The sequence below is a fragment of the Pleurodeles waltl genome, chromosome 4_1, assembly GCF_031143425.1.
Source record: "Pleurodeles waltl isolate 20211129_DDA chromosome 4_1, aPleWal1.hap1.20221129, whole genome shotgun sequence".
Lineage (NCBI taxonomy): Eukaryota > Metazoa > Chordata > Amphibia > Caudata > Salamandridae > Pleurodeles > Pleurodeles waltl.
In genome coordinates, this window is record NC_090442.1 from 94,160,692 (window position 1) to 94,232,780 (window position 72,089).

A 72,089-nucleotide genomic window follows, 5' to 3' on the forward strand; every position below is an offset into this window, starting at 1 on the left:
GGACAGCTTCAGCAGTGGCGGGATATCACAGTAAAAGTGGGGGATCCTATGATGTCCACAGAAGCTTAACTAGAGGAAGCAGCATGTGTTTACCAGGGAGTTCCAAAGGCCGATTGCATATGTCCCACGAACAAGAGAGTTTCTCAGTCATTATAGTTTGGACTGCAAATTGTATTATATCGATCACAGGCTAGCAGTAGACCTTCCACACTTTCAAATATGAGAAAAAAAATCTGTGATACACATCTGGCATATAAAATTGTGTTCCCTTCCAACAAAATGTTGCCCAACATTCTGGGGGTAATGACAGTAGAATAACAAAGGTCTGCAAAAGACAGGTTACTGAGTAGAAAGTACATGGGAGTTTGGAGACGAGGAGAGATCCTGGCAAGGGCCATGATGCCAATGTTGCCCAGCACAGTGGTGGTGTAGACCGTCAGAAACACTACAAAGAGGAACCCTGGACATTTTCATTCTCAGCGAGTCCTAAAAGTAAAAAATCAATCCACACAGTAGTGTTTTCTACTCTTTCCATGTTTCATATGCTGGAATAATAAAAGAGATATAAACTGAGTTATTACTGAAGGTTGTTAGTAGCAGGCAATCCCCTCCTTCTACACAACACCCTAACCTCAGCTGCAATGAGTGTGGGTAGGCTAGCCATATCAAGCTCCATGATATCCTTTCAGTTTTGTGTCACCAATTAATCAGAAAAATTTAGAAAAATCAAAAATGAAATAATTTAGAAAAAATAGTCCAAATGTGAAAAATCTAAATAATTTTGCTCTAGGTCAATTTAGAGCATTTTTAACTTATTTCACTTAGAATATGTTATTAAACACAGGTACTGGATTCCACCACTGCACACCAAACATTTTGGAAAGTGAATTATTTGTAAGGGCAGTGCGACTTAATTTAGGAGACAGGTACATAAAGCATTTAAAAATAAAGTGCAGTAAATAAATAAATAAGTAAAACACAAAACAAAATAAAAATCCAACACCAATTTATAAAAATAGAGTATATTTCTATCTCTAAAATGACACTAAACAACAAAAATCTAATAAAGGGGACCAGAGATATGAAGTGTTAAAGATTAGATCTTTTCTAGTTATTAGAAAACAAAAGCGCCAATCGGGACATCTCGTCTTGCTCAGCTACAGTGAGCAGGAGGCCTCGGTCAAAGTTTTACCTTTGTACGTAGTCTTTTTCTTGCAGATTTTCTTCACCGGCACATAGTCACAATTTGGATCCGACCTCAATTTTAGCAATTTGTTCCTCACCAGGGCATATAAAACATCTTTTATAAAGTCCCTGCTTATAGTTATACTGCACCCAACCTTTGGGGGTACCTAGGACACACCTTAGGGGTACCGTGTATGTATAAATAAGGTAAATTAAGACTTTGGAAGTACTTTAAATTCCAAAGTTGAATGTGGGGTTAATTTGAACTTAAAAGCAGCCAGCAAGGGGGGGCCTGCTTTTAAAATGACCCTGGGCATCTCATCAGCGCACCTATGAGTGTACTACCTAGGCTGGGGTCCCTAAACCTACATGCCCTACCACATACTAGGGACTTTTAGGTAGGTTGTCACAGCCAATTATAATATAGTTAATTTGCATGTCATTTTCTATCAGAGCAAAGGCCCTGTGACTGGTTAGCAATGCCCGCACCACCAGTGCTGGAGGTGGTCCAGGCATTTCTTTCTTACTAAAAAGACCGGCATGGCTTCAGCTTGTCTAATTACAGGCACCTGATTAGTCTCTTTAAATACTAGTCCGCCCCAGTGGGCCTCTAAAGTGAGCATAATTAACCGGCCTGTCCAGCCGGGAAGGCAGCACCACTGCACATCGAAGCAGGTCTGTGTGACTAAAAATGGATTGTCACATAAGAGCAATCAGGTTGGGTTATTCACAGCAAATCTGACAATTTTACTTTGGATTCGCCTACAAAGGTTTTGCACTTTGGGTCATTATTTTGTTTGGCTCCAGCAACCCAAAATAACAAAATTGCAGGACCACCACAACCAGCATGCACTGCTCACTTGAGAGGCCCACTGGGGCGGACTAGTATTTAAAGATGGATAGGCCAGATGTGCAGGCTTGCTGGACACTTCTGCCCCCACTTAAAAGGTCCTGCACAGGGGAGCGCTCTCTCTTTAGGCTGTGCTTCACAGCAGGACATTGGGACTGAAGACAGGCGTAATGGACAGCCGGAAAGAAGAACCCCTTAACTGCCCCTTGGGGCAGGGAATCTGGCCCTGAGGGACTTCAGGCCCAGCGAGGCGCATTCCAGGGACAGGCAAGCCGGACCCCTTACCCCCCTGAGGACTACGTGGGGGAAAGACTGGGCTGCCGCAAGGAGAGTGCGCTGCCAGAAGGAAAAGAAGGCACCCAGAAGAAAGTCTGGCTCAGGGAGTTAGTGAGCCAAGATCTACTGTATTTTAAATATGGCACACACATGGTGGCGACAGGGGGGCACTAAGGGGCACAAGATAAGTGTCCCTGCACTGTATGCAGTGCCATTTTTCTTAAATATGTCCCAAAGTATCCCATTGCGGTATGCATTTATGGTACCTGATAACTCAAGTTTTGCCACATATTACCTATGCAGTAATGAGCAAATATGAGAGCGCGACGCTCTCAGAAGGGTTCAAAAGTTTGGTCACATGAATTCAAAGTATTAGAAAGTGAGAAAGGAAAGTCCCCATCCACACATATGTGTCAAGTGAGGAAATGAAGAGTCAATGTTTTAACTGTGTTGTTATGACTTGTTTGCCTGTACAAGGGACAGCATGCCGGAGGGGTACTTTCCAAGAAATGTTCATGATGTGTTTTAGGCCATAGTGTAACCTTTTGAACTCTACCACTATGCACACACTAGGCCTGCATGAGGAGGGGTTCTTCTCTAAAGGTTTAGGGACAGCAACTGATACCCACACCACAGACTCCTCCAGTAGGGGCAGACCTGACTTCGTGGGTTAGGAGGTGGTTACGGGGTCCCAGGAAATTCTTACGCTTGTTAAGGCTAGGACTGGTCTCCAAAGGGAGGGGGCCCCAACTAGTCGTTCTCCCAGCAGAGATTCCCCCCCCCATTTGTGCAGGCCAAATCCGCTGGAAGGGTGGGGGCGGGAGATTTCATACTCACAGGTAGTGACACCCCTGAGGAGTTCCCACAGTGGGGAACCCCGAAAAATGTTCCCATGGTGGTAGGAGGGTGCGAGGAAGTTGAGATTCCATTGATCCCCCTAGGTTACTTGGCGGGGACGGTGAGTGATCCAGAGGTGGCCCATGGTGGTGGGTGGCCCCAAAGTAAGTGTAGTGTTAGTCACTAGGTTCCCTAGGGGGCTAAGTAGCTAAACCTGAGGAGTTCTTAGGGAGTTAGTAGTGGACCCTGAGGTGTCTGAGTAGGTAGAAGGCTACCCAAAGGAAACAAAAGAATGTCATCCTTGAGCACAGTCAGTTGGTGGTGGTTGGGGCGTGCCCAACAGACTGACCAGTCAGATAGGTCCTGTGGGGTCAGACTGCAAGACAGAGGAAGGGGGCCACATCTGGCAGAGGGCGATGAGTGACGGGCTGCAGAGGCATTGATTTACCTGACCCCTGCGTGGAGCACCATTGGTGTCTCAGCTCAAGAGTGAGCCCTGGGGCCCCATAAGGTGGCAATGGCTGGGGAGGTGTCCCCTCAGCAAGGTGCCAAAGGCCTGTCCACCCGCAGGAGCACGGTTTGCAGTCACCTGGAGCCAGTTGGGGCCTAACTCAGTTAAGGAACCATGTGCTCCCGTGTGGAGGTGGCACCAGCCTACCAGGGTTCTGTGGGGACCTTGGACAGTAACCTGGAGACAGGTGGGGCCTATCTTATGTAACAGGACCCTGTGATCCCATCAGGGATCTGGAGGGTTCCTGGAAGGTCTCCTCATGTGATGCTGGGAGACCAAGGAGGGCTCAAGGAAGTGTCCCAGGGTGAAGCTGACCCAGCGCTCATGGGTCCTCCAATGGTGCTCTGTTGGTAGAGCTCAGTCCCTGGAGAAGGTGGGGGCAGAGGCCCTGTTCTTGCAGTGCAGAACAAAGATATCTAGGTTCCTGGAGTGGGTTCCTTGTGGAGATACCAAAGATGGTGGGAGGGAGATGTGGGCTGCCTGGTGAGGCTGGTAGTGGCATCCTTTCTGGGAGCAAGGCAGGGCCTGGTAAGCTGGCCCCCTTAACCCCACTAAGGACTAGTTGGAGGAAAGACTTGGCTGCTGCAAGAAGAGCTTGCTGCCCAGACAAAAGAAGGCAACCAGAGGAAAGGATGGCTCAGGGAGTCAGTGAGACTAGCTCCCTCCCATTTGGGAATCTTCTAGGCCAGGCAGCCTAAAGAAAGTGCTTCTGGTGGCAAGGGCTCGCCACTAGAACTGAAGTGACACCAAGTTCATCAAAATCGGAACTTGGGGCCCAAGATATCCAAAGGAAAAGTACTGTGACCTTTGACTTAATTCAGGGCGAGCAGTGAACAGCGTGGGGCTCTGCTGCTGCTCTGGTTGATGCCCCCGGGGTGGGCCAGGGCCTGGGGGCTGCCCCCAAAAAGAAGTGAAGACATGGGCCACCATTGCGACTCCCGTGAAAATGGGCTGAGGGGCCCTGGATCCCATCAGGGCCCCCAAGGAGAGGCAAACCCGGGGAGCACTGTATAAGCTGGTCCACGGCCCGCTGTGAAGCCGAGGGGCACCATTGTGCCCCCCAGAAAGGTGCTGGCAGGGGCCCCAGTCTGCATCCCGGGACCCCACAGAGAAGGATAAGTTGGGGAGGTCGTTGCGCTCCCAGCAAAAATACTGGAAAGGAGCCCGCCAAGAAGAAAAGTCAGAGGATGCCGTTGTGTCCCCCATGAAGATGGCTGCCGGCTGAGGGCAAGCCTGCGGCCACAAACCAAGCCAGGGAGCGCCGTCACAGTCCCCATGAAGATCGTTCCTGTTTTTGTGCAGGAAGGGACAGCTGTGAAATATAGAATATATTCCATAATGCCATCATAATAAGCTCACCCAAGCTTTTCTACAGAGCCTTTGCTTTGTCAGAACGACTATAACCTGCAAACCATAATGGAGAACCTTGTCAAGGCTACTAGGGTCATGTGTAAAGGATGACCAACGAATGCAGCAAGAACATTTACATTAAGTGGCAAAAGAGCAAAATATCTGGCGCATTCTGTGGCAGTATTCATTTCATCCATTTGAGCTATAAACAATATTTTTTAGTAAATTGTTCACATTTTGCAATCTATGTGACAGACTATATAGCAAATCTAGTAAATCCCAAGTATATTGGTAAGTGCCATGGAGTCCTTAAAGCCACTGATTCAGAGAAATGCCCATTGTTACCTGCACTTTGAAGAAAATAACGTTTTCAAGTTAGGTAACCCAACATAAAGGGGGACACAGGGAACCTGATTCTGCTATTAATCCCATGAGGTTAATGAGATATAAATTATTGGATTATACCATAATAACACAGAACCTCAGAAAGTGTCTAGTCAATGTAAAATTGCACAGAATGTTTTTCTTTTGCACATTACATTGTAGATAATAGGTTTAGAATTCTTGATGTTCCTATTTTAAGTGCTTCTTTGACTTCTTTATTCCTTAGGCTATAAATCAGAGGATTTAACATAGGGATCACCACTGTGTAGAAGACCGAGGCCACGCGATCCAGAGACAAGGAGTAACTGGAGTTAGGTCTCAGGTACATAAAAAGACCTGTCACATAGAACAAATTAACACAGAGAAAGTGAGATGCGCAGGTAGAAAATGTTCTACGTTTTCCCTGTGAGGAGTGGATTTTGAGGATGTTGGAGATGATGTAAAGATAAGAAACAACAATTATAGAGAGCGAGCCCACTCCTATGACAGTAGAGAAAGACATCAGCAAAGCTTCATTGAGGGAGGTGTCAGAGCAGGACACCTTCAGCAGTGGGGGGATATCACAGTAGAAATGGGAGATCCTATGATGTCCACAGAACCTTAACTTGAGGAAGCAGCATGTGTTTAGCAGGGAGTTGCAAAGGCCGATTGTATATGTCCCAAGAACAAGAGAGTTGCAGAGTCTCTTAGTCATTATAACTTGGTAGAGCAGTGGACTGCAAATTGCATTATATCGATCATAGGCCATTACGGCTAAAAGTAGACCTTCCACACTTGCAAATATGAGAAAGAAAAAAATCTGTGATACACATCCAGCATACGAAATTACCTTCCATTCCACCAAGAAGTTGCCCAACATTCTGGGGGTAATGACAGTAGAATAACAAAGATCTGCAAAAGACAGGTTACTGAGTAGAAAGTACATGGGAGTTTGTAGACGGGGGGAGATCCTGGCAAGGGCCATGATGCCAATGTTGCCCAGCACGGTGGTGGTGTAGACCATCAGAAACACTGCAAAGAGGTACACCTGGAGATTTTCATTCTCAGTGAGTCCTAAAAGTATAAAATTTATCCACACAGTAGCGTTTTCTTGTCTTTCCATATTTGATATGCTGGAATAATTAAAGACATAAACTGAGTTATTACTGAAGTTTAGGAACTGCAGTGCAAATTAAATACGGTTTCAAAACCGCAGATATTGCAATGAAATATGCGTGAAATGAATGTGCTCCCTTCACAAAAACTGAGATGATTTTCGTAAAGTATTTCTTGTCAATTATAAGAGGAAAACTGATCTTGTATTGAAATTGACATTCAAACTAAGGATGTATGTGAAGAGGGTGGTAGATCAGCATTTTTTTAAATCTAATTTTCCTTTCTTTAGTGACAGGTCCTTAATAATTACCCCAAATCAATGAAAAAATATGAAAGAAAGGAAATCAGCATCTAAGAAATAGCTGAAAATGTGAAATATTCAAAATCGAGGTTTTAAAATTGAGAAGCGGCTAATCACACAATATATACATCCGGTGCAATTTCCTTGAAGAGAAGCAAAGTCAATGATGGTCTTATTTAAATAGACAAACTGATCCCGCTCTTGTCTTTGAGTGGCTTTATCAGTCTATTTATGAGCAATAAACCATCTTGGATGTCTAGGGATAGGTTATTGTATTTCCAGGATAATCTGCAGCGCAGAGGAGATGCATAGGGCAGCTTTCTATTGCTCAAAGCTGACTGCAGGAAGGCTGCACCATGTGCTTCATGGTTTTCATCCTGGGTTCCTTTCATTTAAACACAAGCCACAAGACATAAAGAAATGTGGCCACTTGCTATTGTATACGAAGAACGGTATCCATGAGCTCTAATACGACTGAACAATACTTCATGGATCGGCCCAGATTTCCTATCATTTTGCGTCGTGGTTGTGCCACTTTTTTGACGAGGCCACTAGGCAAAATGCTCATCCAGATTTACAAAGCCACAAAAATGTCGATTTGGAAGTGGCTTGTGCTGAATGGCATTACATTTCCTTGTTGGTGTTGTATGGGCGTTCCTGTGAATTCACCCATGGAATTTAATGCAATCCCAGATGAACCAAAGGTAGTAAATGTGGGACTGCACCAAAATCCTACATCTACCAAAGAGCTGTGTAACAAGGAGAAATAAGAGCTATCTTTCTCTCTCTTTCTTGCTTATTCTTTTTTTGCGTGTTTCATTCTGCAGCGTACACAAAAACAGGAAGAAGCCTCTAAGAATTGTTTTTGTGCAGTAATATATCCTTTCCTGCACAGGTAAGGTATCCTTTCCTGCACAAAACAATCCTGCCCATAATACAAGCACATTTGAAGCATTCTGCAAAGGTGCCTTCGTTGGTGCTAGGTAGCACACAGGTTGTGCCAGCAGTATAAGGGAGCAGAAATGTGCCATATCTTAGTACATATGTATAGTTCTGCTCTCTGTATCACGTAGTGCGGCATATTTGCTTGCTGCCCTGTGTTGCATGAAAGGTAAGTAAATCAGGTGTTTCTATCAAACATCAGACATAAAATTAAAGTTCAGGGGCCAGATTAACTAAGCTCTACAGTACATGTATTAGCTTCACCCAGCACACTAGGCTCCAGAGAACCTTTTTTTAATGTGGGCTGCATTTAAAAATGCAATTGTGCACATGCATTCCAATCTGCATACATGCAATTTCCCTTTTGAGAGCATACAGGTTTACACAATGCACGTTTTTCTAATTTGCACAAGCAAATCCAGAAAAAGGTTTTGTTAGTATGTCCCCTAATTGTTTACCAAGGAAACAATTCAGATCAATAAGATGACTACTAAAGCACTGCCTCTTAAAACCCCACTCCTGTAACATATTTGTTATCAACATGTGAATATTAGGATAAGCATCAATAGAACGCGTATTTTCCTGTTTTTCACGTCTTTCAGGTCCCAATTATGATCTTAATGGTATCTGGGTGCATTGGTTCCCATTCTCAGAAATATTTGGGCATATTTATGACAAAGTGGCAAGATGCTGTGCAGCAAGTCTGCATCACTTGGGGAGGGCAACAATGCACTGTATTTAAAGCGATACGGAGTACTCCTGTCCTTTCCCCTGTGCTGGTGCACAACGGGCACCCTCCTGCACAGGCTTTTCCTCCGTATATGTGTGCTACAGAAAAAAACGGGGAGAAAGAATGATATTTTTCCTTGTTACCCACCTCCTGGAGAGGTGTGTCTTTTTGGCACATTTCCATGCTTACCTGTTCTCGTAAATCTGGGAATGCTTCAGAAACCATGGATGTTGCCTGGAAACACCCATGGAAACCCCTCCCTTGTGCAGAGTTATGCAACACAGCGATTTGCGCTGCATTACTTTACTCGAGATTTATGAAGCCACGCAGGACCACTTAAGGTGGCTTTGCATTGTTTTATTAGTCTCTCTCTGCATTTTGTTTGCTCTTGCACCACATTGTGTGGTGCAAAAGTGCAGAAAAAGGGCTTATAAATATGTCCCATTTTTTACAAATGTTATATCCTGCTGCAGAACCTGTGATTACTAGCTTTTTCTAAGTCCTAAGCAAATACATCTGTTATGTGGGACACTGTCCCCAGGGGTTCAGAGCTTGGAATTACCAGTTAGTATTACTTAATGTGGAACTACCAGCTGATAACTACAGAAAAGAGCGAAACGGTTCAGAAGCAGGAAGTGATGTATTACAACAGGCAGTGATTCATATCCTTCTACCACAGCACTTGCAGTTATATGAAAATGTGTTTGTCTACCTGATTAGTAGATTTCTATATGCTCAAACTGCAGGGCTAAAAGAACATTTGATGACAATCCACCTCTTTTAAGAGTGCCAGAATAACAGCAGTCATTACGAATTGCACAATCCACTACAATCCATTACCCTGCAATGCTACTAGTGTTCCAGTCATCAAAAACCTTCATTATGGCTTCCGACTGTTGAAGATGGGGAAATTTAGGCCCATATTTATAATTTTTGACGCTAAACTGCGCTAACGCAGTTTAGCGTCAAAAAATTTAGCGCCGTCTAACGCCATTCTGAAGCGCCATGCGGGCGCCGTATTTATGGAATGGCGTTAGCCGGCGCAAGCAGACCGGCGCTGCCTGGTGTGCGTGGAAAAAAACCACGTAGACCAGGCAGCGCCGGCGTAGGGGGAAAATGGCGTTAGGGCGTCTTAAAATGGGGCAAGTCAGGTTGAGGCAAAAAAATCGCCTCAACCCGATTTGCGCCATTATTTTCGACACCCAGACGCCATTGAAATGACTCCTGTCTTAGTAAAGACAGGAGTCATGCCCCCTTGCCCAATGGCCATGCCCAGGGGACTTATGTCCCCTGGGCATGGTCATTGGGCATAGTGGCATGTAGGGGGGCACAAATAAGGCCCCCCTATGCCACACAAAAAAAATTAAAAAATATAAAAAATTATACTTACCTGAACTTACCTGAATGTCCCTGGGGTGGGTCCCTCCATCCTTGGGTGTCCTCCTGGGGTGGGCAGGGGTGGCAGGGGGGGTCCCTGGGGGCAGGGGAGGGCACCTGTGGGCTCATTTTGAGCCCACAGGCCCCTTAACGCCTACCCTGACCCAGGCGTTAAATAGTGGCGCAAATGCGGGGTTTTTTGACCCGCCACCTCCCGGGCGTGATTTTTGCCCGGGAGTATAAATACGACGCATTTGCGTCGCCGTCATTTTTTTAGACGGGAACACCTTCCTTGCATCTCATTAACGCAAGGAAGGCGTTCACGCAAAAAAATGACGCTCTTTACTCATACTTTGGCGCTAGACGCGTCTAACGCCAAAGTATAAATATGGCGTTAGTTTTGCGCCGAATTTGCGTCGAAAAAAACGACGCTAATTCGGCGCAAACGGAGTATAAATATGCCCCTTAATGTGTGAACAGTCATAATTCTTGTGGAGGTGGCATATGAGAAACCTAGGCTCATAGGTCACTCCTCCAAAAAAGTGCTAAAGTAAGATGCAAGCTCTGGCAAGAAATTATGTGACTGTCGTTTCTTTGCATTCTTGATCAGTCAATTCATGTAATAATAATTTGCAAGGCATGAAGCGTCATGTTCATGCACCTATCTAGACACTCCTGATTCCATGGAAATTGGGGATGGGTCAGACCTGTGATAGATATCTAACCCAGGCAAAACGTTATACACTCAAATAGTGCCCTATAAGCCTTGAAGGTATTGAAGATGGAGTTAATAGAAGCAAAAAAAAAGCCAAGCCAAGAACCAACTATTATACCTGATGATTTACCAATTAAGTGAGGACAGTGATAGCTTGGGGATAATAACATTTGTTAATACCATATGCACAACTTGACTACAGAGTTGGTCATCATAAGTCCCAGTGTTTTTGCAGATGTGCCCCATCAGTGTTAGGCAACATATATATCTTTACAAAGTACAATACACATCTCTCATGAAGAGTGTTAGACCAGCAGCCTTATGGTGGTCTCCCCCCAAACATTTTGTCTTACTCTTCCATTTTTGCTGATCTCATTTATGTTGGCCTTAGGAATCTGATATGTGCACTTTACCATTTCCGACAAGTGCTAAAGAGTGTGTGCTCTCTCCTCTAATCATGGAGAAATTGGCACATTTAAGTTACTTGTTGAGTCCCTGTGTACCCAGGGAAGGCAAATTAATTAAATGGTGTAGTAAGCTTGCAGCACTCAGTTTGCCACCCATTTAAGTAGCCCTTTAAATATGTCTCCGGCCTGCTATTGCAGCAAGGGGTACCTAAATGGTTTTAATATTTATATGACAGAAATAGAATCAAAAAGAAAAGTGCTATCACATGGCCTCAATGTACCAAGATAGCCTTAATATGCTTTATTTAGGGTTGACATGTTTCACACCTGTTGGTCAAGCCTGATCCATGGTGTTTCTCATGGACCAGGAAGATCCCTACCCTTCATCCAAATAGGGTGTGTGATAATTGGAGTTTCCCTAACAAATAAAATACCTCTAGAAGTATTGTCCAACCTAGAAGAGATAAATAGAACAAATGAAAAATATAATTTTAAGTGTCACCTCAGATAACATATTGGTTGACACTTCTTTGTATTTCAGGTGATTTTCAAGTGTCCCCTCACTGCATGCTGAAGGTGCAAAAATTCACTTTCAAGTGATTAGTGGTTGCACACACAGCAGGCCAGGCAGGTGACCACACATGCATAAACTGTTAAAAACACCATGGTATAGTACAGACATACAACATAAAACATAAATGACCAAAGGGTAATAATTTTCCATTAGTTGAGGGTGAGGGTCTTACCCTATTGGATCAATCTGTCAGGCACCTTAGGTCAAAAGCAGAGTAACGCGCACTGCTGCAGTAAAATTGGAAAATAATTAAGGTACTCACGTGGCCCTGTGTGGAGTGTGTCAGAGACCTACCCCACTTTGTTTGTCTGGAATCAAGATCAGGTGCAGGCTCACACATCAGAATGACGTGAGCCGTCATGTTGGAGGGACCGGTCATACCAGAGGCGGTCAATCTGATGTGAGGAGGATTTCTGATTAGTGTGGAGACCTGCTTGTCACATGCGCAAATACACATTCGGCAACCGGGAAAATAGAAGGTCAAAGAAATTAGAGGCTCAAGCTGCTATATTAGTTGTATCTCAATTGGGATCAAGTGCATATGCCCTCGCAAAAGTGAAACTTGATAGGACATGTCAGCCTTAAATATTATATACCCAAGTATGTGTGACCTTACTACCATAAGGGGCGAGTGGGTGTGATATAACCAGACCTGCAAGGAGTGGTGGCATGGATCGTCAAGTTAAACAACCAATACTCCCTCACTGGTGTATGACTCTGGAGGATGTTATTTACCCAAAGATTGATGACCTTACAGACATAAAGTACAAGCATGTATGTATAACAAAACCAGATAGGGGCGGTGGCATAGATCACCATATTAGATGTATCTTGTATATGCACCCGCATTTGTGTATGGCCCTGGAGGAAGTATTTATGCCCAAGTATGCAAAACCTTATTAATGTAAAGTGCAAGTGGGTGTCTTAGTATGGATAGCCATATAAGGTGTTACTTAGGCAACACAAACTACATACACCCTCACTAATATTGAATAAAGCAGAGGGTGTGTCTCACGAGTCCAATTATTGTATACAGCTTTTCTACTGCAAAACTCAAAAAGAATATTTAAGCCTCATTGATCTAACAAACATAAGTCAATGTTGATACATAGTATGAGAGTCATACCTGTAGATGGCACATCGTCTCATACAGGAGACAATTAACAAATGTAGCTTCACATCTAAAAATAGTTACAGCACTGTTGCAAAGTCATAAGTGGCTCAGATGAAGTGTTGTTGTGAAGTCCCCTAAGCAAATGGCTCAGTGTAGAAAAGGACCGGAGTAGAGGGAAACTTCAGCTGACAGAAATACATTCACATGTATGTCATCGTTGAGCCCCTGAGTGTGAGTATAGAGACAGAAGACCAATTGTTGCTTTCTTCTAAATAGTAATGATCGGCGTTACAGGTCATTTTCCTCTCACATGGTCCATTTCAGGTCATCAAGAGTATGATTGGAGTTTAAAAAGTGAGTAGGCCGTTTTGGGGTGTTACATTTGCAGCGTAACTGCGGCCCTCATTTTCCTGGACCTCTCCGCCACGTTCAACACTGTGTGCTACCACACACTATGTACATGCCTCAACGACGCAGGGATACGCGACAGAGCCCTGGACTGGATCACCTCCTTCCTCACCAGCAGAACCCAGAGAGTCCGCCTCCCTCCATTATGCTCTGAAGCCACCAAAATCATCTGCGGCATACCCCAGGGATCGTCCCTCAGCCCGACCCTCTTTAACATCTACATGGCTCCGCTCGCAAACATCATCGGATCTCACAACCTCAACATTGTCTCATACGCCCATGACACCCAGCTGATCCTCTCCCTCACCAAGGACACCACCATCGCCAAAACCAACCTCCACGAAGGAATAAAGGCCATCGCCGAATAGATGAAGAACAGCTGCCTGAAAGTGAATTCTGACAAAACTGATGTCCTCATCCTCAGCTCCACCCCCTCCGCCTGTGACAACTCCTGGTGGCCTGCCACACTGGGAACCACACTGACACCCACCGACCACACACACAACCTGGGATTCATCCTGGACTCATCGTTATCAATGACCCAGCAAGTCAACTCTGACTCTTCCTCCGGTTTCAACACCCTCTGCATGCTTTACAAGATCTACAAATGGATCCCCACCGGAACCAGAAGGACTTTCACTCAACCCCTCATAAGCAGCAGACTGGACTACGACAACTCCCTTTACGCAGGAACCACAGCCAAGCTCCATAAAAGACTGCAATGCATACAGAACGCCTCTGCACGCATCATCCTGGACATCCCCCACCACAGCCACATCACAACCCACCTGAGAGACCTGCACTGGCTCACCGTCAACAAGAGAATCACATTCAAACTCCTCACCCACACCCACAAGGCACTGCAGAACACTAGACCAGAATACCTCAACAGACGGCTCTCCTTCTACACCCTGACCCGACAGCTTCACTCCGCTGACCTTGCCATTGCCACCGTTCCATGCATCCACATAATGACTGCCGGTGGCAGATTGTTCTCCCACCTTGCCGCCAAGACGTGGAAAACTCTTTCCACCCACCTGCGACAGATAAAGGGCCTACTAACCTTCAGGAGACACCTCAAGACTTGGCTGTTCGAGCAGTAGCAGCTCCCCCCCCCCCCAGTGCCTTGAGACCCTCACGGGTGAGTAGTGCACTTTACAAATTCCTTGATTGATTGAGATATTGCTCTATTTTTCTTGTCTTAATAGACCTTATGGTCATGCCCACATATTTTTGATCACATGGTCAAGTGATGAGGCATACACAATTCTTCATGTTGCAATTGGTGTGCTCTTCTGGTTTAGATGGATCTCTTTTGTGACCTTAGTCAAATTACATACCCCACAGGATGCACAGGGAAAATGACCGGTAACTGGTGGGAGGTTCCAGAGGGTGTGTTGTTTCTGCTTAGGTCTCATCCTTTGTCTGGCGTGTATTGGAAGGTCCTTCAGTTTTGGGGTATTTTTATGTAAAAAGGGGACGAGGAATGTCCTGGCATCCTGAGTAGAGGATAGCTCAATCTTTTACAAAAGTACACTCTATGAAATTGGAACTGGGAGTAAAGGTGATCAAACATGTCAAAGTATCCTCAGTAGATCTTGTTTTAGGTTCCAACTTCGCTTCTCAATGGTTATTCCATGCTCTATTGTGGGCCTGATTTATGATCTTAGAAGAGTAGTTACATGAAGAGATACTGGTACCAAGGCCATTGGCATGTTGTAGTCCTTCAGTGTGCTGCAGTTTCATGCACTTGGCATTGGCAGTGCAGGGGCCCCCTGGCCAGCCCGTCACAATTTTCACTGTCTGCTTTGCAGACAGTGAAAATCGTGACAGGTGCTGGTGCACCCTACGCACAACAGCATTCCCGCCAACTCTATTATGAGCTAGAGACAATGCTCTTGTGTGTTTCCTGTTAAGTCAGCGGGTAGAAACATTGTATCCGCCCGTTGACCCAGCAGGAAACTCTTAATGGGGCCAGTGGGAAGGCGACCCCAGTGGTGGCAAACTGTCTGCGGGAGTTTGGCAGACGGCCTTTTCTGTCTGCAAAACTCATAATGACCCTCTTACTAAGTGAAAACTTTCAATTGGGAGCAGGTAAGAATCTCAAGTTTAGTGTCTAAACAATTGCACTTCAAAACCTTCTTTAATGGCAAAGTCGGATTTCAAGTTACAGTCCTGAAAATGCCACTTTTAGAATGTTTGCATTTTCTTGACTCAATCATTTGGTGCCTGCAGCCTGTATCCTGGTTGACTTGACTTAGTGTTGTAGTTAGTCTTTGAGTGTTGCTCCTAGACAGTGAGACAAAGGGGAACTAGCTGTTGGATGGGCCACCTCTGACTTGGTGAAGGGGAGGAGCGCTCACTTACCACACTTGCACATCAACGGCTCTGTCCAGTATACTCACAAGTGGTTTTGACATCAGTCTTTTGTGACCCCAGACAAGCTGAAAGCAGGGCAGCGGAGGCTAGGAATTCCAAATACCTAGGGTTGGAAACCTCCAGAAACTTTTTCTAATTCATTATGGGCACCAGGTATAAATAGTAGGACCTCAGATCTAACCCTTTAGTATACCTCTGAACCTGTGGGAGATTTAAAAGGACTGCTGTACTGCTTTGCAAGAAGGGCTGCTACTCTTTTGCCCTGCTTCCCTACTGCCCTGCTGTTTTTGTAAAAGGACTGGAACTATATTTTTTCCCAGAACCACCAGAGTGACTTCAAGGGTTAAATGGCTGGCTTTCGGATCAGAGTCTCAGGATCAGAGCCTCAAGAAAAGAAAAGGCTTCAACTATCTGGAACCCAGCACTTTATTAATGTATTTACTTATTATTTATGGTTTTGTAAAGCACTACAGCTACCCGCAGATGGTTTCCTAGTGCTCAGCAGAGATTAAGATGAACTTTGGCCGTTGTTTAAAATAACCAGGTCATCAGGCCTTTACAAAATGTAAGGAGTGAAGATCAGTTTCTCAGAGACTCTGGAAGAGTGTTCCACATTCTAGGACCGACCTTGACTCAGTCTGCTGTAAGTCCTGTCCCTAAAATGGTGCCACCCCTTTCCTGGACCTTTGGAAGAGGGCCTGAAGGTGCTCTGCTGGCCTAGCTGTGGTTCTGTGGACAGAATTGATGCATTACCGCACATCTCATTGCAGCTCCACCTTGCAACCACCAGAGATAAATGCATCCCTGATGCAGGACTTCACATCGCAGCCCACAGTCTCTTTGGAAAAATGACTGCGTGAAGCATCCTTGATGTAGGCCTTTGCATCACAAGACCCTTGTCAACAGCATCCTCAACAATGACACAGGGCATTGCATTGCAACGCAGCAGCTTCCTCAGAACCGCTTGTATCTTGCAATGCTCCACAAACCAGGATTTAGAGACTTTGTTCAGCAGCCCTATTTTGTTTCCTGAGCCTAGCTTGCAGTCCATGGCAGTCAACCTGCACTTGTGACTTTGTCCTGGTCCGGTGCAACCAGATAACCACAGTTGCTGCTTTGTGTTTCTAAGCACTGTTTTCACTTAAATATTTAAAACTGCATATGTCTGGTTCTAGTGATTGTTGTGGGTGTTTTGATCTCAAATAATTTATTACACCATACTCCATTTCTTGAATTGGTGTGGGATTTTTCTCATGGTGTATTTTCACTTCATTATTGTTTGAAGTGCTGCATAAATACTTCCCACATTTCTTAAGTTAAGCCTGACTGTTTTAGCCAATATGGTAGTTCCCCTCTTCTATGTAAACTATGAACAAAAAGCACACACCCATTGGATGGTGTCATCAGTGATGTAATTTGCAGTGATGTTATAAAATATGTCATACATGTTATGAGTGATGTAATATGTGAGGTCATAAGCAGTGCAAGGCAGGGGCCCAAGTTCTAGTCAGCTCTGCTAGCTAAAATTGGTGAATTTCTATTTTCTTTTTTATTTTGTAATGTGATGTTGCCAATGATATATTGACCTAACTATAAAATCTCTTTAAACTTTATTTTTCAGTGAATTTTTAGGGTTTCTTTAATGCAAATTAATATTTCATTATTGTACGTAAAGCCGAACCCCCTCTATGCCTGCCCTTTGATCGTACACAGTGGGAGAGGGTAGTTTTGGTTGTAAGGCTTGCAGTTGCCCACTCTCAGAGGCAGTTAACCCCACGAAGCGCATAGGCTTATTGTTGCTTGCATGCAGCCAGGCCCTCCATTCAAACCCCTCCCTGCAGGTAGCCACCCCCTCGCTGCACCTGGTCTTTGGCCGCGCACAGTGGGGGGTTGGCCACAGGACATGGCCCATGGCCAGGCTCAGTGCCAAACACACCTGCAGTCAACCAACCCCATACATCCTGCCAACCCCATGCCACATATGTCCTTTGAAATGTGTGACACAGGGTTGCAAAGACCCTATTGCCGGGGCATTATATTTTTTTTAAAGGGGAGGAGGGCCACCCATCTTGATTCTCATTAGGCCTAGACTAGAGACCCCAGTCTCCAGGGTCAAATTCAAATGGAAGGGGGGATGTAGGAATCCCTCCCAACCCGGGGGTGTGTCATTTTAAGAGAGAGGGGGTATACAGTCCCCTCCCAGAGCATAATTAAAGCCCACGGGTACACCTTGTCTCCTGCATGTGACAGGTTTAAGTTCTACTATCTCCTCGCCAGCTTTTGAACAATTTATTGAGTATTCCGATCTCTGCCTTTTCCAGGAAACATGAGCATTGGACCCGTTCTTTTGGTCTTTCCATGGGTTAGAACAACATTAAACTGTGATATATTACAGTTACCCATTGTCTCTATTGATATATTAGGCAATCAGATATCATTTGGACCGAAGCCCGGAGTAATTATTATTATTAATATCTATACAAGAGGGGCCACGGGGGCGTATCCTCCAGCACGCTCCACGTGCTGGAAGCTTTTCTTAGGCAGTGCCCCCGATCTTCTAAAATTATTGTAGCAGGTGACTTCAATGTCACTTTCGAGTCTTTAGACTGGAATGATCTCGGCTCCACGTATGAGAAAGATCGGATGTAGGGTGTTCCATCCCTAGATATCCCTCCCATAAATAGGTGGTCCCAAACAGCTGTGCAGCTAAAATCCCTGACTGTGGAATTTGGGCTTAGAGCACTTAATGGCAGAACTAAATCAGATGATAAGGACTCTCATACTTACAATAAAACTAATCATACAAGCAGAATCGTTTATTGCTTAGTAGATTTGAGATTGTGGCCTTTGGTCATTGACATGGCAGTTGTTGAGAGAATAGAGAGTGGCCATAATCCACTCACTGTCCAAATGCTTGCTGAAAGTGACCAAATGACTGTGCCCAGCACTCCTATTATACCACTAACGGATATTAGTAAGACCAATGACAAAAGACATTTGAAGTGGCATCAATTAGTAGCCCTGCCTGATATTCTACATTGTGTCAATGCTGTTTTGAAGTCTTGGCTGGCACAACTTAAGGTGGGCTCTACAACTAATGCACAACTAGTCCCATGTCATGGTCTTTGCTTTGAAAGTATTGCAGTCCATTTCATGGTAGGTGGTAACCTTGGTGGCAAAAGTCTCAAAGGGAAACATTCTTGGTATAATAGGGACTGCCGGGCCTTAAACAAACAACTGGTCAAAGCTATCAAAATGAAGGATATAGCCTTGATCCCCAAAGCCAGAAAATCGTACAAGGCTGCCATCTGTAAAGTCAAGCGTATGCAGAATGAGAAATGGTTGGCTGCATTGAATGAAGCTGCATCTGATAAGTATTGTGTGAGATTTTGGTCCTTGGCTGTGCGAGGCCCTGATAATGGTGTGTTGCGCATAGAGACTAATATTGCTCCATCAGAGTGGGTTAATCATTTCAGTCAACTATACACTAAGGATTGTTCTAGTGCAAAGTATGAGCAGAACTGGGCTGTTCCCATCACCACTGTTCAACCACTTGATTTTTCAACTCCTCATTGCTCACCCTTTCTGATGTTGGGCTTCCATTAGGTGCCCTTAAGCGCAGTAGGGCAGCTGGCCCAGATGGTGTCCCGGCAGACTTGTTTTTGACTGATGTAGGTGCCTGGTCTAGATTTATTCTATCTAATGCAATGTAGCGGGCTCCAATCCCTGACTCGTGAAAGGGTGGCTTTGTTTTACCCATCCATAAAAGGGTGATAGATCTTTGCCCTGTAATTATAGACCTTTCAGCTTATTAGACTGTCTGCAAAAAATCTTCTGCCACTGCCTTCTGGGGAAGATACAGGATTGGATATCTCAGCATGACATTCTCAGCCCTCTGGAAGCTGGGTTTCGTACAAAAATTTCCACTATTGACCAGGTCTTTAGATTCCTGCTCTTATACTGGAAAACTGTCTTAATTGGCAAAGGAAATCTTTATGTTGCTTTCGTGGATCTAAAATCTGCGTTTTATTTAGCACCTTGCAACAAGTTGTGGGAAGTCCTTTTCGACTTGCCAATTCCACCCCACCTCCTTTCCTTACTAATACGTTTCCATGAGAATATGCACGCCTCAGGTGGGGGGACCAGGGGCAGCTTACTGACAAAATCCCAGTACGAAGGGGAGTATGATGGGGTGCATCCTTCCTCCAACTCTATTTTCATTGTATATCAATGCCATTGTCCCCTTTTTAGCTATGGTGGAGGCAGATGCACCATGTATAGGTGCACATAAAGTTCCCGTATTTTTGTTTGCAGGCGACACTCTCTTAATCTCCAAGACCCCCAGTGGTCTACAGAAACTCTTAAATCAATTTGACGCGTTCTGTCTCTCTCGCGGACTGGAGATCAATACCTCCAAAACTAAACTGATGACGTTCAACCCCCACAAATCATACAAAGGAATGGTCATTCTTGGAGGCACACTGCTTGAAAAGGTTAAATCTTTTGGTTACCTTGGCCGAACAATATCTGAAACTTTGGCTTGGAAATCACACATCACCAAGGCCACATTGAAGCAAAAACAATACACTGGGATTTTAGTCAGAGACTTTAGCACCTCATATATCAAACCGATCCACCTGGCACTTCAGATCTACAAGCCTAAGGCTGTTAGTTCTACTTTGTGTGGTGCCGAGCTATGGGGCTATGTCAAAGTTCAAGAAATATCTGCAGTTTAAAATACCTTTTTAAGGAAACTTGGTTCTCTACAATCAAGTACCCCCCTGTTTCCTCTTTTCAATGATCTGGGCATCAAAGGAATAGGCCCTAAAGCTCGTTTACGTCCTCTCCTGTTTTGGAGGCTGCTCTGGACTACTCCGGAGCTTGCCTCATATACCAAAGACCTCCAAGCTGTACTAGAAGCTGATTGCTCCATCAGTGTCCCCTGGCTTGGATATGTTAAGACTTCACTGTATATGCTTGGATGGTGCGAGTTCTGGGACAGCCCAACTACTGCCGCCTTTCCCTTGAAACTTGATTTTAAAAACAAGTATTGGAAGATGGTAGATTCTGAAGAATTGCATGTAGCCATTCATTCCATGCTGTCTGACATTTTTATTGATCTAAACGATGCACATAACTATGAGGCATTTTGGGATATAATCACTACCCTCAAGGACAGGAAGCTGTACTTCCAGTTCCGTGTAGGAACCCTACCGTTAAAATAATTTTATTAGAAGTAAGGTCTGCCCGGCTTGTAATGCCCCTATCGAAAATTTGCCCCACATATTTTTTGTCTGCCCCGCCTATGTAATCCCTCGCAGGAAGTGGCTTACACCTGCCTGCAGGCTGCTAGGTGTCCGTAGGTCTGCCACAGCTCTAAGCATTCTGAAATCAAATACTGACCATGTTTTAGTTATTGCTGTTACTAAATTTCTTGGAGCTATGTGGACCAATAGAGCAAAGATTTTATCTTCCTTATGTTGAGTTGCCCTGTATGTATAGTTTTGCATAATTGCAGTCTGCCTTCCCAATGACGGGCTTGTTTCAGCACATTACATGGATGAATTCTTAATTAGTGTGTGTATCTTTAATACCACTGTGCTGTTGGGCCAAAGAAGCTGTGCAGTGACTGTGTTGGATTTGTGGTCCAAATTGCAAATTTCCGCTATTGACTCTGTAGATCATCTAGGGAAATGCTTTTTCTCTCAGTATTGTATTTGGTGTTGATCGCTGAACAAACTATTGCTTTTTGCACAGATTTATAACGTTTAAAATCTCTTATGTAATTTTTTTTATGTATATGGTGCCAGAGTATTCAGCGCACAGTTTTATGTTTAAGTTCTGGGCCCAATAGTATATATTATTGTATGTATTGGTTTTATCTTTGTTTTAACTTATTTTTAATGTATATGAAATGTGATGGTCCTCTTTGTGTATGTTTTGTGCTTTTATGGTACTAGTTACTGAAATAAAGCTTACTTGAATTGAATTGTATAAGTGGGTGCCCCAGTGCCCACTCAGGTCTCTCACTAATCAACACGTTGATGGCTACGGGGGGAGGCGAAGGCCTTCCGCAGCCCGACCAGCTCCCTGCATAGTGCAGGAGCTGGCATTTCTCCCACCTGGAGAGATTAGCTTTCTATGCTTGTTTCCTCCGTGCGGGAGCAATATGTGTTCTGCTTCACCTGCCATAAGAGGACAGGCATAGAGGTAGAACAGAAGCATGTTTAAGTCTCCCGCTGGGTGGGAGTAAACTTGCATGCTTGCTTTCATTTGGTGGAAGACTTAAAATACTCCCACCAAGGCAGAGCAAACACACATTTCCTAGTCTGCTGTAGTGCTGGCAGGGTAACTACTGTGTCCTATGGGTGGGCTCCACAGGACACAATAACTGAAGTGGTACTGGGGGTTGGAGTCCCCAGGGCCTTTGAAGGAGCGCCATGGACCCGGAACTCCAAATTCTCCCTGCAAAGTTCTTCCTGCTCCTCTACCAGGAGCACGAACGTTGGCGGCGAAGACCACGGTGAGTACTGCACCTAAAACACATGGGAGGGGGAGGGAAAAAACAGGGACACACACATGCAACACCCCCACCCTCACCCACTACAACACACACACTAATACATATCTATACATTATAGTTACACCCCCCCCAGCCCCCCCGGAAGAATGCAAAGACAATAGAAAATTAGTTTAACCATTGTAATATATTAAAAGCAAGTAGGCAGAAATATATATATACACCATGTACATAATATATACCAAGCATAGTAGTCCAGGTAGTGTTCTAAGAAAGTCAGTGGAACACTGGGACAACACAGTATGGGCGAAGCCCACACAAGATCCCTGACCATGATGGAGAGAACACTGCATGGCCATCAGACAGCAACTAAACAGGCACCTCAGGGGGAGGGAAAGGGGGGGCACCTCAGCCGCTTGAGTGCACAACGCCAAATCCACGAGGGGCCACATGCCCACTGTTCCATCCTGTGGAGTGCAAAGCCACAGTCTCACAAGTCTCTACAGTGGGTGGGTTGCCCACTGTTCAATCCTGGGGAGTGCAAAGCCACAGTCTCACAAGTCTCTACAGTGGGTGGGTTGCCCACTGTACAATCCTGGGGAGTGCAAAGCCACAATCTCTCAAGACTCTACAGTGGGTGGCTTGCCCACTGTACAATCCTGGGGAGTGCAAAGCCACAGTCTCTCAAGTCTCTACAGTGGGTGGCTTGCCCACTGTTCAATCCTGGGGATTGCAAAGCCACAGTCTCACAAGTGGATGCCTTTCTCCACTGGTTCTGGAGGGGGCTTTGTGCCCGGAGTGCTTCATCCTGCTAAGGACAGAGGTAGTGGATGGATCTCTCCACTTGTTCTGGAGGGGGCTTTGTTCCCAGAGTGCTTCATCCTGCCAAGGACAGAGGGAGTGGATGCCTTTCTCCACTGGTTCTGGAGGGGGCTTTGTGCCCAGAGTGCTTCATCCTGCTAAGGACTGAGGTAGTGGATTGATCTCCCCACTGGTTCTGGAGGGGGCTTTGTGCCCAGAGTGCTTCATCCTGCCAAGGACAGAGGGAGTGGATGCCTTACTCCAATGGTTCTGGAGGGGGCTTTGTGCCCAGAATGCTTCATCCTGCTAAGGACTGAGGTAGTGGATGTATCTCTCCACTGGTTCTGGAGGGGGCTTTGTGCCCAGAGTGCTTCATCCTGCTAAGGACTGAGGTAGTGGATGGATCTCTCCACTGGTTCTGGAGGGGGCTTTGTGCCCAGAGTGCTTCATCCTGCCAAGGACAGAGGGAGTGGATGCCTTACTCCACTGGTTCTGGAGCGGTCTGTGTGTCCAGAGTGCTTCATCCTGCTAAGGACTGAGGTAGTGGATGTATCTCTCCACTGGTTCTGGAGGGGGCATGGTGCCCAGAGTGCATCATTCACCCCGTGACGGACTCAGTTGCGTCAGTGCCCTTGCCGCTCATGGGCCAGCGGTGCTTGAGATGGCGGTGCCCTGTTCAGCGGTGCTTGAGATGGCGGTGCCCTGTGCAGCGGTGCTTGAGATGGCGGTGCCCTGTTCAGCGGTGCTTGAGATGGCGGTGCCCTGTTCAGCGGTACTTGAGATGGCGGTGCCCTGTGCAGCGGTGCTTGAGATGGCGGTCTCCATTGCAGGGTGTCAGCTGCTGGCGGTCCTTCATGGCCCAGCGGGGCTTTTGCTGGTGGTCCTTCATGGCCCAATGGGGCTTTTGCTGGCGGTCCTTCATGGCCCAACGGGGATTTTGCTGGCTGTCCTTCATGGCCCAACGGGGCTTTTGCTGGCGGTCCTTCATGGCCCAGCGGGGCTTGTGCTGGTGGTCCTTTATGGCCCAGCGGGGCTGGTGCTGGCGGTCCTTCATGGCCCAGCGGGGCTGGTGCTGGCGGTCCTTCATGGCCCAGCTGGGCTGGTGCTGTCGGTGGCCTCCTGGGCAGCTGGGCTGGGGCTGGCGGTGGCCTCCTGGGCAGCTGGGCTGGGGCTGGCGGTGGCCTCCTGGGCAGCTGGGCTGGAGCTGGCTGTGGCCTCCTGGGCAGCTGGGCTGGGGCTGGCGGTGGCCTCCTGGGCAGCTGGGCTGGTGCTGGCGGTGGCCTCCTGGGCAGCCGGGCTGGTGCTGGCGGTGGCCTCCTGGGCAGCTGGGCTGGGGCTGGCGGTGGCCTCCTTGGCAGCTGGGCTGGGGCTGGCAGTGGCCTCCTGGGCAGCTGGGCTTGGGCTAGCGGTGGCCTCCTGGGTAGCTGGGCTGGGGCTGGCGGTGGCCTCCTGGGCAGCTGGGCTGGGGCTGGCGGTGGCCTCCTGGGCAGCGGGGATGATGGCGGTCTTCTCCGCCGTGCTGCTCTTCCCAGACTTGCCGGGTTTCTTGTGGCCCTTCCCCACCTTGGAAGGTGTCACAGCTGACTCCACACTCCCAACGGGACCCCTGGGAGCCGCTTTGGTGGCTGGAGTCTTCCCCCTCTCCCGCCGGGCACTGGCCAACTTCTGATGCTGCACAGGTGGGGGACTGTCTGTGCTGTGGCTCCGTGCCACACTGGCTGTCCTGGTGGCCGGTGCACTCCACATACCGGTGACTACAGGCACCACTGGTCCCGGAGATGTTGTGGCTGAGGTGCATCTTCGGGACCTATGAGATGGATGGGGTGGGGAAGGTGTGGGAAAAAGGTCAAGGGTGGACAGGAAAAGTTTTTGGGACACACTGGGACGGGTAGCTGGAGGGGGTTTGGGAGTGGAGGAAGAGGTGGTGGTAGTAGGAGGTGTACGTTTGGTGACTTTGGGTGAAGGTGCATGCGCTGGAGGCTGTTGTGATGTGGATGGCTGTTGGGTGGGTGTGTGCCTGCGTTTGTGTATCTTGGGAGGGGGCGTCACAGACACACTGGGAGAGGACACAGGGGACGTGTGAATGGTAGTGGGGGTGGTGACTGCACGTGAGCGGGGTGTGCTGGTGTGTGTGCTGGTGAGGGACGTAGTGGCTGTAGAGGTAGTGCATGCAGGTGTGAGTGTAGACGAGACTGGGAGGGAGGAGGGAGATGACGAGGAGGGGGACACAGTGGAGGCAGTGGATGTTGGTGTGTCTGCGTGTGTGTGTTGCTTGCGTGAGTGCCTGTGGGATGTGTGGTGCTAATGTTTGCCTGAGCTTCCTTTGTGTGTTGAGGTGTGTGCAGGCAGATCTAATGGTGTGCTTGGGATAGGCAGAGGTATAGGGGATTGGGTCTGGGTGGAGGAAGTTGGAGGGGGGAGGCTAGAGACAGGGACAATGGCTGCCATCAGTGGTGAGGCCAGAGTCTGAAAAGCTCGGTGATGGGCCGCCTGACCAGAATGAATGCCCTCCAGAAATGCATTTGTTTGTTGCAACTGCCTTTCTACACCCTGGATGGCATTCAAAATGGTAGACTTCCCAACAGTGAGGGACCTGAGGAGGTCAATGGCCTCCTCACTGAGGGGAGAAGGGGTGACTGGGGCAGGGCCTGAGGTGCCTGGGGCGAAGGTGATGCCCACCCTCCTGGGTGAGCGGGCACGGGGCGAAGGCTGAGGGGCTGCTGGGAGGGCAGTGCTGGTAGGGGGTGTGGCGGCTGTACCTGTAGATGCGGGGGGCACAGATGTTGCCGCCACCACAAGGGAGCTCCGATCAGAGGACGAGTCCGTGTCGCTGGTGTCAGCTCCTGTCCCGGCCGTGGAGATCCCCTCGCCCTCGGTCACACTGGTGAATTCTGAGTCCGTAGTCTTGCCCTCCAGGGCCATGTGGGATGCATCTCCCTCATGCTCCGGTGCCACTGCTCCTTCCGCCTGATGATGCTAATGCACACAAGAACAGGGAGACCACAAAAAGGGGGAGGGGACGACAGAAGAAAGACATGTTGAGTGCATGGATTTCCGCTACCGTTGGCGGACACGACAGACACAGAAGCCCCCTGCATTACGCCGCGCTCTTGGGCTCCACTGTTCAATTCCTGGGAAATGGCCTACAAGGCTATGGACGACATCTGCACACATAGATGACACAGGGGCATGAATAGCTGTACTTGGCACTCTACAGAGGTGGGGTGGGGTGCCACATGGCCTGCCTTACGGAGGGGCCTTGCCTACGGAACTCGCCCTGGCCTAGGAAAACCCACAGCCCTCCTCCCCACCCAGACACCTCCACTGCGCGCAAAGTCAGCAGAATGAGAGTGTACTCACCCCCATGTGTCTGCTGTGATGCCCTCAAGCGCCCATGCAACTCCGGGTAGGCCACCGCCAGGATCCTGAACATCAGGGGGGTCATGGTGCGACGGGCACCCCTCCCACGTTGGGAGCCCATCCCCAGCTGAGCCTCCGCCGTCTTCTTGCTCCAGCGGCGAATGTCCTCCCATCTTTTCCAGCAGTGGGTGCTCCGTCTGTGGTAGACCCCCAGGGTCCGGACGTCCTTGGCGATGGCACGCCAAATATCTTTCTTCTGATGGACGCTGACCTACATGAAATGTACAGGGGAAAAAGAGAAGTCATTACCAACTGCACCGTCAAAGTGATTGGCCCCCATCCCTACCCTTGCCATGAGGCACATGCATTCACCGTCTTTCATGCATGCAGCACTCTGCCCCCTTACTTCTTAGATCCAGCCCTCTCCCCACAGGCATAGCCCATACAACATGCTCCCTGTGTACTTACCTGTTTGTCTGGAGGACCGTAGAGTAGGTTGTACTGGGGGAGGACCCCGTCCATGAGTTTCTCCAACTCCTCCGATGTGAAGGCAGGGGCCCTTTCCCCAGACTCACGAGCCATTGTCTCTTCCAGACCGAGGTCACAGCAGCACTTGCAGTGTAGGTCCTCTCCTGTCGAAGATCAGGTATCGAGTGATTGAACAGATAGAAAATGGCGGTCACATCCGCGGCGGTGCGTACCGTCACCGCCGGCATACATCGTCATTGGCTCCTGGGACCCATAGGGTCCAATGTTAACCAATGCAGCATTGCACCGCGGTCTTCGACCGCCTACCGCAACGGTGTACAATGCCAGCGCAGTTACCTCACATCCCATTGTCCCACTTTAGAGGTCAGGCAGCCGCCATTTCAGGGGCCCACATGGCTTCATTTTCAACTGCGTCACACATACCTAGGCCTAGACTCAACACACATACAGGCCACCTTTTGTGTATGGATGGTGTTCTGTGTAAACTGTGGGTACGTACCTGTGAGTTGTTTGACTCTGTGCTCGCTGTTGTCCTTCATAGGCACATCCGCTGGGACATGTGAGGAGATGGCGGCATCCTCCGGTGTACTGACCGTTGGTGGACCTGTCAACAATGGAGGAGCGACATTTGATTATCACCTACGGGCTTGACCGTGCCACAATCCAGGAACTGTGTACCCAGTTGGAGCCAGACCTGATGTCAGCAATCCGCCATCCCACAGGAATCCCCCCTCAAGTGCAGGTGCTGTCAGTGCTCCATTTCTTTGCAAGTGGCTCTTTTCAAAAGCATCAGGGATGTCCCAGCCTATGTTTTCCAACGTATTGTCCAGAGTGTTGTCTGCCCTTCTCAAACACATGCAGAGCTACATCGTTTTTCCTCAGGTGGAGGATTTGCCTACAGTGAAAGGTGATTTCTATGCCCAGGGACATATCCCCAACATCATAGGTGCCATTGATGGGACCCATGTGGCTTTGGTCCCCCCCCCACAGGAGTGAACAGGTATACAGAAACCGGAAGAGTTATCATTCTATGAATGTACAGGTGGTATGTTTGACAGACCAGTAAATCTCCCATGTGAATGCCATGTTCCCTGGCTCAGTGCATGACGCCTACATCCTGCGAAATAGCAGCATCCCTTATGTGATGGGTCAACTCCAGAGGCACCGTGTGAGGTGAGCACCTGGAAGCAAGTCATTGGGAATGGTTGTCTGGGTTTGGGGTTATCCCTACAGGTTAGTGTGTGTTTAACAGTTGTCCCTCGCCATTTGCAGGTGACTCTGGTTACCCCAAACTGTCCCTCCTGGTGTTGAGTAGTTCCTTCAGCACCCCTACGATGGTGCCCATGGTGGAGCTGATGGTTCTGAGTTCCTCCCTGAAGCCCATATACTGTTCCTCCTGCATGTGCTGGGTCTCCTGAAACTTGGCCAGTACTGTTGCCATTGTCTCCTGGGAGTGGTGGTAGGCTCCCATGATGGAGGAGAGGGCCTGGTGGAGAGTGGGTTCCCTTGGCCTGTCCGCCCGCTGTCGCACAGCAGCCCTCCCAGTTCCCCTGTGTTCAAGGGCCTCCGTCCCCTGGACTGTGTGGCCACTACTACTGCCCCCAGGTCCCTGTTGTTGTTGGGGTGGTGGGTTATCCTGGTTTCCCTGTAGTGGTGGACACACTGCTGATTGACGTGTCCTGGGGACGGAGGTATGGGCCCGCTGGGTGGGTGCTGTGCTGGTGTTTCCAGAGGGGGGAAGGTCTGTGGTGGCCTGTGCCTGTGTGAGGAGAACCTACTGTCCAGAGGTCCCCGATGGTCCGGGCTGGTCATCTAGATCCAGTTGGACAGAGGTGCTGTCATCACTGTGGGCCTCTTCTGTTGGTGGTGTGGACATGTGTGGACCCTCCTGTCTGGTGACATTGGGTAGCGGTCATGCAGGGGTATAAAAGGATGTTTATTAAATCTGTGTGTGTAATGGTGTGCAATGGGTGGGTGACCGTGTACCCAAGTGCTAGCATTCCAGTGTGGGAGCTTGTGTGATGATGGTTTAGGGGGGTGTATGGGTATGTGCAGTGGGCATGCTTTGGTGATCGGTGTCCATTCTTTGTTGTTGCATGCAGGGCTTTGTTTTGGGATGTGTGGTTTGTGATGTTGGGACATATGTGAGGAGTTGGGGTGCTGGGGGTGAGGGTGGGGGTATGTGATAGCATGCAGGTAGGGTGGGGGATGTAATAGTAAAGCTTTGACTTACCAGAGTCCATTCCTCCACCTACTCCTGCGAGGCCCTCAGGATGCAGAATCGCCAAGACCTGCTCCTCCCATGTTGTTAGTTGTGGGGGAGGAGGTGGGGGTCCGCCGCCAGTCCGCTGAACCGCCAGGTGGTGTCTTGATACCACGGAACGCACCTTCCCCCGTAGGTCGTTCCACCTCTTCCTGATGTCCTCCCGATTTCTTGGGTGCTGTCCCACTGCGTTGACCCTGTCCACAATTCTTCGCCATAGCTCCATCTTCCTAGCTATGGAGGTGTGCTGCACCTGTGATCCGCATAGCTGTGGCTCTACCTGGACGATTTCCTCCACCATGACCCTGAGCTCCTCCTCCGAGAACCTGGGGTGTCTTTGCTGTGCCATGGGGTGGTGTAGGTGATGTGTGGGGTGGAGTGTGTGGTGATAAGTGTGGTGATATGTAGTGGTGTGTTGTGTGAGGTGCGTGGAAGTTGTGTGGGTGATGGTGTTGTGTGCCTGTGGATGCTGTTGTTCTTGCTGGTGGTGTCTCTCTCCGGCCTTCTTTCGGAAGGTTTTGTCATGGGGGTTTGTGGGTGATGTGGGTGTGTGTTTTATATTGTATTGGGTGTGTGGGAGTGGTGTGTATCAGGTGTGTGTATGTTGAATTGTCCAATGTGTCTGTGTTTTGTAAGAGTGTGTGTATTTTGAGCGCGGCGGTGTGTACCGCCAATGGAATACCGCGGATGAAAGACCGCCGCGTGGATTTGTGTGTCGTGATAGTGTGGGTGTATTTCTGTTGGCGTGACGGTGGAGGTTTTGTTTTCGCCAGTTTATCACTGACCCTTGGTGTGGCGGACTTGTGTGGGTGTCTGACTTTTTGCGGATTCCGAGCTGTGGGTCATAATAGCTGTGGCGGATTTCCGCGGTGGTGTGTTGGCGGTCTTCTGCACAGCGGTAAGCGGCTTTTACCGCCAATGTTGTAATGACCGCCTAAATTTCAGGCCAATAGGTTTTTATATAGAAAAATATTATTATCTTAATTTATTTTAGAACCACAAGATTCTGAATTTAGGTAAGTGTATAAATTGTAAGGTACTTCACACAGGTAAGTATGGAACTTTGAATTAAAACAGTAATGTACACAGTTTTGGCAAAAATGGCAATAAGCTATTTTAAAAGTGGACACCAAAAAAATCAACAGTTCCTGGGGGAGGTAATTATTGGTTAGTTTCTCTGGTAAGTAAAGCACTTACAAGTTCAGTCTCCGGGGCATAGGCAGCCCACCGTTTGGGTTTCAAGTCAACCTTAAAAACCCAGCACTAACAACACAGGGCCGGTCAGGTGCAGAGGTCAAAGTAGGGCCCAAATAACATAGGCGCCTATGGAGAACAGGGGTGCTCCGGTTCCAGTCTGCTAGCAGGTAAGTACCTGCGTCCTCGGGGACCAGACCAGGGGGGTGTTGTAGAGCACGGGGGTCCAAAACAGGGACACAAAATACACCCTCAGCAGCAGAGGGGCGGCCGGGTGCAGTGTGTGAACAAGGCGTCTGGTTGTAGACAGGAATCACTGGAGAGACTCGGGGGTCACTCTGGTGATGCAGGCAGGGCACAGGGGGGATTCTCAGGCCAGCCACTGACTGAGCTAGGATAAGGGCCGCCTGCTGGTCACTTCTGTACCAGTAGTTGGTTCCGCTCTGTCCTGGGGGCTGAGGGTGCAGTGCTTCTTCCAGGCCACGGGTTCCTTTGTTACTGGGCAGACGCAGTCAGGGCGAGCCTCAGGATCCTCTCTGCAGACATTGCTGTGGGGGTGCAGGGAGGTTGACTCAGGGTGTCCACGTCATTGGAGTCACCTGGGGGTCCTCTCTGCGGTGTTAGTTCTTCTGGACACGAGCCGTGGGCGTCAGATGCAGAGTGTGAAGGCTCACGCTTCCAGAGTGATGCAGGAGTCTTCTCTAAAGATGGTTTCTTTGTTGCAGTTTTGGACAGAGCTGCTGTCCACAGGAGTTTTTGGTCCTTTAGGTGCAGGTCAGTCCTTTAAGTCCTCAGAGGTCACTGGTCCCGCTGGATACGTCGCTGTGCAGGTTCTCTGAGTCAGGAGACAGGCCGGGTTCCTGGGTTCAGGGTCACCCCTAAATACTAAATTTAGGGGTTGTTTAGGTCTGGGGGGCAGTAGCCAATGACTACTCTCCTGGAGGGTGGCTACACCCTCTTTGTGCCTCCTCCCTGTGGGGAGGGGGGCACATCCGTCATCCTATTGGGGAGAATCCTCCAAGACAAGATGGAAGATTTCCTAAGGCAGGGGTCACCTCAGCTCAGGACACCTTAGGGGCTGTCCTGACTGGTGGGTGACTCCTCCTTGCTTTTCTCATTATCTCCTCTGGACTTGCTGCCAAAAGTGGGGGCTGTGTCCGGAGGGGCGGGCATCTCCACTAGCTGGAGTGCCCTGAGGTGCTGTAACACCAGGCTTGAGCCTTTGAAGCTCACCGCCAGGTGTCACAGTTCCTGCAGGGGGAGGTGTGACGCACCTCCACCCAGTACAGGATTTGTTCCTGGCCACAGGTTGACAAAGACACTCACCCCATGTGGCCAGAAACCCGTCTGGATGTGGCAGGCTGACAGAAACTTGTCAGCCTAACACTAGAAGTTGGACTGGTATACAGGGGGCATCTCTAAGATGCCTTCTGTGTGCATTTTTCAATAAATCCACACTGGCATCAGTGTGGGTTTATTGTGCTAAGAAATTTGATACCAAACTTTCCAGTATTCAGTGTAGCCATTATGGAACTGTGGAGTTTGTGTTTGACAAACTCCCAGACCACATACTCTTTATGGCTACCCTGCACTTACAATGTCTAAGAATTTCCTTAGTCACTGTAGGGGTATAGTGCTAATGCAACTATGCCCTCACCTGTGGTATGGTGCACCCTGCCTTAGGGCTGTAAGGCCTGCTAAAGGGGTGACTTTCCTATGCCACAGGCAGTGGGTTGTGGTCATGGCACTCTGAAGGGAGTGCCATGTCGACTTAGTCATTTTCTCCCCACCAGCACACACAAGCTGTGACGCAGTGTGCATGTGCTGAGTGAGGGGTCCCCCGGGTGGCATAATACATGCTACAGCCCTTAGGGACCTTCCCTGGCCACAGAGCTCTTGGTACAAGGGGTACCACTTACAAGGGACTTATCTGTGTGCCAGGGTTGTACCAGTTGTGGAGACAAAAGTACAGTTTACGGAAAGAACACTGGTGCTGGGGCCTGGTTAGCAGGGTCCCAGCACACTTTCAAACATAACTAGCATCAACAAAAGACAAAAAGTTAGGGGGTAACCATGCCGTGAGGCACTTTCCTACATGGTCCCTCTCACACCAAACTTGTTTTTGATCCATGGGGATGAGGCTCCCAGGGCCTTTGTAGGCTCAGGGAGAAGGGCCATGCAGCTCACCTCCACATTGTTTATGATTTAAACCTCAGAGGATGGGGTCCTTGGGGCCTAACAAGGCAAGGAGAGGAGGCCCACACACTCTGCACCCCTTAATGTATTGGGACCCAGTGGTGGGGTCCCATGGCTGCAATTAGCTCAGGAAGTGGGGGCACGAGTTCCCCAATTAAGTTACCTGACTCACGGGATGGAGTTCCCCAAAATTGGATTGGGATGGGGCCCCACTCAGGCCCCTCTCCTCCCCAAATATTTAAATTAAAAAAGTGGCAGATGCCATTTCGTTTTTTTCCCTCTCAATCCCACGGGAGTCCTGTTCAATCAGTGCAAAACCTTCTGATTTCTTTTTTATTTGGGGCCAAGGAGGGTTCCTCTAAGTCCTGAGTACAGGGCATACGGGAATAGGGCATCCTAACCTTACCTTTTCCAAAACTGTATGAGGCTGGACTGATTTGTAGTGGGTACAAAAGGTACTTTCACCTTACACAAGGTCGAGTTATCCCTTATTAGTGTATGTAGTCAGTGTCTAGAAGCCAGGCTCTCTACTGGTAGTGTGGATGAGCAGCCAAGGCCTAACTAGGAGACATGTAAAGCTCATGCAACATCACTGTAGTCACACAATACTTACAGACATGAAAGAAAACACTCAGTGGTACATGAATAAAGGTACTTTATCTTGGTGACACACTTTCCAAATATACCATAGAGACTATACTTCCTTAGGAGGTAAGTAAAATACACAATAAATACACTTGTATCCAAAACTAGGTAAGTAAACATTTAGAAAAGAGTGCAAATAGTGAAAATCACAATAGTTAGAAATAGGCCTGGGGGAGCAAAACCATATACTAAGAAAGTGGAATGCGAATGTCGGTTTCCCACCTAAGCAAGTGTAGTGTGTAGAGGGGCGCTGGGAGTATTAGAAAACACCAAAGGTAAATAATAGAATCCATCTTAGAGCCTAGGAAAGTAGGAGTAAATCACAGGAACTTTCCTACTACACAGAAGAAAAAGAGAAAAAAGATATTGCAAGAACCAGAAGAAACTGCAAGACGCCAACAGTGGATTCCTGGACCTGAAGACCTGTGGAAGAAGGTGACCAAGTCCTAGAAGCACAGAAGAGTCCAGGAAGAAAAGAAGCCCAGATGAAGGTGCAAAAGTGGAACCACCGGTGGAGAACAACAGTCAGTACTGCATCCAAGAAGATGGATGCAGGTTTCTGGTTGGTGCAGATGATGCCCCACGCCAGATGGATGATTGCAGCCTGGTTTGTTTTGCTGGGTTCCCCCAACAAGCCTTGGTAAACGCAAAGCAGGCAGTTAGCAATAAATTGTGCTGCCTTGGACCAGGAAGGATTGGATCAACTATATCCAGGAGGGGGAGTCAGAGAGGGCCCTTAGCAGTCCAGAGAGCCCACAGAAGACCAGGCAGCATGACCAGGAGTCCCACAGGATGGGGACAAAGACGGTCCAAATGGAGGCCCATGCAGCACTATAACAAAGGGTCCAAAGTCACCGGATAATGACACAGGAAGCTGTGCGTCACAGGAAGGAGTGCTGGGGGCCAGAGCTATGCTGTGCATGAAGAACTTCTTTGAAGGTCGCACACAAGCCTTAGCAACTGCAAATCACATGGTGCACAGGGGTACTGTCTTTCTAGGGAAGGCAAGCTCTTACCTCCATCAAAGTTGGACAGCTGGATGTTAGGACCGTTGGGACCACTTCAGTCCACCACCTGTGATGTTAGATCCAAGCATTTGTCAGGAGAGGGGACCCAAGCCTCCAGTCGTCGATGCTTAGGGTGCCTGCTAGAGCACGGGAGTGATACCTTCTCTCCTAAGGAGATTCCTTCGATCTTCTGGTGCAGACTGAACACTGGCTTTCCTCTGAGGATACCTGACTGGGAAACAGTTGCAGTTGCTGGCAGAAGCTGAAAATACAGTGTTGAAGAAGTCGTCCTGGCTTCTTTGTTGCAGTTTTGTAGAGTTCCTGGCGGTCCAGATGCAGTTTCTTAAGTGAAAAGGTAAAGTAAAGGATGCAGAGGATTCCTGCTGGAGTCTTGCAATCCGACTCTGAAGAACCACCCATAGGAGAGACCCTAAATATCCCTGAAAGGGGGATTGGTCACCTCACCAGGTAAGCACCTATCAGGGGAGGGCTCTGACATCACCTGCTGGCACTGGCACTCAGATACTCCCAGAGTTTCCTGCTCATCTTGAAAAAAGATTGCAGAACCCAGGGACCCTCTGGAGGAGCTCTGAGCACCACCCTTGGGGTGGTGATGGACAGGGCACCATCTGTGCCTTTCAAAGCATTTCCAGAGGCTCTGGGAGGCTACCCCTCCTATGCCTGTAACACCTATTTCAAAAGGGAGAGGGTGTAACACCCCGCTCCCAAAGGAAATCCTTTGTTTCTGCCTTCCTGCACTTGAGTTGTTCAAGCAGCAGGAGGGCAGAAACCTGTCTGTGGGGTGGCAGCAGCTGAGCTGCCTTCAAAACCTTACAAGGCTGGAATGGCAGTACTGGGGGTCCACTGTGAAGCCCCTCAGAGTGCGTGGAACCATACAACCAATGCTAGAATCAGCATTGGGGTAAAATTCCAAGATGTTAGACACCTCACATGACCAGATTCGGAGTTACCATTCTGTAGCTTGCCATAGGTAGTGTTCTATGTCTAGTACACATATAAAATGGCATCCCCACACTCACAAAGTCTGGGAAAATGTCCTGGACAACGTGGAGGCACCTCTGCTAGTGCAGGGGTGCCCTCACACATAGTTACACTGCACCTAGCCTTCATGGCTGGAAGGCCTTACATATGGTTGACTTATAAATGACCTGGTGCAGTGTAAATGGCAGTGAAAGGATGCATGCACCATTTCACACAGGCTGAAATGGCAGTCCTGTAGAGGTCTTTGCATGGGCTCCCTATGGGTGACAAAAGAAATGCTGCAGCCCATGGGGATCCCCTGGAACCCCAATGCCCTTGGTACCTAGGTGCCATATACTAGGAACTATAAGGGGGCACACGAATGCCAATTATTAGTGGAATACTGTGTTAACAGTATCCAACAACCACAGTTACAAGGAGAGAGCATAACTACTGGGGTCCTGGTTAACTGTTGCAGTAAAACATACTGACAAACAGTTAAACACACTGACATACAGGCAAAAAGTGGGGCTAACAAGTCTAGATAAGGGCTACTTTCCTAGAAAAACTACTGAAAGGATTTCCACCAAATCACAAAATACACAATCTGTGGGCCAATATCTAACTTTTTGCCAAATTTGGAGTAATTTGATTCTGCAGCTTTTGGAGTAGCGCTTCCTAAATATGTCTAAGGAAACTCCAAGGACAAATTTGCTTTTGGGACACCCCTTTATCATGGCCCCCGCTTGATGGATCAACTGGAAACTTTCCAGGAAGGAGGTGAGGTGAACTTTTTGGGAAAGTTTTGTGAAGCTGCATTAAAAACAGCACTGGTTATTAACAAAAGAAAAAAAGGCCTTGTCTATGGAAACGCAATCCTAACTTTCATTGAAATGTGTGTTATATGGTAGATATTTCTTTTTATGATATTTATATAACAAATTTAGCCATTATGCCTAACTGCACTTTAAGTTAGTAGTTGTGAGAAAGTGCTTCCTTTTGTGAAGTAACCCCTGTTTTTTTGAGTGATGCTGTTGGTTTTTTGAACGCTACTTAATGAGGCACTGCTGTCCACTCCACAGTGTATATACTTTGAAAACAATAGCTAAATTGGCTAACTTCTAATTGCCATAATCACTTTCCCAGCAAGGCCATAGTATATGGTACTAGACACCACCAATGGCATTGAAATGTTAAGCCATCTGTGGACTACAGCACATGTTGTTCCACCCACTAAGGTGACTAAGGAAACATGGCTTCAGGCCTACCCGCATAGCCTGCCTTCTCCAGCTTTAAGCATGCAGGCGAAGCTGTCAAAATAACATTTGTGATAAGAAAGTCTCTACTTTTAAATATTACATAACTCACCCCTAGTCCTGTGGTGGGATTTTCTTTCTAAAGCAAACAATGGTTAACATTGGGAAATATGTCAAAGTAGCACAAAGTAGCTCTAATGCAAAGTAGGAATACTTTGTGCTAAGCTATAAAAAGGGGGCATATTATGAGTGGCATATTAACATTTCCATGCACTCACATACGGTTTTTAAAATAATTTGTATTTACTAGCATTTGTAGATAGGGATTTGCACCAAAAATCATGCCTCCTCAAGGCAGGCGAACAGGAAATAACTTTTAAAAGTCCTCAAGTTTTCCAACTTTGCTTGTATTCTGCACTACAGCACATATTCAAAGTGGGAAAAGTATCAATGCCTACCAGTGGCGTAGCGTGGGGGGTGCAGGGGGGCCGGCCGCACCGGGCGCAACATCTGGGGGGGGGGGCACGCTCGCACTCGCAGCTCTTAGGGGGCGCAAATTACTTGCCTTGCCCCGCACTCGCAGCTCTTAGGGGGAGCAAATTACTTGCCTTGCCCCGGGTGCTGACAACCCACGCTACGCCACTGATGCCTAGCTATTGTAGCAGAAATGGCCACATCTCATTTTCATGCGAGACAATTTAGGAGATGTGTTTGCTGCCCCTAAATACATGTAAACAAGAGACAACTAACACGTCATAGGAGTGGTACTCATGTTTGCTGCAAAATATTCCCCTTCTTGTACAAAAACAATCCTACGTACAACATAGGCACCCACGCACCATAGCGCAAGGGTGCCTGCGTTGGTGCTAGTCAGCACATAATGTGCCAGGACAGTGAGAGAGCAGAAATGCCCTCGCTATTTGAGGCCGCGCAGCGAGTAATCTTGCTCTGTTTCACGGCATCAATTATTGCTAAATCTGGGCCCAAGTTACAGTATGATCAAGCCCTGGAGATTTAGAATTTTCTGCAAAATCAACAGGTGTTTGCAAAGACAACACATGTTGTGTTCTGACATCGTTACTAAGAGAACTACCGCAGATACCCCCCAGGTTTGTAGCTTCCACAAATCTCCAGAACCCTATTAGAAATATTCTGGAAGACAAACATCACCCACCTTCTCGTAATCCCTCCTTCCATTCAAACGCTGTCTTGAATAACGAGCAACATTAGGGCCCATATTTATACTTTTTTAGCGCCGCATATGCGTCATATTTTGACGCAAAAGCGGCGCAAACTTGCAAAATGCAATTGTATTTTGTAAGTTTGTGCCGTTTGTGCGTCAAAAAGCGGCGCAAATGCGGCGCTGAAAAAGTATAAACATGGGCTAAGTGTCAGGAAAGATGCCTTTAGGATATGTGCACTTCTGAAATTAGCAGAAAGCGAGAACACATCCTCTTGTTAGCAATATTCTTTTACTTTTGTTTTAACAAGTCATCTCGCTCATCCCTGCCATTCAGTTCTTCAAGTTTGACGTGGCCTATGGATGGACCAAACCACCACACATCTGAGACTCTTTATTGTCCGCCTCCCCAAACCGAGTACAAATAAGCACATCCAGGATATATTGACAAGCTATTATGCCAATGAGTTCACCGATAATATCTGTGTGTGATTGGAATGTTGATTCACTAAGGAATCTACTCAATATTTCAGCTTTCTGAACTTAATAAACTGGCAAAAGTGGAGAGCTATATGCTGCCTGTATAAGCCACCAGTAAAATGTGTCATGCAAGTGAAACTGTGACAATAGGTTTACGTTTCAGGCACATTATTTGCAAAGTGAAGACAGACACCCAGCCATTCCACTCCTTCCGAGCGCAGCCTAAACATTCAAATATTCCCCACTAGTTGACATAGCAACACAAACCATTTATATTACAAGGCAGTATTGCTTTACAATACATCTGCCAACCACTGTCCACCATAATAATCCAAAAATACTGAAACACTAAAAGTGCAGCACAACAAAATGCAACACATTACATGAGCACACAATATGTCAGATGAAGATTTGCAGCACTTAGAAGGTTCTCTTGAGACTAATCCTAGGCATACTGTAAACTCTACAGCTCTAAGTTTAGGACTTGAACCAAGTTCTACTTTATTATCCTTAACTTCCGACAGAGCAGAGTGTAGTTGTCAAAAACTTTAAAACACCTTACTTACCAGAGGCACCGCAAACATGAAGATACATGTTGCAGGTGAAAGAGGGAGAATTGTCCAAACTTCGAACTTTTGTGCAGCTTACAAAGACTGCCAAATTTCAAACTTTGTCCAATGTTGCCTTATTAGAAAATAGCGATTCTTCAAATGAAATGAATATAAAATCTGGATTTCATTATAAACACGGAGGCTAGCATTCTGGAGAAACAATCTTAAAAGCAGAAAGTTCTAGATCCACAGTTGATGAAAGGGTCTGCCTCACACCAAATCAGGGCCCAGAATGAATCACTTTCTTATTCAAAATGGGCAGAGATCCTGGAAAAGGACTTCAAACAGTTCTTAAACAATGCCAAGACAAGCTCTTGGATGTGGTGGTCAGTTTTCACCGATTCTTATGGCTGTAATAAGGGTTCAACTTTTAACTTTGATTTACTAAGGGGTTATAGACAGAGAGATTGTTTGTTTTTAGGTAATGTAGGGAACTAGCAGCAACATTTCTGACGCAGGTTCAGAGCTTTGCAGGATTGGCATCAAAAATGTTGACGCTAATCCTGCAAAGCCCACTGAGGCCCATTGTAAACAATGGTGTGCCTCCTTTTAATGTCTGCTCTGAGCAGGTGTTAAAAGTGCCAAAAAAATGTCGCAAAGAACTCTCTTAGATTTCTTTGTACCATTTTTTGACCCCCCTAATGGGGGAACACCTCCTTTGCATACATTATACATGGCACATGCATGATGAAGCGCAAAGGTTTACAGAGTGGCACAATGCATACATTGCACCATTTTGAAAATCTGGTGCTGCATTTTTGCCCATCTAACCCCCCATTAGTGTGAAAAAAATGATGTTAATGTGACGTTAGATGGCGCATTCAGTTCTTAAATCTGTCCCTAAATGTGGAAAGAAGAAAGGCAGTGATTAAAATAAACCCAAAGTTGGGTGATCATGCGAGCAAAGAGGCAAGTGAAAATCCAAAGGAATTGTTATTTTGAGAAAACATGGTTAAAAATGTAAGCAAGTAAGTATGTCTCTACTTTCACTGCCTTGAGAAGAATGTTTAGTGGGAGTGTTTTTGGAAGGGTGGCAGAAGGGGACTTTCTGTTGGCCGGGGATTCCAAAAGTCCTAATGTATTCAGAGTCAATAATAATGATAGCCTCTGGTTTTGTAATGAAATTCAGAATTCAGCACAACAGTGTGTATTTTGCAGATCTTGCCATGCAGGTATTATTTTATGAAATATGTATACATTTTTTCTAACTTTTTTACCTGTGCAAAATTCATGGTGATAACAAATGTTTATCAAAGCGTTCAGGAAGTTGAGAGGAAAAAAGGTTGTTCTCATGCGGATTCAGATCTCATCCTTGTTGTTATATGAAGCACGTACACTGGCAGTAGTTTTCATTCACTTTGTTCTTGCAGAGAAGACATGGCATTTTCCTATCCAGAAGAGCTTGTAAACTCAAAACGTTGAAGAAAAAACATTGTCCTCACATTTCTATGTGGAAAGGTTCTGCAAACTACAGAGATCTTATTAATTCATAACACCCAGGATTCCCACTCATCTCCCAATAAAAATGGAACTCCACATGTTTGGCTGGCAATAGCACCAGCAACACAAAACATCCCAAAACAAAACCTAAAGATATTGCTTTCACCAATTGAAACCTACCCTTTTTTGTTATGTGAGTGCCTGTGGAATTTAAACCAAGGATCAACCCCTGACAAGAGAAACCAAACCCAGACATTTTTTAAATGTAGACACCCGGCGACAACCATGTATTTTCCTCATATTTCTGCAAAGGAAGTTCTGGATGCGTGGTGAATCACAAATTTACTGCCACCTGCCATTCTCACTCTTTTCCCAATAAAAGAAGTACCCCATTTGTGTGGGTGAATCTAGCACTAGTGTCAAATAATGCCCCAAACACCCAACATGGAAAGATTAAATGTTTTCAGTCCACCACAGAAATCTAGCATACCCAGACATTTCTGAAGCCTAGACACCTAGGGCAGTCCAGAGTATTTTGGCATGGGTAGATTGCACAAGACTTTTTTTTACATGATTTCCTTGAAAACTTTGACTAAAACACATAGGCCCAGATTTAAGAGGGCCTAGCGCCATCTAATGGCACATTAGCGTCATAAACGCCACCCCATATTTACAAAGTGGCGCCACTTTGTATCCCCTTGCACCACAATATGCCTGCGCCACGAATGAAGTATGAAAGGAGGCGTTCCCCTTTAGGTGGGGGGGGGGGGCTAAAAAATGGTACAAAGAAATCTAAGAGATTTCTTTGTGTCATTTTTACTGCCATTTTTAACGCCTGCTCAGAGCAGGTTTTAAAAAGGGGCACACCATTGGTTACAATGGGCATCTAGGTACCGTTCAGGGTTAGAGCGAAAACTGTGGTGCTAGCCCTGACCGGTACTCAATAGGATAAAAAATGTTGACGCTATTGCTCCCGACCCTGTGGCACACACATTGTGGCGGTAGGGGGGCGGTAAGGGTACGCAAGGAAAGTGGCGGTGCACTGAGTGCAGCACAGCTTTTCTTAAAAATGCCCATTATTTCCCTCACATTTCTGTGAGGGTAAGTTACAGAATTTGTATGGATCAACAAAATTCGTACCACTCAGCGATCCCATATGTATCGCAGTAAATATGGTATCTACTTGTGTGGCTGGGTCTAGCACCTGCAGCATTTACAGAATGAACCAGGGACCACCAAAGACCAGATATGCTTTGCAAGGTCCTTGTTTTGATTTTTTCTTGTCATGGGGGGTACAGAAAAACTATTTTGGCTTTAAGGGTGGAAGTCAAGCCCGAGGTTAGGATGGGGTGGCCACACCCCAATATTTCTTTAAAAAATACATTGGCATAAACTGTGATTTCTATCCCCTACCTGTGGTAGAGGAGAAATGTGCTGCCCATTTTGGTTTGGGGCTATTGTCGAATGCCTTTGTGGGGTGCCCCGGACCCTTTTTGTGTCCCACTGTAAAATTCTTGAATTCTTGGTGTCTAGTGGGCTTTCTATCCACCTGGGTGCAGGGGGCAGTTTACAGATGAACACCAAATTCAGCCCAATTCCTTATCTACCCCCAGGGAGAGCAGGGAGACTGTAATGTTCCCACTAAATTACTGTGGTTAATCAAATATGTCTGCATGTACGTTATTAAAATATCAGTAAATCCTTTAATGTCCTAATGCCTTCTCTAATGTAAATTGTTTACCAATGAGTCACAGTGGTAATATCATGCACTGGGTAAAAGAAAAACAATCTACTCACCCTTGAAATCACTTACTTGCCCAGTAGTTACTGGCAGGACATCTTGCTTATTGTTCAGATCGACCTATGCTGAGTGCCATGAAATGTCAGGAGACAAAGGAAACAAAGTCTGTTTAGGCTGAATAAGAGGAAGAATTGCTTCTATATTTATATTGTCAATCGACATCCACAGACGGATTGCCCAGGAGACCTTAAGCCCTATAGACAAAAACACATTAGTGGCTTGAGAGAATTGTGCATAAGTGAGTATGGCTGTGGCATCCCATTTTTAGCTTTTCGTCTAGAGACAGTTATAGTGATTTCACTTGTCTCATGTAACCAGGTACATTTGTAAATAAAATGTATGCATATGCATAGATAGGCTTTGGGCCAACCACTGTCATCAATTGATTTGCTCACCTGCAAAAATTATACGCAGTGATAGTTATTATTATGAGCATATTGCTCTCAAGCATCTTTTCTTTTTTCTCATTTTTATTGTTTGGCATACTCTTTTAATACAATACCAGTTGCACCAGATTACTAAGGCCAAGCATACTGGCTTTGCAATGGTTCCTAAAATGCTGTACTTCTTTTTCAGTGACAGAAAGGATGATTTTTACCTCATTGTTTCTCTTCCTTGTCCCTATCAGATGCACAAGCATCATCATCACCATGACTCAGGGGCCAATGGAGCCACGCTTCCCCCCTGGATCACACTGCTTACTTAAGCTGATTCAGGAAACAGTTAATTCTGTTTCTGAAAGATGTTTACCAACACCTACTATTGTAGCTATGCCTCCTCCTACAGTTTCTCCTGCTCACATAGATCCGCAGTTAGAAAGAAATACTGAGGATTCAGGGGCATATTGACAATCTCTGTGGTGCAGGGCAGCACACAAGTGACCTTGCTGCGCTGCCCTGCCCCAAGGGGAAAAGGCAAAAATGCACCATATCTACAAGATACAGTGAATTTCTGTCCTCTACCCCTGCGCTGGTGCACAAATGGCGGCCTAGCGCCGACACAGGCACCCTTGCACCGTGGTGCAAGGATGTCTGCGTCACAGACAGGATTGTTTCTGAGCAGCATGGGACACCTTCCTCCAAAAAGAATCCATGGAGGTGTTTTCCTTGTTCTATATGTGCTGCGGAATGCAGCACACATAGAAAGAGGAGAAAACAAGGTAGAATTAAAGATATTTCTCCTTCTTTCACCTTCCCTAGGGAGGCGTAAGATTTTGAAGCATTCCCAGGGTTTACAATGCCTTGTAAATCTTGGAATGTATCAACATTTATGGGTTTTGCATGGGACCCACCGCAATGCCCATGGAACGCCTCCCTGGCACAGAGTAAGGCAACGTAGTGACTTGCGCTTCGTTGCCTTGCACAATATCTATAAAGCCACAATGGGCCCCATTACAACATTGGCAGGCGGCAAGCGCTGCCCGCCAAGTTGTAACCGCCGTGCGGCCGCCAATGCGGCCGCACTCCCGTGGTGCCCATTTCGACATCCCGCTGGGCCGCAACATGGGAGCCGGCTCCAAATGGAGCCGGCGGTGTTGCTGCCGTGCGACGGGTGCAGTTGCACCCGTCGCCCTTTTCACTGTCTGCATAGAAGACAGTGAAAAGCCGCATGGGGCCCTTTCAGGGGGCCCCGCGACTCCCCGTACGACTAGCCTTTTCCTGGTAGTTCAAACCGCCGGGAAAAGGCTGGCGGTAGGGGGACTTGTAATCCCCAGGTCAGCGCTGCTACCAGCGCTGCCCTGGCGAATTACTACTGCCGGGGCCATTGCAGCAGAAAACCGCCGGCCCCGGTCAAAATGACCCAGGAAGCACCGCAAGCCTGTTGGCGGAGCTTCAGTCATTTTAGCCCTGGTGGTCTTGTACCACCAGGGTCAAAATGACCCCCAAAATGCCATAAAGTGGCTTTGCCTAGCCTTGTAGTTATAAGCCTGCATAAGATGCTGCTGGAGCATCACAAAAAGAGTTGCACTGGCAGCGCACCAGGCTTCTAAATAAGCCCTTCAGTCTCTACAACAGATCGAGATGAAAATACTGACACTGAGGCAAACGGATGTTATACTAACAGTGAAATTGTGTAGAAAGGTGTTGAACATCTCAGTCTAAATATGGGTTTTCTTAAACATATTGCTTTCATGTCTGAAGGATGCCAACACAATGTATTTGATCACTACCTACTTCTGTAATAGTAAGGCCTTCTCCTTCACCATAGTATCCAAAAGATCCTTTATAGATATGAAAGGATTCAGAGAAGGAATATTTCCCCAGGTATTGATCTCAGATGTTTCTTCTATTTAACTTTGGACATGATTTTTCAGAGAGCATCAGGTGGCCTCTCAATTATTGTCTCAGAGACTGCAATACCTTCTGACCCAACAAAGATAAGTGTTGAGTTCTGAACACATGGCTTCATCATTTGTCATTTAAGCCCAAACATATACATTCAGTCTCTGGTCATCACACTTAAAGAAGATTCTGATTGGGCTGGCATTCTGGACATAATTGACAATTGTAGTTATCTCATTTGCAGAGATTCATCTTTTCTCTCTAACAGACAGATATATTTTAGGGGTTGATAGCATGAAGGTAGATACTCTGAGAAGGCTATTCTTCCAGTCCGTATCAGACTTCTCTCTATTTTTGGAGTTCTTCCGGGAGACATGTCTCACATTTGAGGTCCCAGTGGTAGATATGCTGCAAGCTCACTCAGCTATATTATCTCCCGGGTGAAGGATCATAGGGCAGCCCTGATTTCTCCTGGGGCATGGGGTATTTTGTTTACTGATTCGCCCTCCAACTGTTCCCTGCTTCAGAATGTCCTGATACAAATTCAGAAATACACAGGCAATTTTAGTGGCACAGGAAAGCTAGGTTTACACATATTCTGAAGATAGTAGTACGCCCAGAACGGGCTCCCTCTGTGTCCAGTGCTCATTTTTTTACCCAATTGTTCCATGTCATCTCTACAACAGCTTCACTTGAAGTTTGGCTACAGAGGGTTTTTGTTAAATTGTGACATTTAAGGGGTCTTTTACTTCATTCCAGTGATCCATTAAGATTTCTGAATGTTTTCAGGAAGATTTGTCATTGTCATGGTTTTATTTTCCCTCCCTCCTTCCTAAGGTCTTCTCAGACTTACAGTGTGTTCTCCTGTCCCTCCTTGGATCTTTCTCTTGTTCTTAAATCACTAAAATCTGTTCCTTTAAAGCATTTGGAAGAAACGTTTTGGGAAATTGTATATGATTGAGTCAGTCCCTCACTGGCTGAAAGCTGTGGCCTAACCTTTTTGGCCAGCTAGCAGCACCTCATCAAAACTGGAAAGGTAAGGTGACTTGCGGCATCCTAAAGTACATGATTTCTCAGGGAAGTTGTGGTGGACAGATTACCCTTTTCTCTCATTCGCACAAAGTCTCACACACTCAAAGGCAGACAAAGAGATGCAGGACAGATTTCAATGTATTTATTGGAATGACTGTATTCTGTGACAAAAGAGATGAACTGCGATTATTGGGAGGATGAAACATAGCAGAGTGATGATTGTGACCATTAGTGAAAAACAGATAAACAGCCCCCACAAATAAACATGTGTCTCAGAATTCCTACTTACACCCTTTTTGAACATGAGAGCATAGCTGTGTTAGCCTTTCTGCCTATCCCAGTCTTATGGAAGGAGCCTTGACTCTATACCTGAGAGATAGGCCAGGGTCTTGCCTGTTGGTCTGCTTGGCAGTCCTTTCATTTGGCTGCAAAGACAAGACCAAGATCAGCAAAGCTGAGACACAGTGGCATACAACATAAGATGGCTGTTGTGGCTGGAATGACCTCTCTACTCATCATAGGCCTATGTAGTGTTTACAACAAAACATGTTGTGTTTGATAACAGGCCTGACGTGATTCATGGTTTGTGGCTAACTTCGTATTCTTGTGGCGACAATACTTAGTAAACTATTGTGGATAGATATATAACAGCCTTGAGCAAAGCACTGAAAAAAATGCATGCAAAGGGCATATGTATGTGGAACATTAACAACTGTGCTTTCTAACAACAGCAACTGAAAAACATAAAAGCAACAAGCTGAAAAGCTAGCTGTGGTAATTTAAAATAAAATGAATAAAAGCAAATAAAACGTGACTTTGCCTTAACGGCAGAGGCTATGGGGCTAAAGGCTGAAATATGGGTGCCCAACCTAGGTGCTAAAAGCTGAACCCATGACAACCTCATCATTATCGGTAGTGCAGGGTCCAATACTTACAATGAACAACACTTAGCACTACTAACTAAAAGTTCACTAAAATGTGCATAAAAAGAGATAAAAATGTCTAAGTTGACAAGCAAATCAAGCTGAAATCTGTCCAAATAAAAAGAGTGGCAATTTAGAATATTGAATAAAATATGTCAAAGGTCAGATTTAACAATAGTCATGATCCTGCAGGAAATCCCTAATGTCATCAATGGAGGAAAGACAGCACTTTGGCAGGTGGTAAGTTGACAGCACATTAGACATGAGATCCGCAGATCACACATGTTATGGTGCCTCAGCAATAGTTCAGGTTGATGAGGCAGCATTTCTTAAACTGCCAGCTGTTGGAGCACTGGGTGCCACTAAATCCACAGATCTGGATCCAAAGAAGATATGTGCTGCACAGCAAGCCCAACCTCTGGTGCATATTCAAAGAAGTACCACAAACATTGGAAAATAGGGTGCACACAGGCAAGAAGTGGTCTGAATGACAGTGACCAATTCAAGTTCTTGCAGCAGTGGTGCTCTGAAATACTGCAGCACACATTCACAACAGAGTTGGCATAGGGGAGCTCCATCACTCCTCTTTGTTTGGCGGCCATTGTGAATCAAAAATAGCAGCAGCAGAATACTGCCAATTAGTGCCAAAGTTGTTGGGAATTCACCAAAAACACTGCATGCCGGCTGAGTTGAGGTCCAAAATCACCAGGTATCCACTTTGCAAAAAACGAGTCAGTTTTGAGTAGAAAAATGTTACGTGTCCACATTGCATTTTGGCCCATTTCCTGTCAGTTGGCCTACCCACACAGGTGAGGTACCATTTTTATCAGAGTATTAAGGGGAATGCTGGGTGGAAGGAAGTTTGTGGCTCCCCGCATACTCCAGAACTTTCCATCACAGAAATGTGAGGAAATGTTTTTTTTTTAGGTTTGCAAGGGACTCTGGGTAACACAACTTTGTGAAAACCACAGAAGCCACCCCATCCTGGATTTTCCCTTGGCGTCTAGTTTTCAGAAATGTTTAGGTTTGCTAGATTTTACTAGGGGCTGTCTGAACTAGGGCCAAAATTCCACAGCTACCCACCCACAAAATGGTCAGTTGTGAGCGGAATAATATGATGTTTTCATGTCGCATAAATATACAAAAATATACAAAGCATTTCTTAGTGGAGGAATGCCTGGCTGCCACAATAACTTTACAGACTTTGGGAGGTTGAAGGCTGTCAACTGTCGCCGCTCAATCTCCATACATGAAGACACAGAGTTGACAGGTTTGGGTAGCGAACCTCCCCCTGCTACTGCGACCGAAGATCTTCCCGAAGGGACAGCCTGATCAGAGGATCGATGCTCATTTTCAGAAGCTTGGGATGCCAGGCTCTCTGTGCCCCGTCCAGAGCCACCAAGATTAATTGGGCCTGGTCATTCTTGATCTTCTTGAGAACTCAATGCAGAAATGGTATGGGTGGAAATGCGTATAGGGGGCCTGAACTCCACTCTCGATGAAAAGCGTCATCAAGCGAGTGTCGTCTTGGAAACTCCAATGAGCAATACTGCTGGCATTGAGCGTTCTCTGCGGAGGTGAACAGATCTAACCAAAGATCTCCCCACTGCTAAAAGTCCTTGTGCCACCTCTGGATGGAGACACCACTTGTGATCCTCTAGGCGTCAATGGCTGAGTTTGTCTGCCCTGGTGTTCAGAGAACCTGCCAGGTGTTGAAATAGCAGGGTTATGCCCTGCTGTTCCAGCCATTAACAGAGACATAGGGCCTCTAGACAAATGGTCCATGACCCCACACCACCCTGCTTGTTACAGTACCACATTGCAGTAGTGTTGTCCATGAACACCTGCACTGTCTTCCTTTGTGCAACAGGAAGAAATGCTTTAAATGCCAGTCTGATCGCCGGGAACTCCAGTAGATTGATATGGAGTCCGGATTCCACTGGAGACCAGAGGCCTCTGATCTCCACCTCTCCCAGATGGTCACCCTAGCCCAGAAGTGACGCATCTGACACTACTGTGAGATCTGGTTGGGGAAGGGAAAGGAGGCTGCCTCTGACCCAATCGCAGTTTGTTAACCTCTCTGCAGATACTTTGCAGTTCCCTCCGAGATCTGAACTGTGCCGGTGAGATTCCCCTGATGCTGTGCCCATTGGAACTTCAGTTCCCACTGCAGAGCCCTCATATGCCATTGGGGCATATTTGACTAAGAGGCCATGAGGCCCAACAGCCTCAGAGTCTGTCTCACTGAAATCCAGGATATTGGCTGAAACATCTGTATCAAAACCTGAATATGGCTGCTCGGGAGGATAAGCCCGAAACTGCACTGTGTCCAGAACAGCCCAGATGAATGGCAGCTTCTGAGAGAGAGTCAGGCATGCCTTTGGCATGTTTATAGTGAACCCCAGTGAATGCAGGAGGTTTGTCATGGTCTGAAGGTGGGTGACGACAACCTGGGTAGTAGGAGCCTTAAACAGCCAGTTGTCGAGGTAGGGGCAGACTGTAACCCCCAACCTGCGCAGATGAGTTGCTACCACCACCATCACTTTGGTGAACACCCAAGGGGCACTGGTGAGACCGAAGGGAAGCACGGTAAACTGAAAGTGCTTGTGGTCCACCATGAACCATAAGTAATGCCTGTGGGCAGGCAGGATGGGGATGTGAAAAATACACATCCTGCAAGTCCAGCGCCACCATCCAGTCTCCTTGGCTTAGGGCAGACAAGACAAATTTCTCCTTTTTGAGGAAGAGATTGACAGCCCGTAAATCTAGAATAGGGCAAAGACCCTTGTTCTTTTTGGGCATCATAAAGTAGTGGGAATAACAACCACTGCCTACTTCTTACAACGGGACTCTTTCTATTGCTCCCTTGGTCAAGACAGCTGTAACTTCCTCGTGGAGCAAGACTAAGGTGGTCATTCTGACCTCGGCGGTAAAAGGCACTTACCGCCGGTCAGAAGACCGCCATAACAACACCGCGGCCGCGGTAAACCGCCACGGTCATTCTGACCCACAACTGCCAAACTGCCAAAAACCCGACCTCCACTGCAGTCCGCCACATCAGCGGCCAGCGATAAACTAGAGATGACCAAACCTCCACCGTCACGCCAACAGAAATTCGCCCATGCCATTACGACCCACGAATCCACGCGGCGGTCATTCAAACGCGGTATTCCATTGGCGGTACACACCGCTGCGGTCAAAATACACACCCAGCACCAAAACACAGCCACATTGGACAAATCGAAATACACACACCTGATACACATACAAACACCACTCCCACACAATCAATCAACTATAAAACACACACCCACATCACCCACAAACCCCCACAAATCGAAATTAAGAGAGAAGGCACAATACACAGAGAGAGAGCACAGGGAACGCAAACCACAACACACACAGGAACCCAACATCATCACCCACACCACATCTACGCACAAAGCACCACACACCACCACACCCATCACCACATACACCACCCCACACCTCATCCACACCACCCCATGGCACCCCAAAGGCAACCCCGGTTTTCGGACCAAGAACTCAGGGTCATGGTGGAGGAAATAATAAGGGTAGAGCCCCAGCTCTTTGGCACACAGGTGCAGCACACCACAATAGCCAGGAAGGCGGAGCTATGGCAACGGATCGTAGACAGGGTCAACGCTGTGGGACAGCATCCCAGAAATCGGGAGGACATCCGCAAGCGCTGGAACGACCTACGGGGGAAGGTGCGGTCGATGGTGTCAAGGCACAATATCGCTGTGCAGAAGACTGGCAGCGGACCCCCACCCACCCCACCCGAATTCACAGCATGGGAGCAAGAGGTCTTAAACATCCTGCATCCTGAGGGCCTCGCTGGAGTAGGCGGAGGAATGGACTCTGGTAAGTATAATCTCAACTACTACATCCCCCCCACCCCACCAGCATGCCAACCCACACCCCCACCCTCACCCCCAACCCCCCATCACACATCCTCCCTGATAATGTCTCACCAGCACAACCCACCCAACCCAACACCAACCCCTGAATGCCAACACAAACCATGGACACCCATCACCTAAGCATGACCACTGCACATACCCCCCCCCCCCAAACCACCCTCACAACTCCTCCCACAACGGAATGCCAGCACTGGTGGACAAGGGCACACACAAATTGCACGCCATGGCACACACACAACCAATAACCATACTCTTTTACCCCTGCAGGACCCGAACGCCAACACACCGGTCAGGAGGGTCCAGAAATGTCCATCCCACCCCCAGAACAGGCCCCCAGTGATGACAGCAGCTCTGTCGACCTGGAACCTGATGACCAGCCCGGACCATCGGGGACCTCTGGACAGTCGGTTCCCCTCAGGCAGCCACAGGCCACAGCAGACCTACCCCCCTCTGGGAACACCACCACAGCACCCACCCAGCGGGCCCATGCCTCTGTCTCCAGGACAGGTCAAGCAGCGGTGTGTCCACCACTACAGGGCACCCAGGGTAACCCACCACCCCAACAACAACAGGGACCTGGGGGCAGTGGTAGTGGGCACACCGTCCAGGGGACAGAGGCCCAGGAACAAAGGGGAACTGGGAGGGCTGCTGGGCGACAGAGGGAGGACAGGCCTAGGGAACCCTCTGTCCAAGAGGCCCTCACCACCATCATGGGAGCGTATCACCACTCCCAAGAGACGATGGCGACGGTCCTGGCCAGGTTCCAGGAGATCCAGGCCATGCAGGAGGAACGGTACATGGGGTTCCGGTAGGAACTGCGCACCATCAGTTCCGCAATGGGTACAATCGTGGTGGCACTCAACCTGATTGTTACCACATTGCGGGACCATGTGGCCCCCCAAAGGGCCCCTGCCACTAGCATGGACGAAGAACAGCCCACCACCTCCGCCGGTGCTAGTGGTCAGGAGGCCCCCACACAACAGCAACGGGCCACCCGGACCCCACCCCCTGCAGAACAAGAACCACCCCGCAAGAAAGGCCTGAGATCCAGGAAGAAGACAGAGTAGGATGTCAAGACCCCCGCCAGGAAAGGATCCCCCCGGATGTCATCCCACTGTCCCACTTGTTCACCCTGTCCAACCTAGAACTGCCCCTGCTCCACCTTCCACAGGCATATGGACAATGCACCTGTGCAAACGAGAGTATGGACTCTGCCAAGGACATGCCTCCACCATCACCCATCACCCTTCTTGAACTATTCACCCATTTCTTCACTTCAATAAACACAATTATTGCACCAAAACCATCTGGAGTCTGTCATTTATTTCCTTTAAAACAAATGTATTAGACATAAAAATGTCCAGTTACATTGTGATGACAACATACCAGTGTCACACAGCGGTAGTCCATGGGGAAAGAAACCAGAGGGCACTCCGTGGGGACCAGATCACTGCAATAGGAAGGGAAATCCACAACTAAGTTACCATACATTGGGGGGAAAGGTCAGACAGTAGAGAGCCTGTACTGTTACAGATAGTTTTAAATGCTGGAGTAAATTCTTACCTGTGTGTCACTGGAAATACTGCTGTATCACTCTGTCCCTGTTGTCTGTGTTGTCTCTTCGTCTTCCTCCTCTTCACTCTCCGCAGGCTCCACAGCGGCCACAACACCACCATCTGGACCATCCTACTGCAGGAAAGGCACCTGGCGTCGCAAAGCCAGGTTGTGAAGCATGCAGCAGGCCACGATGATATGGCACACCTTCCTTGGTGAGTACATTAGGGATCCCCCTGACATATGCAGGCACCTAAACCTGGCCTTCAGGAGGCCGAAGGTCCGCTCGATCACCCTCCTAGTCCGCCCATGGGCCTCATTGTACCGTTCCTCTGCCCTGGTCCTGGGACTCCTCAAGGGGGTCAATAGCCAAGGCAGGTTGGGGTAACCAGAGTCACCAATTAGCCACACACGCTGTCTCTGTAGCTGTTCCATCACATAAGGGATGCTGCTATTTCGCATGACGTACGCGTCATGCACTGACCCTGGGAACTTGGCATTTAAATGGGAGATGTACTGGTCAGCCAAACAGACCACCTGCACATTCATCGAATGATAATTCTTTCTGTTCCTGTACACCTGTTCATCGTCTTTTGGGGGGACCAAAGCCACATGGGTACCATCAATGGCACCTATGATATTGGGAATGTGTCCAAGGGCATAGAAATCACCCTTGACTGTAGGCAAGTCACCCACCTCAGGGAAAATGATGTAGCTCCGCATGTATTTCATCAGTGCAGACAACACTCTGGACAATACCTTGGAAAACATAGGTTGAGACATACCAGATGATATGGCCACTGTAGTTTGAAATGATCCACTAGCTAAAAAATGGAGTACTGACAGCACTTGCACTAGAGGGGGGATCCCTGTGGGTTGGCGGATGGGTGACATCAGCTCTGGCTCCAGCTGGGCACACAGTTCATGAATAGTGGCACGGTTGAGTCTGTAGGTCAGTATGACATGTCGTTCTTCCATTGTCGACAGGTCCACCAGCGGTCTGTACACAGGAACATTCTTCCGTCTCCTTGCAAGTGCCAGCGGACGGTGCCTAGGAAGGACAACAGCGAGCACAGAGTCAATCAACCCACAGGTAAGTTCCCACAGCTTGCACAGTACACGTTTTTCTCTGGAATGAATGGCTTGTATGAGTGTCGATGCAAGGCCTAGGCATGTGTTACGCAGTAGGAATTAAGCCATGTGGGCCCTTGAAATGGCGGCTGCCTGACCTGTGAAGTGTGACAATGTGAAGTGAGGTCATTGCGCTGGCGTGGCACACCGTGGCGGTAGGCGGTCGAAGACCGCGGCGCAAAGCGGCATTGGATGACATTGAACCCTATGGGTTTCAGGAGCCAATGGCGATGTGCGCCGGCGGTCGCGGTACGCACCGCCGCGGTACGCACCGCTGCGGCCGTAACCGCCATTTTCTATCTGCTTAATCACTCGAGACCTGATCATCCACAGGAGAGGACCTATACTGCAAGTGCTGCTGTGACCTCGGTCTGGAAGTGAGAATGGCTGCTGCGACTGGGAAAAAGGGCCCCCGCCTTCAGTTCAGAAGAGTTGGAGAAGCTCGTGGACGGGGTCCTCCCCCAGTATGCGCTACTCTACGGTCCTCCAGACCAACAGATGAGTACACAGGGGACAATGCTTAGTGGCCAATGCCTGGGATGAGTGGAGTGGATGTACGATGGAGGGGAGGGGAGCGAATGCGGAATGCATGGCACGACAGATGAGAGCATGTGCCACATGGCAAGTTTGGGGAGGGGGGGCCACTCACATCGAGCATGCAGAAAAGTGATGATGTTTCTTTTCCCCCCTCTACATGTCACATAGGTCAGCGCCCATCAGAAGATCGAGATTTGGCGTGCCATCGCCAAGGACGTCCGGGCCCTGGGGGTCCACAACAGACGGGGCACCCACTGCCGCAAGAGGTGGGAGGACATCCGCCGCGGGAGCAGGAAGACCACCGAGGCTCTGCTGGGGATGGCCTCCCAACCTAGGAGGGGTGCCAGTCGTACCTTGACCCCCCTGATGTCCCGGATCCTGGCGGTGGCCTACCCCGATTTGGATGGGCGCTTGAGGACATCACAGCAGACACAAGGGGGTGAGTACCAGCACATTCTGCTATCTTTGCGCGCAGTGGAGGGGCCTGGGTGGGGGAGGAGGGCTGTGGGTATCCCTAGGCCAGGGCGATTTCTGTAGGCTAGGCCCCTCAGTGAGGCATGGCCCTGTGCCCCCGCCCCCCACCTCTGTAGGGTGCCTAGTAAGGCTATTTATGGACCTGTGTATTCTGTGTGGGCAGTTGTCGCCCATAGGCTTGTAGGGCATGTCCCAGTGAATGAGTAGTGTACCCCAAGTGCGCAGCGTAGTGCAGGGGGCTTCTGTGTCTGTCCTCTCCGCCAACGGTGTCCCCAATGCATGCACTCAACTTGTCTTTATTTCTCTACCCCCCCCATTGTCTTTGTTTTTCTGTGAATTTGTGCATTAGCATCATCAGGCGGAGGAGAAGTGGCATCGGCGCAAGAGGGAGCTGCATCTCACATGGCCCCGGAGGGCCATGCAACGGACTCCGAGGTGACCAGTGAGACGGAGGGCGAGGGGGGCTCCACAACAGGGACCCGTGCAGACGTCAGTGACACCGACACGTCCTCGGATGGGAGCTCCCTTGTGGTGGCAGCAACATCCGTGACCACCAAAAGTACAGGTACAGCCGCCACTCAGCGCACCAGCTCCGCCCTCCCAGCAGCCCCTCGGCGTTCGGCCCGTGCCCGCACGGCCAGGAAGCCGGCCATCTCCTTCGCCCCAGGCACCTCAGGCCCTGCCCCAGTCACCCCTGCTTCCCTCAGTGAGGAGGTCATTGACCTCCTGAGGACCATCATTGTTGGGCAGTCTACCCTTTTGAATGCCATCCAGGGTGTGGAGAGGTAGGTGCATCAAAGCAATGCATACCTGGAGGGCCTTCATTCGGGTCAGGCTGCCCAGCAGCGATCGTTCAACGCTCTGGCCTCAGCACTGACGGCAGCGATTGTCCCTGTCTCCAGCCTCCCTCTTCTAACTGCCTCCACCCAGTCCCACTCCCCTGTTCCTCTGCCTATCCCATCCACACCTACAGTCCAGCCTGCACACACCTCAACACCCAAGGGAAGCTCATCCAAACATAAGCACCACAAAACACACAAGCATTCACCCAAGTAACATCCAGATGCAGACATGCCAACAGCCACTACCTCCTCTGTGTCCCCCACCTCCTCGTCTCCCTCCTCCCTCCCTGTGACGTATACACTCACACCTGCATGCACACCACCATCAGCCAGTACACCCATCACCAGCACACCCTCCAGACCAGTCCGCACACCTGCAGTCACCACCCCCACTGCCATGTACACGTCCCCTGTGTCCTCTCCCAGTTTGTCTGTCACCCCCGCTTCCAAACCACACAAACGCAGGCAGGCACCCACCCAACAGCCATCCACCTCACGACAGCCTCTAGCCCAAGCACCTGCACCCAATGACACCAGACTTGACTCACCTACAACCACATCCTCTTCCTCCACTCCCATACCCACTCTAGCTACCATTCCCATGGCTCCTAAAAAAATCTTCCTCTCTAAAGTGAACCTCTTTCCATCACCTGACCCACCCCCTCCATCTCGCAAGAGTTCCAAAAACACCTCAGCCACCACCAGCCCAGCAACTCCAAAAAAGGTCGTCCCTGGCTTCTGGAGTCCGCCCTTTCCTTGGGCAGGGACATCGTCCAGCAGCATCAACACAGCCAGCCCCCCCCCCGGGAAGAGGACCAAGAAGCTCAAGGGCAGGCGCGACAGGCCTGATACGCCTGCCCCCAAGGAGGGTAGCCTTGCCCCGTCACCTGCCACATCGGGGAAGGGTACCAAGGGCCACGGTGAGTCAGCCAAGGAGGGCAAGGGCAGCAAGGGGCAAAAGTCAGGGATCAGCAGACCTGGCCATGAGGGACCCACCAGCCTCATTCCGGGGGTATCGGAGGAGACCCAGGGCCCAAGGACTCCATCACAGGAGGGCCCCGCAACGGAAAGAACCGAGGCAGACTGAGCGGAAGGTATTGGCCAGGTGTGGTTCACTCCAAACACAAGACAGGCACCGCTGAACAGGGCCCCACCGTGAGAAGCACCGCTGAAGAGGGCCCCGCCAAGACAAGCACCGCTGAAGAGGGGCTGCTGTGAGAAGCACCGCTGAACAGGGCCCCGCCAAGACAAGCACCGCTGAACAGGGCCCTGCCAAGACAAGCACCGCTGAAGAGGGGCCGCTGTGAGAAGCACCGCTAAACAGGGCCCCGCCAAGACAAGCACCGCTGAACAGGGCCCTGCCAAGACAAGCACCGCTGAAGAGGGGCCGCTGTGAGAAGCACCGCTGAACAGGGCCCCGCCAAGACAAGCACCGCTGAACAGGGCCCCGCCAAGACAAGCACCGCTGAAGAGGGGCCGCTGTGAGAAGCACCGCTGAACAGGGCCCTGCCGTGAGAAGCACCGCTGAACAGGGCCCCGCCAAGACAAGCACCGCTGAACAGGGCCCAGCCAAGACAAGCACCGCTGAAGAGGGGCCGCTGTGAGAAGCACCGCTGAACAGGGCCCCGCCAAGACAAGCACCGCTGAACAGGGCCCCGCCGTGAGAAGCACCACTGAACAGGGCCCCGCCAAGACAAGCACCGCTGAACAGGGCCCCGCCAAGACAAGCACCGCTGAAGAGGGGCCGCTGTGAGAAGCACTGCTGAACAAGGCCCCGCCAAGACAAGCACCGCTGAACAGGGCCCCGCCGTGAGAAGCACCGCTCCGCTGGGCCCTTCATCTCAAGCACCGCTCCGCTGGGCCCTTCATCTTAAGCACCGCTCCGCTGGGCCCTTCATCTCAAGCACCGCTCCGCTGGGCCCTTCATCTCAAGCACCGCTCCGCTGGGCCCTTCATCTCAAGCACCGCTCCGCTGGGCCCTTCATCTCAAGCACCGCTCCGCTGGCCCCGCCTGTCAAGCACCGCTCCGCTGGGCCCTTCATCTCAAGCACCGCTCCGCTGGCCCTTCCTGTCAAGCACCGCTCCGCTGGCCCTTCATCTCAAGCACCGCTCCGCTGGCCCTTCCTGTCAAGCACCGCTCCGCTGGGCCCTCCTGTCAAGCACCGCTCTGCTGGCCCTTCCTGTCAAGCACCGCTCCGCTGGCCCTTCCTGTCAAGCACCGCTGGCCCATTGGCAGCCCCGGATCTGTGTCGGGCAGGGCTTCACGAGGCACTCTGCCCACCATGCCTCCTCCATGACCAGTGGACTCTGTAATCCACCTGATGGACTGTGGCTTTGCACTCCCCAGGATGGCACAGTGGGCAACTCACCCACTGTAGAGACATGAGAGACTGTGGCTTTGCACTCCCCAGGATGGCACAGTGGGCAACCCACCCACTGTAGAGACTTGAGAGACTGTGGCTTTGCACTCCCCAGGATGGCACAGTGGGCAACCCACCCACTGTAGAGACTTGAGAGACTGTGGCTTTGCACTCCCCAGGATGGCACAGTGGGCATGGAGGAGCTTCGTGGATCTGGCGTCGTGGACTCATGTGGCTGAGGTGCCCCCCCCTTCCCTTCCCCCTGAGGTGCCTGTATTTTATTTTTGTGATGCCCCAGCAGTGTTCTCTCCAATGGAGTCTGTCTCGTGTGTGGGCTTTGCCCATGTGTTAATGCACATTGGCCCACGGACATTTGCAGTTGGATAACTGTGCCGGACTGTATATATTTTAAGTTGCAGATGTGTACATATTTATTTTTATATTGCTGAGTTCACTATACTAAATTACTGATATAATATAGTTCTATTTTGACAATCATGGCCTTTTGTCTTTGCATTTATTTTTGAGGGGTTTGGGGGTGTCACTCTGACTTTTTAATCTGCATTGGTGTGTAGGTATTTGGGTGGGGGTGAGGGTGGGGGTGGGTGTGTCGCGTATGTGTGTGCCCGTAACCTTTCCTCCTCCCTCCTCCCCTGTGTCGTAGGTGCAGTACTCACCGTTGTCGTCTGCGGCGACGTTCGTGATCCTGGAAGAAGAGCAGGAAGGCAATGACTGGGAGGATGTGGAGTTCGGGTTCCATGATGTCCGGATTCCGCGTGGAGTGTCTCGAGGTGAGCGTTTTCCATTGAAAATGTCTGTTTCCGCTGTGTTTTTAAAGGCGGGGCTCCCGCCCCGGAAAAGGTGGCGGATTGGTGGGTCGTGATAGGGTGGGCGGTACATTGTCTCCCGCCTGGCTGTTGGCGGTGACCGCCGCGCTGTTTGTTTGTGCCGCCGTGGCGGTCGGAGTGTTAAAGCGGCGGCCTGTGTTGGCGGTTCCCGCCAGGGTCAGAATTCCATTTTTTAGACCGCCAGCCTGTTGGCGGGTTGGCCGCCGCTTTAACACTGACCGCCAGGGTCAGAATGACCCCCTAAGTGATCCTCTATCAGCCGTTCTTTTAATGGAGGCATAGAGGGTCAGAAAGCCTGGAAGGGGAGGGAATAGTCCTTCTGTTTGATCTGCAAGACCCATTTGTCCGATGTTATGGACAGCCAAGTGAGGGAGATGAAATTGAATCCTCCCTCAAACTGAACGTGTGTGGTCTTGCAGGACTTGGGTGTTGAGGAGGAGGGGGGCAGGGAGGTGGACGACTTCGGGACAGAAAATCTGTTTCTGAAGATACCACAACCTTGTCCCCGCACAGGATGCTGAGCTGATGGGGGACGGTGGCTGGTCTGTGGATGGTGTGGTACCCCGCTCCTTCCTAATCCGCGACAGGGGTGAAAGACAGACTGTTGGCGAGGGGGCACCAAGAGGCCCAAGGACCTGGCTGTAGCCCAGGATTCCTTGAAACGCTCCAGTGCCGAGTCTTCCTTTTCACCAAATAGGCAGAAGACATTGAAGGGCATGTCCACAAGGTTTCTCTGAAAAGCCAGATATAGGAAGCCAGGTGTGGCGATGAAGGGCCACCAATCAATGAAATCAGGTGTGTTCAAATCACACCTAATAGTGAACTTTGCTGTCTCTCTACCATCTTTGACTGTTTGTGAGAGAATATCCCACATGCCCTCCGGGATCTGGGGCAGCACCTGCGCCACCGTATCCCATAATGAATGGGAAGGACAGCCCAAAAGGCATGAGGTGTTTACTGACCTTCATGCCAGGCTGGAGGAAGAAAACATTTTCTTCATAAGTTGGTCCAGCCTCTTGGATTCCCTATCCGGAGGAGCGGAAGGGAAAGTGCTATGGGAAGTGGAGGCCCAACCCACCAAGCTCTCCAGGGTGGGGTGTTGTGTGAGGAAGCTTGGATCAGTTGGAGCTGGACGATGGTGGCGGTTAATTGTCCTGTTTACAGGAGCCGCTGTGATGGGTTTGGACCAGCAGGACATCGATGAGGGCTTCATTAAAGGGTAGCATTGGTTCTGATGTGGAACAAACTGGCTGAAGCACCTCAGTCAGGAGGTTAGTCCTGACCAGCACCATAGGCAAATCTAGGTCCAAGACCTCAGGTGCCCTATGCACCACCATAGCGTACTATGCTCCCTCCTCTGTAGCCACAGTAGGAGGTGAGAGCATGCCAGTATCTGGAGAGGTGTCCAGTCCACTGGTTTCTCCTAACTCCTCATACCAGTCGATTTGCTCTAATGCATACTCAATAGGGTCCTGAGACCCCTCCCATTCCTCACCAGTGCCTGGTTGATCATAATAAGACTGGCCCCTGATGGCGCAATCGCCATCGGAATCAGCGTCGTACACTGCTGTTCCAGCTCTGGATCATCAGGTATCAGAATGGAGCTCGCGCCACTAGTGGTGGTCAACATCAGGAACAATTCTGGAGGAGACCTACTGTATGGACTCAGCATCATTCTGGATCCCATATTGGATACAAAAGATCCCATCTGCGCAGAGGCTGAAGCTACTAGCGTTGCAGATGCATGGCCTCGTCAAACTCTTTGATCTGAGCGGGGGTTGCTCTGGGTCCCGGAAATGGGGCGAGACTTGAAGACGGGTCTGGCATCGGTTCCGTAGAACAGTGCCTGGAACATCAACATTCCCGACTCTCCTTGTCGGCTGATGGGCAAAGTGAAGTCAAAGTCCGCTTGAACATCTTCTTGTGCCTCTTCCTCGAGTGCCCAGAGAACTCAAGGAAGATGAAGAGGACTTGGGGCACCTGGCATACCAAGCTGATGCCAGGAAATTCTAAGGTAAAGAATCTGCAGCTAGATAGGGTCCACCACAAGTGGTGGACCATTTTTATTCAAAGACTTAAAGGAATGCTGGGTGGAAGAACGTTTGTGGCTCCCCACAGATTCCAGAACTTTCCATCACAGAAATATGAGGAAAATGTTTGTTTTTTTGTTGTCAAAGTTTTAAGCCTGCAAGGGAGTCTGGGTAACACAACCTAGTGAGAGCCACAAAAGTCACCAAATCCTGGATTACCTTAGGTATCAAGTCTTTAAAAATATACAGGTTTGCTAGGTTTCCCTAGGTGCCAGCTGAGCTATGGCCCAAAATCCACAGCTACACACTTTGCAAAAAAGGTCAGTTTTGAGTGGAAAAATTAGATGTGTCCATGTTGCATTTTGGGCCATTTCCTGTGGTGTGCATGTGGCATTCTAAAACAAGTGAGGTGCCATTTTTATTAACCTGGTGTTAGCCATATAAGTCACCACATCCTTGATTCCCCTAGGTGTCTAGTTTTAAAAAATTTGCTGGTTTGCTACGTTTCCCTAGGTGCCAGCTGAGCTAGGGTCCAAAATCCACAGCAAGAAACAGGTTAGGTTTGAGTAAAATATGATGTGTCTTTGGTTGGCAGTCAGGTAGTCAGGTTGCCCTTCGTTCAAGCAAAGACCATCACTCAAGTCAGGGTAAAGAAGAAACACACCCGGTTAACCCACGCTCACCCCCTTGGTAGCTTGGCATGAGCAGGAAGGCTCAACCTAGAGGCAATGTGTAAAGAGTTTGTACCAACACACACAGTAATACAATGAAGCACTACAAAATGGACACCACACAGGTTTAGAAAAATAGTAAATATTTATCCAAAATAAAACATGACCAAACATGATAAAAATCCACCAAAAACAATTAAAAGTATGAATTTAGCAATTAAAAACACAAAAATAGTGCCTACAGGCACAAATGCTGCATTCTGAAGTTGAAGCGGCGTTGTGACAGAGTCGTTCCTCACAATGCGATGCCACTGGTGCCATCTACGCAGTTGTACGGACCGCAGGTGGAGTACCTTAGCAAAATGTGCAGAAAATAGGCAGGTGCATGGAGTCGGGGAGTGAGGTGTTGCTGGATTCAATGAGGTGTTGCTTCCTGGGCTGCGGAACAAAGGAGCAGATGCGTCACAAAGAGGTGTCGGGTCCTTGCTGCGGAGCTGTGGAGGTGAGGCGGCGTTGGTTGCAAGGAGTTGGTCCCTTGGCACTTCCGTCAAAGTCCGGTGATAGTCACGTTGCTCTGGGGTGAACTCATGGGGTCACAATCACGTCACAGGCGCTGCAACGAAGTCGGGTGTCACGAACGTTGGGTGTCCAACATACCAACTAATGAGTTCTTGTGGATGTCAGCGGCTGCAATGATGTCGGGCCTGCATTGGCAGGAGGGTAGTCACGCCTCAGCAAGGACCACAGATCCAGGTGCAGTCGGCATTGCGGGTTTCGCGCAGCAGCATCCTTTGCCGCATGGAGTCGTCCGGCGTCGTTTTACAAGATTTCACCAGAAATTCACTTCCAGAGGCCCAGGAAGTGGAATGGCACCCTCTGGCAAGCTAGAGTCTACAACATGCAGACTCAGAGACTGGTTGGTGAAGATTTTCCTATCCCTGAGGCTTCAAAACAGGAGGGAAATGCAGTCCAAGCCCTTAGATATACCTCTCAAGTAGAAATATATCACAAAGTCCAGTCTTTGTCCCTTTTCTCAGGCAGAAAAAGCAACTGCAGGTTAGCCCAACAAAGCACAGTCACAGGCAGGGGCAGCAGTTCTCCTCAGCTCTTCAGCTCTTCTCCTGGCAGAGGTTTCTTTTGAATCCTTGAAGGAATCTAAGGTCTGGCTCAGATTGCCCATTAGGATATGCAAGTTACACCCCGCCACCCTTTTTGTGTCACTGTCTAGTGGAGAATCACAAACAACCCAACTGTCAGTCTGACCCAGACAAGGAACCTACAAACAGGCAGAGTTTCAGATTGGTTTAAGCAGGAAAATGCCCACACTCTAAAAGTGGCATTTTCAAACTAACAATCTAAAAACCACCTTTACTAAAAAATGTATTTTTAAAGTGTGAGTTCAGAAACACCAAACTCCATATTTCTATCTGATCTGATTTAAAGACAGCCCCCATGTTAACCTATGAGAGAGACAGGCCTTGCAACAGTGAAAAACAAATTTGACAGTATTTCACTGTTAGGACAGTTAAAAACATACAAGTACATGTCCACCCTTTAACCTACACTGCACCCTGCTCATGGGGCTGCCTAGGGCTTTCGTTAGAGGTTCCTTTATGAACATAAAGGGAAGGTTTGGGCCTGGCAAGTGGGTACACTTGCCAGGTTGAATTGGCAGTTTAAAAACTGCACACACAGACACTGCAGTCGCAGGTCCGAGCCATGTTTTCAGGGCTACCCAGTTGAGTGGCACAATTAGTGCTGCAGGCCCACTAGTAGCATTTGACTTACAGGCCTCAGACACCACAAGTGAACTTTACTAGGGATTTACTAGCAAATCAAATATGCCAATTATGGAAAAACCAATTACACATACAATTTCACATAGGGAGCACTTGCACTTTAGCACAGAGTCCTAAAGCCAACAAAAACTGGTCAGGAAAACTAGGAGGAAGGAGGAAAAATGTTTGAGGATGACCCTGCAAAAAGTGCCGGGTCCAACAGTGTCGATGTTGTGCTTTCAGCTATTTCCTGTTGCATGCACTCGGCCTACCTAACAAGTGAGGTATTAGGTTATCAGAAGACTTAGGGAAATACCGTGTGGAAGGAAGTTTGTGGCTCCCCACAGATTTCAGAACTTTCCATCACAAAAATGTGAGGAACATTTTTTTGTCAAAGATTGACATTTGCAAGGGATTATGGATAACACAATCTTGTGACAACCCCACAAATCAACCCAACCTGGATTTCCCTAGGTCTCTATTGTTCAACAATGTCCAGGTTAGCTAGTTTTCTCCAGGTGCCAGCTGAGCTAGGATCCAAAATCTTCAGCAACACACTTTGCAAGAAACGGGTCAGTTTTGAGTGTTAAAAAGTGATCTGTGACAGCATTTTTGGCCATTTTCTGATTCTGGCACTTGACATACTCACACAATTGAGGTACCATTTTAATTGGAGACTTAGGGGAACACAGAATAGTAGAGCAAGTGTTATTACCAATTGTATTTCTCTGCATTTGCTCCTTCCAAATGTAAGACAGTGTCGAAGAAAGACGTAATTTTCAGAAATACCCTCAAAATTCACATGCTAGTCAGGGTACCCACAAACTCAGAGATGTGCAAAAAACTCCACATTTTGGGTCCATTTCGGAAATACATAGCGTGAGAAACCAGAGCTTTTTACACTGTATCCCTAATATATGCCCCCATTTTGGATTACTGAATGGTGGTTTTCTGACTCTGAGAGTTCCCTTGACTCTGCTAACCAAACCTAGGGCCTGTGCTCTGATTAAACATATATGCAAATTAGGCATAGTTGTAATTGGCATGACAACCTGCCTGTAAGTCCCTAGTATATGGTAGGGCATGTAGGTTTAGAGGCCCAGCAGATTTAATGCACTTAAGTGTGCACTTCTGTGGGGCCTTCTGTCACTCTAAAAGCCAGCCCTGCTTTACAGGCTGCTTTAAAAGTACATGCATATGCAAATTCTAATTTGGAATTAAAGTCTCAAACTACCTTATCTTTACATATGTCAACCCCAGGGTCGTCTAAGTGCCTCAAAAATGGGGTTCCTTGTAGATATGAGCAGGAACATGATACAAAATGTTTTATATGCCATGGTGAGGGGAAAACTGGAAATTGTGTTCCCCCCATTGTAGTACATTAGCTCTATAGGCTAACATGGGACTAATCTATTAAAGTATGGCTATTGCTACGAAAGAGCTAAAAATGTCCTTGATAGAATAAATCCAACAACTTCCCTTTGTTTGATTTGTTATAACTATTACAGAAAATAAGTTATAGAACTTTCTTTTCTGTGAGCCAAAATCCAGCCTTCCAGCAGCTATTCTCTGATTGGCCAGCTTCTACTAGGCTGAGTCAAGCTGCCTTAATGAGGTGTGAAGTGGCCTGCTTGAGACCATAGGACATCGGTGGGTGGAGATTACAAGCTGCAGAGCAAAAGGCAGTGAGAGGGCTGGGAAGCCAAACTAGTCTTCAACAAGGGAATGACAGTTTCACCTCCACATCCTGCCACCGAGTCAGATGGGAGCCCCAGTAATTAGATTAGTAGAGGGGCTGAAGGGGGACTGTTAGGAAAATTAGACACAATAGTGGGATGGCGTAGCCAGATCTGAACCCCCAAGGAGAGACTTTCTCCATTTTGGATTTTGAAAGAATATTGCTTCCTGGGATTGATTTTTGCCACACGTCATAGCAAGTGGCCACCCCAGAGTGTGGCAACCTGTACCCTATTGGTTAGGAGTGACCCTGGCTTGCTAGCCCAGGAGCACTGAAAAAATATGGGAGAGTTGCCCAGCAACTAATTTCACTGCCTGAAACTACAAGGAGAAGAAGGACTGTCCAGCTGGAACCCTGATCTGCACCCCAAAGAACTGCACTCTGCTTGACTGTACCTGCTGCACACTGAGGATCTACAGCTCTAAAGACTTTGCTTGGCTTCAAGAAGTGTAGAAGTGGGCTCCCTGACAGCAACAGGCTAACCGAGCTTCACCTGCACCATCTTCATCAAGAAGACCCCAGCTGGAGAGCCTCCAGTAGCCTTTGCAAAAATTGGTCAGGTAAGTTTTTGGAAACATAGGCCCAAATTACAACCCTGGGGGTTGGTGATAAAGTGGCGGTAATACCGCCAACAGGCTGGCGGTAAATACCGCCAAATTATGACCATGGCAGAAAGAGCTCAGACAGACAGCCACTTTAACACACCAACCGCCAGGGCGGAATCAACAGGCACCACGGCGGCAACCGCCCACAGCCAGGTGAAAGACAATGTTCCGCCCACTGTATTATGACAGTCCAATCCACCACCTTTTCTGGGGCCGTAACAACTACATCAAAAGCCTGGCAGATACAGACCACAGAAGTCAAAGGACTCACCTGTGGAGACTCAGGGAAGAACCACGCTGCAATGGAGCACAAGCCGCATGTCTTCCCCATGATGTTCTATGTGCTGCTCCACCACGAACACCAACGATGGCGAAGACGACCACGGTGAGTACAGCCACCTAGCACACAGGGTAGGGAGGGAGGAAAAGGAGAGTGACACACACATGCAGCACGCAACACCCCCACCCCCAACACCATACATACAAGCAGATGCAGTAACATAACATATTTACCCCGTACCCCTCAGGAATAATGCAAGGACAACTCCAATAGATCATAGTGAGTGTAATAAGATAAATATAGTATTAATATGTGCATCCAAATAAAAAAGTGTATACATATTTACAAATGAAGGGACACTGCCCAGTCCTCAATGTTCGTGGGCCATTACAAAGTTCAAGGCCCCACTTGACTCCTGCAACAACACGGAGAGAACACTGCGGGGGCATCAGTCAGAAAATAGGCAGGCACCTCAGGGGGACGGGGAAAGGAGAGGCACCTCAGCCGGCAGATGGAACAATGCCACTGGTGCTGGAGGGGGCAACATGCCCATTACTCTATCCTGGGGAGTGCAAGGCCACAGTCTCTCAAGTGGGTGACTTGCCAAAATACTCTGGAGGGGGCAACATGCCCTGTGCTTGCTCCTCGGGAGTGCAAGGCCACAGTCTCTCAAGTGGATGGCTTTTCCACTGGTTCTGGAGGGGGCATCGTGCCCTGTGAGCTTCATCCTGGGGAGGATGATGTGAGTGGATGGCTTCTACACTGGTTCTGGAGGGGGCATCGTGCCCAGTGAGCTTCATCCTGGGGAGGATGGGGTAAGTGGGTGCCATACCCAATGGTTATGGAGGGGGCATCGTGCCCTGTGCTTCAGATCCTGGGGAGTTGTAGGAGGCTGGACTGGCTTGTAGTGAGTACCAAGGGGTACTTGCACCTTGCACCAGGCCCAGTTATCCCTTATTAGTGTATAGGGTGTCTAGCAGCTTAGGCTGATAGATAATGGTAGCTTAGCAAAGCAGCTCAGGCTGAACTAGGAGACGTGTGAAGCTACTACAGTACCACTTAGTGTCATATGCACAATATCATAAGAAAACACAATACACAGTTATACTAAAAATAAAGGTACTTTATTTTTATGACAATATGCCAAAGTATCTTAGAGTGTACCCTCAGTGAGAGGATAGGAAATATACACAAGATATATATACACAATAGCAAAAATATGCAGTATAGTCTTAGAAAACAGTGCAAACAATGTATAGTTACAATAGGATGCAATGGGGAAACATAGGGATAGGGGCAACACAAACCATATACTCCAGAAGTGGAATGCGAACCACGAATGGACCCCAAACCTATGTGACCTTGTAGAGGGTCGCTGGGACTATTAGAAAATAGTGAGAGTTAGCAAAATAACCCACCCCAAGACCCTGAAAAGTGAGTGCAAAGTGCACCAAAGTTCCCCTAAGGACAAAATAGTCGTGTTAGAGGGAAAATGCAAGGAAAACACAAATCAGCAATGCAACAACGATGGATTCCTGACTGAGGGTACCTGTGGAACAAGGGGACCAAGTCCAAAAGTCACAAGCAGCTCGGAGATGGGCAGATGCCCAAGAAATGCCAGCGGTTGGTGCAAAGAAGCTCTTACTAGGCTGAAGAACTGTGAATACTGCAGGAACGACAAGGGCTAGAGACTTCTCCTTTGGAGGATGGATCCCCCACGCCTTGGAGAGTCGTGCAAAAGTGTTTTCCCGCCGGATGGACGTCAACAAGCCTTGCTACATGCAAATCGTGCGTTTGGCGTTTTTGGACGCTGCTAGGGCCCAGGAGGGACCAGGAGGTCGCAAATTGGACCTGCAGAGAGAGGGGACGTCGAGCAAGACAAAGAGCCCTCACTGAAGCAGGTAGCACCCGGAGAAGTGCCAGAAACAGGCACTACGAGGATGCGTGAAACGGTGCTCGCCGAAGTTGCACAAAGGAGTCCCACGTCGCCGGAGACCAACTTAGAAAGTCGTGCAATGCAGGTTAGAGTGCCGTGGACCCAGGCTTGGCTGTGCACAGAGGATTTCCGCCGGAAGTGCACAGGGGCCGGAGAAGCTTGCAAAGTCGCGGTTCCCAGCAATGCAGCCCAGCGAGGTGAGGCAAGGACTTACCTCCACCAAACTTGGGCTGAAGAGTCACTGGACTGTGGGGGTCACTTGGACGGTGTCGCTGGATTCGAGGGACCTCGCTCGTCGTGCTGAGAGGAGACCCAAGGGACCGGAGATGCAGCTTTTTGGTGCCTGCGGTTGCAGGGGGAAGATTCCGTCGACCCACGGGAGATTTCTTCGGAGCTTCTGGTGCAGAGAGGAGGCAGGCTACCCCCACAGCATGCACAAGCAGGAAAACAGTCGAGAAGGCGGCAGGATCAGCGTTACAGAGTTGCAGTAGTCGTCTTTGCTACTATGTTGCAGGTTTGCAGGCTTCCAGCGCGGTCAGCGGTCGATTCCTTATCAGAAGGTGAAGAGGGAGATGCAGAGGAACTCGGCTGAGCTCATGCATTCGTTATCTAAAGTTTCCCCAGAGACAGAGACCCTAAATAGCCAGAAAAGAGGGTTTGGCTACCTAGGAGAGAGGAAAGGCTACTAACACCTGAAGGAGCCTATCACAAGGAGTCTCTGACGTCACCTGGTGGCACTGGCCACTCAGAGCAGTCCAGTGTGCCAGCAGCACCTCTGTTTCCAAGATGGCAGAGGTCTGGAACACACTGGAGGAGCTCTGGACACCTCCCAGGGGAGGTGCAGGTCAGGGGAGTGGTCACTCCCCTTTCCTTTGTCCCGTTTCGCGCCAGAGCAGGGGCTAAGGGGTCCCTGAACCGGTGTAGACTGGCTTATGCAGAATTGGGCACCTCTGTGCCCAACAAAGCATTTCCAGAGGCTGGGGGAGGCTACTCCTCCCCTGCCTTCACACCATTTTCCAAAGGGAGAGGGTGTCACACCCTCTCTCAGAGGAAGTTCTTTGTTCTGCCATCCTGGGCCAGGCCTGGCTGGACCCCAGGAGGGCAGATGCCTGTCTGAGGGGTTGGCAGCAGCAGCAGCTGCAGAGAAACCCCAGGAAGGGCAGTCTGGCAGTACCAGGGTCTGTGCTACAGACCACTGGGATTATGGAATTGTACCAACAATGCCAGGATGGCATAGAGGGGGCAATTCCATGATCATAGACATGTTACATGGCCATATTCGGAGTTACCATGGTGAAGCTACATATAGGTAGTGACCTATATGTAGTGCACGCGTGTAATGGTGTCCCCGCACTCACAAAGTTCAGTGAATTGGCTCTGAACAATGTGGGGGCACCTTGGCTAGTGCCAGGGTGCCCTCACACTAAGTAACTTTGCACCTAACCTTTACCAGGTAAAGGTTAGACATATAGGTGACTTATAAGTTACTTAAGTGCAGTGTAAAATGGCTGTGAAATAACGTGGACGTTATTTCACTCAGGCTGCAGTGGCAGGCCTGTGTAAGAATTGTCAGAGCTCCCTATGGGTGGCAAAAGAAATGCTGCAGCCCATAGGGATCTCCTGGAACCCCAATACCCTGGGTACCTCAGTACCATATACTAGGGGATTATAAGGGTGTTCCAGTAAGCCAATGTAAATTGGTAAAAATGGTCACTAGCCTGTCAGTGACAATTTGGAAAGAAATGAGAGAGCATAACCACTGAGGTTCTGATTAGCAGAGCCTCAGTGAGACAGTTAGGCACCACACAGGGAACATATACATGCACACCTATGAGCACTGGGGCCCTGTGTGACAGGGTCCCAGTGACACATACATATAGGCCACAAACCTATGAGCACTGGGGTCCTGACAAGCAGGATCCCAGTGACACATAACAAACATACTGAAAACATAGTGTTTTCACTATGAGCACTGAGGCCTGGCTATCAGGATCCCAGTGAGACAGTGAAAACAGTGACAAACACCCTGACATACACTCACAAACAGGCCAAAAGTGGGGGTAACAAGGCTAGAAAGAGGCTACCTTCTCACACAACCCCCCCCCAAACGAAGGACAATAAGGCTAACCTTGGCCAGTTGAGACTTTATTGTCTAAGTGGTGATAAGTAGAGAGTAGCTCTGCAATAGACTGGTTACTCCCTTTATCATCCACTATATGGTTACTTCCCTGTGGGGATGTAAACCACCCTGTTTGAAGTTTTTTAGCTAACCAACAATGTGAAGATGTATTTTCAGAGTTTCTATCAGTAAGTTTTAGTTTAGAGCAGTGGGAATTATCCACTGAACCTATTTGTAATGATGGAAATGCCAGACAGGGATGCTGTCTCAGTAAAGCCATAGCTGGGCAAAAACTTTGTCCATTTGGCTGGAAGAGGGAACAGGGATGCTGTTTCTCTTGAGTTGGAGCAGGGCAGGGATACTGTCCTATGAGCTCCACACTAGGGCAGGGATGCTGTCCTAAGTGTTGTGAGGCAGTACAGGGTTTCTGCACTAAAGTTTCTCTGGGAGGGTTGGAGGGATGCTCCATGTTAACTAAAATGGTGCTCTTTTTGTCACCAATGTTAGTTATCCCACAGAGAGGTACTTCTACCTCAGGGAGTCCAGCTATGCCAGCTGATGATTCCCTTGGAACAGGTGCCACCCCAGGAGAGGTTTCTCCCACCACAGGAATGGTATCCTGAATGGTAGGGTGGTTAGGGGATACTGTGATACCCTTTTTACATGTTGATGGAGAGGGATCCTGAGTTTTCAGGCCTTCTCTCCTTTGCTTTTTCATTTCAGTAGAAATGAGAGGGAACAATTCCTCAGGGATGCCCAGCATGGCTGCATGGGCATAAAACTCTACATCAGCCCAACCTGAGGCCTCTAGGTCATTACCTAAGAGACAGTCTACAGGTAAGCTAGGTGATACCACCACCTGCTTAGGGCCAGTAACTCCACCCCAACTAAACTGAATTATAGCTAAGGGAAGAAACTTAGTGGAGTTATGGACATCAATAATCTTATACTGTTGTCCAATGATGTGTTGTTCAGGAGGCACTAGGTTTTCAGTCACCAAAGTGAAACTGGCACCTGTGTCCCTGTAGGCCAAGGCCTCAACACCATTTATTGAAACTGTCTGCCTGTACTTATCCATTGTAAGGGGACAAGCAGCCAGTGTGGCAAGGCCAATGCCACTAGGTGTGACAGAAACTGTCTTGGGACTGATTACATCAGTTTCCACTATGGACCCATAAGTGAACCCAACTACACCCTTTGCTTGACTGTTGCCAGCAGTCCCACCACTAGTACCACTACTGCTAGGGGCACTAGAGCTTGATGTATTAGTGGTGGTAGGCTCAGGGGGTTTACCTGGACAGGACTTATCCCCTGGCCTATGGCCTCTGTTTTTACACACAAAGCACCAAGGCTTTTTAATGTGTGCAGGTTGGGAAGAAGAGGAAGAATTTGTTTTATCCCCACCCTCTGAAGAGTGTTTAAGATTTGAAGTGGGATCTTTGGTTTTACCCTTATCCCCATGCTTATCTTGAGATTTTTCACCATCTTTCTTCTTATTGCCATCTTTGTCACCCCTTGTATGAACTTTTCTGTTCACCCTTGTTCTGACCCATTTGTCTGCCTTCTTTCCCAATTCTTGGGGAGAGGTCAGATCAGAGTCTACCAGGTACTGGTGCAACAAATCAGACACACAATTATTAAGTATATGCTCTCTCAGGATTGTGTTATACAGGCTTTCATAATCAGTAACTTTACTGCCATGTAACCACCCCTCCAAGGCCTTCACTGAATGGTCAATGAAATCAACCCAGTCTTGTGAAGACTCCTTTTTGGTCTCTCTGAACTTTATCCTGTACTGTTCAGTGGTTAAGCCATAACCATCCAGGAGTGCATTCTTAAGAACTTGGAAATTGTTAGCATCATTTTATTTTACAGTAAGGAGCCTATCCCTACCTTTTCCAGTAAATGATAGCCATAGGATAGCAGCCCACTGCTTTTGAGGGACATCCTGTACAGCACAGGCCCTCTCAAGTGCAGCAAACCACTTGTTAATGTCATCCCCCTCCTTGTAAGGGGGAACTATCTTATGCAGATTCCTGGAATCATGCTCTTTTGCAGGATGACTATGGGGAATACTGCTGCTGCCACCATGGGTATCTAAACCCATCTTCTGTCTTTCCCTCTCTATTTCTAAAGACTGTCTATCCAAATCCAGCTGTTGCTTCTTGAGCTTCAGTCTGGTTTGCTCCACTCTCAATCTATTGAGCTCCCTTTCCAACAATCTGTCATCAGGGTGGGTGGGAGGGACATTTCTAGATACAGAGGTATGATGGGAATGAACAGAAGGAGACCTGTCCCTTACAGAGGGCACCCTAACAGCTTGGCTACCAGTATAATGTGAGAGCACATCATCAGTATGATGTGATTCAACCTCTGTACCAACTATGCTAGACTGTCTAGTAATGGGCAGGCTGAGAAGTTTCTTTCCTGAACCTTTTCCTGGGGGAGTCCCTGGATCAGATTGAGAACCATTAGCTACTTTTTCTACAGATTGGGCACTTATGGCCTTATCCTGTACTCTAAGCATATTAATTAACAGTTCTAAAGAAGGATTCTTCCCTACACTCAAACCTCTCTCTATGCAGAGACTCCTTGCTCCTTTCCAGCTAAGGTGATCATATGCAAGTTTGGACAGTTCAACTTTTTGGCCTGTGCCAGACATTTTTAGAGAGAGTTAAAGTGATAGACAAAGAGAAAAAAGTTTTCAGAACTTTTTGGAAAGACAGAAAAAACTTTTTAAACTTTTAAGAACTTTTTGAAAGTTTAGAAGTACTTTTCAGCACTTAGAAAAGAGTGAAAAGAGGAAATGCAAAACTTTTTGGCTATGTGTATATACACTGACCTTGTTTTGTATATTTTTCTCTTATGAAAAGTACAATGACAAGAGTGGTAAGTAGTCTCAAAGCACTTATCCCACCACTGCACAACCAATGTAGGAGGCTGGACTGGCTTGTAGTGAGTACCAAGGGGTACTTGCACCTTGCACCAGGCCCAGTTATCCCTTATTAGTGTATAGGGTGTCTAGCAGCTTAGGCTGATAGATAATGGTAGCTTAGCAAAGCAGCTCAGGCTGAACTAGGAGACGTGTGAAGATACTACAGTACCACTTAGTGTCATATGCACAATATCATAAGAAAACACAATACACAGTTATACTAAAAATAAAGGTACTTTATTTTTATGACAATATGCCAAAGTATCTTAGAGTGTACCCTCAGTGAGAGGATAGGAAATATACACAAGATATATATACACAATAGCAAAAATATGCAGTATAGTCTTAGAAAACAGTGCAAACAATGTATAGTTACAATAGGATGCAATGGGGAAACATAGGGATAGGGGC

At 48.3% G+C, this 72,089-nt stretch overlaps 1 protein-coding gene across 1 annotated transcript; it reads right to left on the bottom strand.

Moving 5' to 3' along the window:
* Positions 1–5,544: 5,544 nt before the first annotated feature.
* On the bottom strand, positions 5,545–48,514 carry LOC138287032 (olfactory receptor 5J3-like). The gene is made up of 3 exons (XM_069227393.1): positions 47,954–48,514; positions 45,343–45,398; positions 5,545–6,505 (listed from the first exon to the last, which is right to left on the bottom strand). The coding sequence occupies exons 1-3, from the start codon at positions 48,512–48,514 to the stop codon at positions 5,545–5,547; spliced, it is 1,578 nt and encodes a 525-aa protein (XP_069083494.1).
* Positions 48,515–72,089: the final 23,575 nt, after the last annotated feature.

What these genes read in the sequence shown, in the direction of transcription:
- LOC138287032 (XM_069227393.1), bottom strand. Translation starts at nt 48,514, where the DNA reads ATGGTGGACCACAAGCACTTTCAGTTTACCGTGCTTCCCTTCGGTCTC. An exon ending in GGTTAACAAACTGCGATTGG is followed by an intron (nt 45,399 to 47,953) that starts GTCAGAGGCAGC and finishes TTGTCTTTGCAG; the next exon opens with CCAAATGAAAGGACTGCCAA. An exon ending in GACCCTGGCCTATCTCTCAG is followed by an intron (nt 6,506 to 45,342) that starts GTATAGAGTCAA and finishes TAATTATTCCAG; the next exon opens with CATATCAAATATGGAAAGAC.